The 72,089-nt window shown below is 43.1% G+C and overlaps 2 protein-coding genes across 7 annotated transcripts; one reads left to right on the top strand and one right to left on the bottom strand.

The window, feature by feature from the left end:
* The first annotated feature begins 7,036 nt into the window (after positions 1–7,036).
* LOC127583209 (chymotrypsin-like elastase family member 2A) lies at positions 7,037–20,573 on the top strand. The gene is given in 9 exon segments (XM_052038978.1): positions 7,037–7,076; positions 7,624–7,712; positions 9,043–9,140; positions 13,635–13,763; positions 15,152–15,240; positions 15,243–15,287; positions 17,642–17,787; positions 17,883–18,032; positions 20,556–20,573. Coding segments are annotated over 9 exon segments (804 nt in total).
* A 5,032-nt stretch (positions 20,574–25,605) lies between these two features.
* Positions 25,606–65,920, bottom strand: LOC127583496 (alpha-1,3-galactosyltransferase 2-like). 6 transcript variants are annotated; one of them, XM_052039542.1, is made up of 7 exons: positions 65,866–65,920; positions 64,346–64,510; positions 57,654–57,734; positions 44,006–44,101; positions 42,808–42,912; positions 33,313–33,450; positions 25,606–27,396 (listed from the first exon to the last, which is right to left on the bottom strand). In XM_052039542.1, the coding sequence occupies exons 2-7, from the start codon at positions 64,372–64,374 to the stop codon at positions 26,700–26,702; spliced, it is 1,146 nt and encodes a 381-aa protein (XP_051895502.1). In that variant the 5' UTR covers positions 64,375–64,510; positions 65,866–65,920; the 3' UTR covers positions 25,606–26,699. The 6 variants fall into 6 exon arrangements, with proteins under 6 accessions (XP_051895502.1, XP_051895503.1, XP_051895501.1 ...); XM_052039543.1 differs by lacking the exon at positions 65,866–65,920 and adding an exon at positions 65,429–65,747; XM_052039541.1 differs by lacking the exon at positions 65,866–65,920 and adding an exon at positions 64,673–64,862.
* Positions 65,921–72,089: the final 6,169 nt, after the last annotated feature.

Genomic DNA, 72,089 nt, shown 5'->3' with positions numbered 1-72,089 from the left:
CAATTAACCTACCAACTCGCATGTCTTTGGGTTGTGGGAAGAAACTGGAGCATCTGGAGAAAACCCACACGGTAACTAGGAGGACGTGCAAGCTTCACACAGACACCGCTGGAGATCAGGATTGAACCCGGGTTGCTGGAGCTGTGAGGCAGCAGCACCGTTAACTTTACACCGTACCACCGTTCTGAATGTAAAGGTTCTTGGCTAACCTTTGCTAATTAAGATACTGGGCAACGGCCAGGTGTCACTTTATCGCCATCCATCTTGCTCCATTACCCATTGCTTCGTGCCAAGACCTTGAAGGCACATGGACGTTCTCATCAAGTCTTCCCATAACCCTGGCGAGATTAATTCTTTTCTTTCTAAAGCCTGTACACAAATTGTGTGAAATTAAACAGGTTAAAAACATGTGTAGCATTGCCTCCTCTCTCTTTGAGCAACTGAACCAAGTCTTTCAACTTTCTGGGTATGTATAATTTGGAGGACTAATTGGAGGACTTACTGCACAAGTTAAGAATCAGATTACACCATTTTATGTTGAATATTAATATGAAATAATGCAATGAACTGCACTACAAATATTTTATTCCTTTATTTCCTTCCTCCCATCCACCCCATTCTCTTTGGGGATCCTCAGTACATTGATCAAGTGATTTTTTTTAAATCTACAAAGTAATGACCTAATTGGGAAGGAGGGGTAGAAGGGGACTGTTACCACACTGAATCCCCAATGTTCCAACTTGATATCTGGACTCACTTAGCAAGCAGTAAACTGAAAAGTGCCTACTAATCTGACAAATTGTAGCACCAAAGAGGTGCCAACTGCTGTTAAAAGGCTTAATCTTTCACCATCACTTTCCTCTGCTTCAGTTTTATGCAAATGAATTAAAATTTGTAACTTTGTAAACACAAGAAAAACAAAATAATTACAAACACTAACAATTATCCTGCAATTGGGTGCACAAGATTGACTAATTGGGGATCAGAGGAGCAGCTAGATCAATTAACACACTCGAAAACTAGCTAACTGGATTTTTTTTAAATTCAAAGTTTACGTTTCATCTTTGGGCAAACGAACATACGAAATGAGAGCAAAAGCAGTTGATACAGCTCTTTGAACCTTCTCAGCTGTTCACTAAAATATTGGAACATAAAACAGTACAGGACCAGGCCCTTCGGCCCACAATGTCTGTGCTGAACATAATGCCAATTTAAACTAATTCCATCTGTCTGCACGTGGTCCCATGTCCCTCCATTCCTTGCCTGTAAATGTGCCTGTCTAAAAGCTTCTTAAATTTTTCTTCCGAATCTGCTTCCACCACCTCCTCTGGCAATGCAATCAGACACCGACCACTCTCTTATAAGAAACTTGCCGTTGTAAATCTCCTTTCAACTTCAGAGTGGAAATGTTGAAGGCATAGGTTTAGGATGAGAGGGGGAAAGTTTCAAGGAGATGTGAGAGGCAAGTTTTTTACACAGAGAGTGGTAGGTGCCTGGAACATGCTGCTGGGGAGGAGATAGAAGCAGATACAAAAGCAATGTTTGAGAGGCACCTGTAGAGGAGAAGATGCTGGAAATCAGTGGTCTATCGCTGTGTCTAACTATGTGAATCTCCCAGTTACCCGGTGAAACTATTAAATGTCAGACAAAGAAGCATAATCTGCCTCTAACTGCCACATTAATCCATTTGACCTCAACTATAATAGATATTCCCTTTGTTTTATCCACCCCTCCCCCACCTTCTCCCACTTTAAACTAACTCGTTTTCTCTCTTTCCCAGTTCTGTCAAAGGGTCTTGGACCTGAAACATTAACTTTGCTTCTCCTTCCACCATTGCTGCTTGACCGACTGAATGTTTCCAGCACTCCTGTTTTTTTGAAAATTTTATATGGCTTTTTAAACCTCCTTCACCCTGGAAGTGTCCGATGAGCCTCTGTATTTCAATGCCTCCACTGATCTAACTTTGCCGCTGCCATGTAATGTGTGGAGTGCAGCACACTACCATCGTGCTGAGGGTGCTGGCTGATGCACATTGGGAGACACCTCCAGATATGGAGCATGTCCAGTATGGCTTGCTTGATGACAAATCTGTTGGTGAAATTGTATTGATGGTAGCTCCCCTGTGTTATTGGGGGGAACACTTGAATCGCTGGGATCATAATTCACACAAAGGGAGATGGTTGAGGTTGCTGGACAGCAACCATTCCATTCCGAGGACATCACTGCAGGGGTCCCTCAGGGCAGAGCACTGGACTCAACTCAACTATGGCAGGCACGGTAGTGTAGTGGTTAGTGTAATGCTTTACAGCGCCAGTGACCCGGGTTCAATTCTGGCCACTGTCTGTAAGGAGTTTGTACGTTCTCCCCGTGTCTGCGTGGGTTTCCTCCGGGTGCTCCGGTTTCCTCCCACATTCCAACGACGTAGGGGTTGGGAAGTTGTGGGCGTGCTATGTTGGCGCCGGAAGCGTGGCGACACTTGCAGGCTGCCCCAGAACACTCTACGCAAAAGATGCATTTCACTGTGTGTTTCGATATACATGTGACTAATAAAGATATCTATTTATCTTATCGTCAGCTGCTTCTTCATTGACTTTCCTTTCACCATCACGTCAGCTGGCTGGTGATGGGACAATGTTCATTTCACAACCCCTCAGCGAATGAAGTGCATGCAACAAAACCTTGACCAACATTCAGGCAGGGGCTGATAAGTGGCAAGTAATGTTGGCAGCACCAAAGTGCCAGATAATTACCATCTTCAACAAGAGAGGGTTTAACAACCTACCGTTGACCTTCCAAGTCTCCATCCATCACCAAGTCTCCCACTATCAATATCCAAGGGGTCGCTATGGACCAGAAACTGAAATGGATCATGGCCCAATCCTGGGTATCCTTCAGTTAGTGGCTCAACTCCTGATACCACCCTCGTCGACACAGCACAAGTCAGGAGTCCAATATAGTTTCAACAGCATTCAAGGAGCTCAACGCTGTCCAGAACAAAGCAACCCACAAGATGAAACATTCACTTCCTTCATCACCATGTGTACCGTTGCTGCAGAGTGTACCGCCTACAAAGTTCACTGCAGTTACTTGCTTATGCTACTCCAAGAGCACCTGCCAACCCCACTGCAAAGCTTCTCTACCACAAAGAAGGATAAAGGCTTCAGATGCGTGAGAGCACCACCAAATACAGGTTCCCCTCCAGGTCATTTGCCATCTTGACATTGAAATATATCACCCTGCTTTATCGTCACTGAGTCTAAACCCTGGAATTCCATCCCTTTCTCCAAGACAGCAGCAGTTCAAGAAAGCAGCTCACCACCACCACAAGGATCCACATTTCTAGCATCAGAGGGACCTCTTGGGATCACATCTCTGTTGAAAATCAGTGCTCCAAAATCATAAACACTGGCAACTAAAGCACCACTGGTAGAACAAGATATAACTTTGCACCTCCCTATAGTAATACCAATCTAATCTCACTGTTGAAAAATCAGATGAGTTACCTAGATGTTAAATGGCAATTCTTAGGCTGACTACAAAGAAAGCTATTTAGCGTCTTTGACTCAATGGCCCTTCAGCCCATTGTTCACACTGACCATCAGCCACCCATTTACACTAATCCTACATTAGTCCCTTTCTAGGTCCTCCCCACATTCTCTTTGGTTCCCCCAGATTCCACCACTAACCTACACACTAGATTTGATTTACAGTGTCCAATTAACCTACCAGCCAGCACATCTATGGGATGTGGGAGGAAATTGGAGCACCCAGAGGAAACCCATGCCATCAGAGTGACAACGTACATGTCAGAGAGCACCAGGTGTCAGGATTGAACCTGGGTCTCTGTTGTTCTGAGGTAATGTGTCTACCAGCTACATCACTGCGCTACCCAACTATTTACAAAATGCCCCATTTTCCTAAAAAAAGGAACATTTCTTTATACACTTTTTTGTGTGTTTGTGTGTTCATATTAACTTTAAAATATCTGTTACAATAACAGACTACCCCATATAAACAGATTAACCCATTCATACGGACATAACAATCTAATTCTGAGATCTGAGAACAATTCCTTGGCTTCTGGCAAAGCTTCCTGGATTCCAGCAGTAACTCATGAACAGATGTAGATGGTAATTATGCACAATGTGATCGGTTGACTAAATTTCTTTTCTGCTTGCCAAATACCTTTTGGGCATAAGCTTTTGAAACACATTGTGGGCCATCCTAATCTGACTGATGGCAACCATGCGAACCCACTGGGATGGTAATCAGGGAAGCTCAGTCATCTGACCCATGATCAGGTTTAGGGGCGCTTGCTATTTATTACGTAGTGATTGAGAGTCCACAGCAGCAGAGAGTTTTCCAACTAAGTCTACAACCTCAGGCCTCAGGCTTACTTTATCACATCCCAAGGGGTCTCTGGGTAGGAAGTAACTGCTTGGCCTCAAAAGCAGATTGATACTTTGTGAAATGTACTTTGATGGTCCAGGCAATATTTGGTATTTAATATCCAGTTTTTTTAGATTCCCAATCCCTGCTCCCACTGCAGTTGTCTATAGAGTTCGCATGTACATATTTGACACAATCATTCTATTGGCATTCATTGCTTCCAAAGCAATGTGTTTGTGTTCAGTTCTGGTCGCCTCGTTATAGGATGGATGTGGAAGCTTTAGAGAGGGTGCAGAGGAGATTTACCAGGATGCTGCCTGGATTGGAGAGAATGTCTTATGAGGATAGGTTGAGCGAGCTAGGACTTTTCTTTTTGGAGAGAAGGAGGATGAGAGGTGACTTGATAGAGGTGTACAAGATGATAAGAGGCGTAGATCGAGTGGACAGTCAGAGACTTTTTCCCAGTGCAACAATGGTTAACACGAGGGGACATAATTTAACGTGATTGGTGGAAGGTATAAGGGGGATGTCAGGGGTAAGTTTTTTACACAGAGAGTGGTGGGTGTGTGGAACGCACTGCCGGCAGATGTTGTGGGGGCAGATACATTAGGGACATTTAAGAGACTAATTAGATAGACACATGAATGATAGAAAAATAGGGGGCTATGTGGAAGGGAAGGGTTAGATAGAACTTACAGCAGGATAAAATGTCGGCACAACATTGTGGGCCGAAGGGCCTGTACTGTGCTGTAGTGTTCTATGTTCTATGTTCACTTCAGTAATTTTCCATCGCATCTTTAAACACGGAGCAGACCCTTGTGCTGGTAAAATGCACACTGGAATGAGAAGAAATCCCACAGTTAAGGAAAAGATACTACTTTTCTCCTTTCCTCCATCAAAGATATTGAATCATACCAGGGAGCACTTCTTGATTGCAGCAGACCTCCGGTACCATGACTGTTCATTAAAACTTGTCCTGGAGAGTGAGGGTGAGCAAATGAAAGTAAAATAAAACTGCAGAAGCAGATCACAGTCCATCTATGATTTTGGCTCAGTTTCTCTCTCTCTCTTTATTCGTTTAGCCTGGCCCACTGGGCATGTCCCGCAGCCCTGCTATTACCAACATTTAATTCAGACAAAGAAACATAATTTGCCTCTATATGCTTCATTTATTCATCTGGTCTTGCCCTATCAGAGATATTCTCCCATCTTCTCTGCAATTGAAACTAACTTGTTTTCTCTCTTTTCCAGTTCTGACGAAGGCTCTTCCACATGAAACATTAACTCTGTTTCTCTTTGCACAGATGCTGCCTGACCTGCTGAATGTTTCTCTGTGAGAGTGAGTAAGACATTTTTCTGTGAGGGAGGGGTTCCCAAGCCAAACCGAATCCTGCATCTGGGGCATTCACTACTGTTTTACAAAATGAAATACTTTATTTCAGAGGAACTGGACTGAATAGGAAAGTAAGTACATATATTGTTCATTTACAGAACAGCTGCTTATTTATAATCAATGCATTTATTTATTACAATGATCGCTGCCAAATATTGAGCAATCTCATCCATTCTCTTTGAGAAGACACCACATAAACCCTGTTCTCTCATGAGTGGGAGCATAGAAGGTGTATTCACCATGAGCCACAGGATAGGGACCAGAGCAGGAGACTCAAGTCACTTTTTTCTACCTGCATTCCAGGAACACAGACTGCTTGAATCTGGCCAAGTCTGGAAAGGCAAAGGATGGAACCCAGGATGTTGGAACTCTGAGTGGTTCAGTTCCTCCTGCCTTTATATTTACCACCCTGGAGATAAACCCTGGTTTTAATTTCAGTCCAAACTACTAATGAGATTGGAACAGAAGATTAGGACACACACATGAAGGGTTTGTCTACTTTCTCTTTCCCTGCATTTCTTCTCTTTTTCCCTCCTTTTCTGTGTCTCCACAATCATAGCAGCCTTGACTGCGTTGGGGCTCAGTAAACTGCCCCTGGTGTGTAGGTGAGTGTTGGAGCTTGTGAGGAGTTGATGGGAATGTGCGGAGAATGAAATAGGATTAGTGTAAGTGGGTGTTTGATGGTTAGCATGGAATCTGTGGGCCAAAGGGCCTGTTTCCATACTGAATGATGCTATAAATTCATTATATGGTGGAGCAGACTCAAAAGGATGAAAGATTTACTCCTGTTTCTCGTTTCCTACCTCCTCTATTTAGTCTCTGTCCCAATGATTTCACCCCTCTTCCTCTCTCTCTGTCATCTCTACATTTTTTTTCCTCTGTTTTATTGCATCTCTCTGCTAGGCATCACTCACAACATTTCTCCCTCTCTCTTTCTCCCTCTCTGCCTCCCTCCTTCCCTCTCTCTCTCTCTCTTTCTCTCTTTCTCACCATACTAGTTTTTCTTATTTTCCTTTATTGATCTGAACTCAGTTACTTTTCCTTCAAGGTAAAAGGAGGGGGTCAGGACTTGCTCTCATGGTGTGGATTGTTTAAGATAAAAGAAGAAAAATTGCACAATTGATATTTAACAAACTTCTGTTAAGTGTTGTTTTCCCACAATTAAGATAATGCCATTCCTTCCTGAAGGTCAATTTCTCTTCAGGTATAAATATAGATCACAGAATGTGTGTGGAAACCCCACAATTTGCAAACATGATCCGTTTTGCCTTGGCCGCTCTGCTTATCGCAACAGGTGAGTTTGCTTCTTGTAATTACATTTAGTTTCCTTGTTCCTTGTGGTTCAAGGGAGTTCATCAACAATGCTTCTTCAAGGCAATGTGGGACAATGAACTCTCTTGCCTCTCTGAGTGACTGCTACAGCAGCTTGGGAGCAGGGCAACCACCAATTCCTCAATTTCAGGTGACAGTCCAAGGGCTAAAAGAGAAGGAATGAAAATGGTTAAATAGAAAGAAGAACAACCTATGAAATTGGGCAGCATTTTCAATAAATAGTTATAAGTCTGAAACTCCATTAAAAATAGACCTGTTGATTAGTTTACCCTTGTTATAAAATTTCTGACTTACGTGTGTTTCTGTTATAACTTGTAGGTGAGTACAGTACTGAGCTGAGGAAGATCCAGCAGTTGGTTTATTCTAGGTTTCGTTCCAAACCAGTCAGGTTACAATAGGGATTGTACAATGAGCCATAAAATCTCTCAGACAGGTGACAATGGGTGGGGAATCAAGGCAATATTGGAAACCCAAAAATGTTGAGGCTGACACAATGTTTTCTTTTGCAGTCTACGGTTGTGGTACTCCTGTATACCAACCCATCCTCTCCAGGGTTGTAGGTGGTGTGGACGCTAGACCCAACAGCTGGCCATGGCAAGTATGTCAACTCTCAAACTAAACTGGATTTATATGTAGAGCTTAAACTGTTGAGCTGTGATATCTTATTTGCTACAAGCACAATGCGTGTGGGCAGCATCATGCAGATCAGGATTACACTGTGAGTCGCTGATCCCGGCTAATCTCCCCAAGGTGGAAGCAGTGGGAATAACCAACCAGAGTTTCAGTTCATGATCTGTAGTCTGTGTTCATTCCTTGAGGAGCAGGAATGTTAATGTTGGACAAGAATAACTTTAGCTCTGATCTGTAGCCATATATAAACCAACAGACTCCAGGAATGAGTCTAGACATACAACATGAAGCATGGACATTAGAAGAGAAGGGTCTGCCAATGAGGAACTACACCTGGTAGAAAGGAGGGGAGAGAATTATTCTTATTCTCTCCATTCTGTTGGGGTGGAGGGGGATGGGGTTTGTTCTGCACTATTAACATCAAGATGACTCCAGCATTGTGGTCAGTGAGGAAAGTGTTATTCAGTCGGCATGATTTAACCCATAACCATTCCCTATCCTCGTGACTGTCTTCCCAACATGGCACTCCACCCCTTCCCTTCCCCAACCCTCACTCACCTCTTCTGTCCAAGTAGCCCTGGAGCACCAAATTATTTTCTTTTCCATAGAGGCAGGACTGAAACTAGGAGCCCTGGAGTGTCTGTGGAGGAAATTGGAGACAGCCATAAACTTAAGTTCATGCCCTGATAGTTCACCGATCATTGAACATCCCCCTCACTGTAAAGTACATCTCCCTAAAACGACCTACCTCTTTGACCCAGCTTTTGCTCATCTTTCCAATTATCTGCTTTGGTGACTTGGTGGCAAATATTTTGGACTGGCAAAGCATCTGTGAAACATGTTGACAACACATGCCTCACTGACCACAGGGCTAGAATGACATTGATGATGATTATGCAGAAGCCCACAAAGCAAGACATGATGGAGGGAATGAGAGAAAGGTAAAGAACAACTTCTCCCTCTCCATTTCTACTGGGGTACAATTGCTGCCCATTCTCCTGTGGGAATCCAGCTTTCATGTTGGATGTCTGGATTCATTTCTGGAGACTGCAATGTTTGATAATAAGCCGCTTGTTAGGGCTGAGCGCAATGCAAGTTATCATTGCTTTATGTGGCTGGGTAATGACCTGGGTCAGTTGTAATGTCCTTGCATTCAGGTGAGGTGAATCATATTCTGGCATGATACCAACAAACATAGGAAGAAAACTGGGCAAGTGTTCTCTGGAATATTGTTTACATCAAGTTGTATTTCCCTCATTAATCGTTTTTTTGAAGCTGAACATTTGAATTTCTTGCAGATCTCCCTCCAGATATCTAGAGAAGGTCGCTGGGGTCACACTTGTGGGGGGACTCTCATTGATCCCAGATGGGTTATGACTGCAGCACATTGCATTCAGTAAGTTTCTTGTGGAATTTCCTTGTTAGCTGTTAAGGTAAAGTTGGTGGGCTGCTCCTGCCTCAATGGACTACGCCACATGGTTATATCTTGTTATGTTGTTTGTACTAGTCTTGTAGTCTTATGTGTGACTGCCATGAATAAAGATTATGTTTACTTGAAACTCTCAATCACAGTGAGTTTATGTATAAGATACAAGAATACATTGGCAACGAGGAAGGATGTATGGGAGACGCAGACTGTCCAGCTCACAGAAAGTAATACCGGGTGAGTTTGTAAGTTTGCAAATGTGTGGTCAAACAGAAGGCATTCCTCAAACTGAAGAAAGCTTTAGCACATGCAAAAGGGGAGCTCAGGACAAGATGACAGAAACGGCACAAGCACGATATATTGGAGAGTCTGGGATATACATTAAAATGCATGAGGTAATTAGTATTTACTAGGAGAGTTTGGACGAGTTTTCAAACTGAGCAACATTGTAGAAGCAGCAGGTGACATTGTTGAAGAGCAAAATGCAGTGTTGTTTGAGTAAAGGTGGGATCTGACACTCACACAATGGTAGTAAGTTTGTGGGCACTGCAGAGTGCAACAGATGTCCCATTTAGTGAGATTGTTGCAAAGCTAAAACGCACTTCAACTGAACACTTTCTGAAATATTTCAGAGTTAGCCACAGATCAGTGCATGGATTGGGTGACAAGGAAATACATTGCTATTGAGAAGGCAGCAGGAATTGTGGTTTCAATGGAAATAGAACTGAGGATCACGAAGCAGCTTCCACAGCTCAAGGTGCAGATGTGAATCCGTTAGGTAAGGGATTGTCAGACTTGGTTCTTCAGTCAGGACTTGACTATCATGAGCATTAAGGACAGTTTTGGTGGAAAACCAGCTAAATACAGGAAATTGAAAGACTGGGAAACGGCAGGTCACATTTTATATCCTATCTTATCTTAAAAGTCAGGAAGAGGTCCTTTTTATGAATATCAGGGAAAACTTATAGATTCCTGCTGCACATTTAGAAGCAGCTCACTGTTACAGATGTAATAAAACTGGACATCTGTCATTAGTCTGTGGAAGCAAACAGAATGTGGCTGATGCAGAATTGTGGTTCACAGTTTACGCACAGGTTGGGAAAAACACGATACTCAAGTTAACAACGATATGGAGAGAGACACATTGAATGGTTTCCGTGCCATGGATGGTAACGTGACAAAAATCAGCAACATATTTGCCATTATCATTAAGCTTCATTGGTCAGGACATTGTAATGAGTGTGGATTCTGCAGTAGACACCCAGTAATGGAGCAAGGCATCACTATGGGCAAGACATGCTAATGAAGAGTACCGTCCTGTTACACTCTGGTAGGTATTGCAGAATTGAGGTACACTGTGGCCAGAGGTAATCAGAAATTTGAGGACCTAATAATTATTAAAAGATTATAATCAGAGGCTGGCATAGTTAGGATTTGATTGGATTACAGGATTTGGATTTAAAGATATGTTTCCCATCTAATCACTCAACAAAGTGGAGGCAGACAGGTCACCCTCACATTGATAATTAACTGACCTTTCCATTCCTGTGGGAGAGCAAGGGCTGGCAGATGTTGTATGGCAGATGCTGTACAGCAGCTGGAAGAAGTAGCAGCAGGGACAGGTAAGCAACCAAGAACAATAACGCAATTGTCATGAAAAGAATCTGACCAAAGAGAGCAAGACGGAGGCAAGAGACAGCTATTCTGGGAGTAGCTAGGGAAAATAAAGAAATTTGACTGTACAACTAGTCAACTGCATGATTGGACCACTCAAGTAGACAGTACACTAGGGGTCAGGCAGCTTGGAGGAACAGTTGAAGGGATGGCTCAAAAGAAGAAAAGACAGCCAAGTGTTAGGGAGAAACTTATAATTGCACAATGTCCAAAAGTTAAACATGAATGCCATCATCAGAAATATTCTAATTCAGAGGAAGTATTGAAATTGCAAGTAAAAGTTGAAGGATTAGAGCAAAACCAGCTGGAGTTAAAAAGTGGCTGGCAGAACTGAGTCAAAAAACAGAGTAGGTTTGGAACATTTAAGACCTTAACACCCAGAGAGTTGGAGCTGCAAGTTGTTAAAATAGAAAGATTACAAAGGTCCCTGGATGACTTGTACAAGATGTTTTCAATGACAAGTGTGTACAAATTGCCCAGAATGATATGGAACACCGATGACAAACTTGAACCTGAATAGGCAGCACTAGATGAATTGTCAGTTTCCATCTGAAGCAATAAAACTGATGTTGCTGAATTAAAGGAAACAATATCTTAGAAAGGAAAAGGAATTGAGAATTTTCAGATCTTCCTTTCAGTGAGTGAAGGATATATTTCAGGAGTGGCAGGGAGTGTGGCTGACAAGCTCAGGGAAACTACAGTAAGTCACCATGTAGAGCTGGAAGTTTTATAAAGAAAAGGAGTTAACATTCAGGCAATGCTAGAGCTTTACCAGCAGAACCAAGTGAAAAGACAAAATGTTTAAGACCAGAAAAATGTAGCCCAGTACAGAAGCAAGTCAATGCTTCGGGACAGGAATTACAAAGAATACTTTGTTGTTTGGAAGTGGCAGAGGGACCTGCTAAAGAAGATTCAATCTGCATGACTAACAAAATGGGGACATGCTGCAGAGAGGACAACACAGGCCGGGGTTGCTGAACACTGATTGTCAAGGATCTTCCACACAAGATGATGTTAGCTGACCTCATGAAATCTTCAAGGATGCTATGGACATTAAAATTCCAATCTCCCTTAAGATCTCGGGAATGGCGTTTGTCAAATTTGTGAATAATTCTTTTGACTCGGAATCAGCATTCTGATGGACCACTCAAGGTGAAGGATTGGAAAGTGTGATGAGATTTAAATATATAAAGGTGGATGTAGAGTTAATGGTATCTACTCAGTACAACATGGCTGCAGTAAGACAGCAGCAGGCTATGGAACATCCTAGCTGAGTGAAGATCATAGCATCAATCCAATAAGAGGAAGCAGAAGAGGAGAAGGATAATTCTGGAAAGACAAATGGGATCACGGAGATGAATTACACTAGTTCTGGAATGTCGAGAGAGCAAGTGGAAATATTTGGCTATAGAGGAATATCCCACAGAACAAGAGTGAAAGTTACACTGGAGGTGTTTCCTTCTTCAAAAGGTGACCCAATTGTGTATGGGGACTCATGGGTTTTGACAATTTAATCTGCTTTGTATCTGTTTGCATATCACACTTTACACTTCGTGTTTGAGGATATGTTGAATACAATGCATATCATTTAAGATAGGCTTATTATAGGCTAAAAACTACGATCCTGAATGTGTTATCATGCATTGTAAGTTTGGGAATATGAATATGTTATCGGTGTACAGTGCCTGACTGTTATTGTGTATTCATTGTGTATGTAACTTTCTGGAAAGTAACTAAACATGCAAGTTTACATTAAATCCATGCTGATCTATCAGTGTAAATAAGTACCCAATGTTCTGAAATGGGGTCTTTGACATGAAATGTTCACTCTGTTTCTCTTTCATCAGATGCTGTCTGACCTCCTGAGCGCTTCCAGCATTTTCTCTTTCAGTCCAGTGTAAAACATATATCTCTTAGTACACTGTTCACTCCTCCCTTTCTAAGGGACAAGTAGTGTAGTCGATGTCTGTTGGATGTGCTTTGCTCATGGCTAGTGAGTTGCTCTGAGTGTCACAGGATTATCTCTTACAACAACATTGTTTGTACCGTGCTTGCAGCTTTGATTGGAGACCAACGCCCACAAATAAAGCTTGTGCTTACTTGATGCTCCATCTGCGTGAGTTGGTGTAAACCTCAAGTGTAGATTACAAGAAGAACCAACTGCACACTACAATCCTGGTTTACCTGAAAATGATTAGCGTTCATTTTAAGCTGCTTATGTTCCATGGTAGTTCGTTTTTATAAAACCTGAGAGAGGTGTTTATTGTAACTTTTTCTTTGAACGCCCAGAGCAGCATCAAGCACACCCCAGTATGTTATAGCACACAGTTTCCCTCAGCCTGCAGAGAGCCTCAGTTTTACTCTGTGGCACTGCTGTGACATTTTGCATTTTCCTGCCAGCTTGCCTGCCCAATCATCGCCATTTTTGTTTGCTGAGATGATCCCACAACGTTCATTTTGGCATTCAAACGGTTTTGGACAGCCCATATCGTATGGTCCAGTCACACAACTCCAGCACCAGGTTATGTCCAATCCCCCCACCCTCAGTCCCAGTGAATACACAGACCTGATCCATTCATGGCCCCTCATCACAGAGGAGGTTTCCATTCCATTGGTGCAAATGAATTCTTCACTTCAGTGCTGCTGATGAAGAGAGGATTCTACTTCACTATCCCATCCAGTCCCCACTTCAAGTCATTTAACATGCATGGGAGAGTTTCCAGTTGTGTAATGTTGGGACTGTATTCTAAAGCCTTTCACTATGGTTACAATGTCGATCTCTTCCCACAGCAACAAGTATACCTACAGAGTGGCTCTCGGCAAACAGGTCCCTCTCAGAAAATGAGCAGGCTCCATCTATGCTCCAGTTGAGAAGATGTTCCGTCACGAGAAGTTCAACATGATCTTTGCTGCCAATGGGTCAGTAGAAAGAGAAACACGGCTAATTGAGAAAATGTTCTTCATTCGTCTCCTCAGACTGTTTGTTTTTGTTACGGCACAATGAAGTGCTTGATTGATAAGTTAAACATATTCAAGGGGAAATAAGATAAATAAATGAAGGAGAAAAGGAGGTTATGTTGCTGGGGCAAGAGAAGTAGGAGAAGACTCGTGCTAAGCTAAACCTTGGCATGGACATCTTGGGCCAAATGGCCTGTATCACTGCTTTAAATCCCTTGTGGCGTCTAGCTAAAAAGATTCACCACAAATAGATAGCTGGTAGGAGTTTGATACCCACTGCCTAAGAGGCTGGTGGAGGCAGAAACCAGTTCACAGTTGACAGTATTTGGATGTGTACTTGAAAGACCATTATCTGAAGGGCTATGGGCCAAGTGTTGAAGGGGGAATTAGATTGACTGTCTCTTTTTGACTGACAATGATCTGATGGCTGAATGGCCTCCTTCTATCATTTGAAGCAGACTCAAGCATTGTATTAATCACGTTGACTTGTAGCAGCACAGTCTACAAGTGTAATAGACAGGGAAGTTAACCAGTCACTTTCAGCTCAACCAGAAACAATGGTGCCACTATCACAAACAAAGTTTTATCATTCCAATCTTCTGCTTGTAATAACTCTTCTACATTTTGTCCAGCTCAAGAAACCTGGATCTATATTCATGACTCTGAAAATGGTTATTTTCTGATTTCAATCACACCATCAGTGACATATATCAACTTCAGGTCTGAACTCCTCACTGGAAAGGGGGGGAAATATTCCATTAGATGTCTTACTACCTGAAAACTGTATGCACTCAGCTTTGTGGATAGTAGAACAAGGAAGGCGGACAGGAGTGAGTTGGAATAGTCAAAAGTCAAGGGGGAAACAAAGCCATGCATCAGGACTTCAGCAGTAAGTGAGCTGAGGTAGATGCATAGTTGGGTGACGTGATAAGGGGTTTTGGCCATGATGTAGAGAAACAGTCCAAAGCTCATCTCAGATATAACATCAAGGTTGGAGACGCAATAGTTCATTTTTGGAACGTTCCCAGGGAGAGGGATGGAGAAGATATTTAAGAATGGAGATTGTGATGGGGGTAGAAAAGCTTGCCTTTCTGCATATTTAATATTCAAGGCACTTAGATGAAAGGATAAATATTTCCACGGTCACAACTTGGGTTGTTCCAATTTTCAGTAGATATTGCTGTTGTTTTTAAGATCTAGCACAACACAAATCAATTCCAAACAGGGTTATTCAAACACTCAAAGATCATCTCATGCATTAGCCACTGCCACCTTAGACAGCCACCTCAGAAAACTGTGTGCTGGGAAGTAAAGCTCAACACTGAATTGTTTTTCTTTCTTTTTCCCAGTTATGATATCGGTCTTGTCAAACTTGCTGAACCGGTAGACCTGACTGACAAGATTAACTTGGGATGTATCCCTGCCCCAGGCACTATTCTTCCCATGACTACAGCTGTTATATTACTGGCTGGGGATTGCTGAGGGGTGAGTTAATTAGTTATACAAAAAGTAGAGACATATGTAAACAAAGAACGATTTAATAACGCAGTGCTTCACAACAAAAGTATCCAAACTGAGCTCTTTGGGCCAAATGTGTTGGCAAGCTGAGGCAATGCTTTAGATTACAACTATATAATGGTTAACTGTGGGACAGTTCCGCTGACATTTTGCAGACCTCCATTGATGCAAATATTTAGTCATGAGCTGGAGGCTTGTGGGATCTGGGATCAAACAAGTGTATTAGAGCACAATAAGACAAAGAACATAAGAATCCATGAAAAATATATTCCTCCAAAAAAAACAAAGAGGAATGGCCAACAGTAATGCACTGTGGGTGAAGAAAAAAATTGAGGGTCAAAATTGAAACTAAAAGGAAAAGGCACATTTTAAGCATAAGTGATGGTTGATAAAAACCAGAAAACATGAAGTTTAAAAAAGACAAAAGAAGTTGCATTGGATGGATGGGAGTTTTATAATGGATGCTGACTGGAATCTTGTCACAGCATTGACAAACCCTAAAGCAGCACATTTTATTAGGATCAGCATACCTGAGGTGGAGGCAGACTTTGGAAACATTGGCTGGATGTTCACAACCTTCACAGGAGCTAAGGCGGAAAGCTTAGCCCCACCCTTTCGTTACTCAGGGATGAGAACCAGCTGCAAGGGCAGAGGAAATCATTCAACGTGATCTGATGCAACTGTTTACTCCAGTCGGTGCAGCGTGAGAGTGATGGGCCAGAAACTGGAGAATTCTCTTTGGTGGGGTAGGGGAAGATCCAGTTTGTCAAGACTGTCAACAACAAATTTTATTGGTATGAAAAGTTGAAATTCTGGTGCATTATATTACTGCTAGAGACCTTTTAAGTCTAGGCTTATCACATCCTCCATGAAAATATCTGTAAAATGTTGTTTGAATATTGATCAAACCGAGGCTTGGCAGATAATAGAAAAAAATAGTTCACCTGATCTATCAGAAGGTGTTGTACTTGAGAAGATGATGTGATCAGTCTGCTTCAATTCTGTTGCTCAGTTTCTTTCAGATTTCAAACATTGGTCATTCTTCAGATTCTGGGCCCACCGTAACTATTCTCCATCTTTGGCGCCGGTTAGTCCCAGAGCCAACCATATGTTAGCTTGATCTGCCCACTATGTCCATATACAACACGACAATCAATCTATTTCCAAACATAATGGATGTGTACCTTCAGAGGCACTACTCCAAACTTCATACAGAAGGTAATAAACACTCAACTGAAGCACGAGGAGACACATCACTGCCTGGATAGACCCTGACCTACCTGTTACAGATCCCATCTGATTTTCTCTCTTCCAACTATTTCCCAGTGCTTCCACCCTTTACTTTCTGTTCCCTCCCTTGATGGGTTACTTCTCCATGAGTTCTGGTCACCCTCCAAAAACTAGTCCGAGCCACAAATGAGGGGCAGCAAATCCTTTAATCGTGGCCTCATCTCATCTGTGAAGACTCATGTGGAGTCCATACATCTGCTTTGCCCAGTAGTGGCTTGAAGCAGAAACACCAATTGATTTCTCCCCCTTCCTAACCAGTAAACCACAAAGACATGTTAGAACGATCAATTCCACTACTCAAGCCCCACATAAAAATTATTTAATTAACTGTAAGTTATTTGACATGTCATGAGTCCATGAAAAGCCAGCATTTTTAAATGAAGATTCCAACACATCATGTAGAGAACTTAGCTCTAAACCCAAGTTTACTAGTGGCAACAGTTCCGTTTCACTGCTATTACACCTCCTTTTGCTCCACAGGTTTCTCTGGGTCAAGATAATAGGCTGCCTTTTGAATTACATTGCGGCAAGTATTGGAAGGGGGATGGGGGTTGAATTGTTGAGGCTGTTGTCCATCAGAAGGTAGATCAAATCATAATTTGGCAAATTGGTTTATTATTGCCACATGTACTGAGGTACAGTGAAAAACTTGTCTTGCATACCGTTCATACAGATCAATACATTATACAGTGCATTGAGGTAGGGCATTAATAAAAAGTTCTGTGAGCTTTTTAAATATCCCAAGGGACTTGTTGAAAGAGAATAATTGTTCTTCTGGTATCCTGGCCTACCTACATTATATTGTAAAAGTCAGTGATTGGTCATGAGACCTCCCTGAGATAACTTTATAATAAAGAACATTCCAATTGGATTTTGAGAGTACACAAGCCAAATTCTATAGAATAGCTTGGAGGATGGAGACACTATCTGGCAGCAGCTGCCCTGAACACATTATTACAGAGTGCCATTCAACATCATTGTCTATTTCTCACCTGCAACTCTCAGTGATGACTGACTTGGTTCCCTTTCAGCTGGCGTACTGTGTCTAATGTCTTGCAAACAAGCTCTTCTGCCTGTCGTGGATTACGCCATTTGTTCCCAACCCTCGTGGTGGTGGGTGGCGGTCAAGAAATCGATGGTGTGTGCCGGCGGTGACGGAGTTGTTTCTGGATGCAATGTTAGTTGACCTACAGAAATCACCCATAAATGGTATCACTTACAGGCACGGGGCTCCTCTGCGGTAGCTGAACTGTGTTTCTGTTCCCCACCCAGGGAGACTCTGGAGGTCCACTGAACTGCCAAAATGCCGCGGGTACCTGGGAGGTGCACGGAGTCGTCAGCTTTGGGTCGTCCCGCTGCAGCCAAAAGAACAAGCCAACTGTCTTCACCCGTGTGTCCGCCTACAATGAGTGGATAACTGAGGTACCCTACCTGAATATAAAACACAGCACAGGCCCTTCCACCCACCACGCCTGCGCCACACACGATGCCAAATTAAACTAAATCTCTTCTGCCCGCACATGATCCATATCCTCCCATTCCCTGCATAATCATGTGTCTATCTAACAGCTTCTTAACTACCTCTGTTGTTCCTGCCTCCACCACCACGCCTGGCAATCCGTTCCAGGCACCCACCGTTCTCTTGTCCTGCACATCTCCTTCAAACTTTCCCTCGCTCACCTTGAATGCATGTCCTCTAGTACGTGACACTTCTACTCTGGGATAAAGATTCTGAATGTCTACCCTATCTATGCCTCTCATAACTTTATAAACCTATCAGGTCTCCCCTCAGCCTTTGTACAACCACTCCTTATAACTCATACCCTCTAATCCAGGCAGCATCCTGGTAAACCACTTCTGCACCCTAAAATATCAATGGTGACTAAAGGAGGAAGGAACAATTATATCCTTTAACAGTATATTTGCTCCCACTCTCCTATGGCCCCTGGATATCCATCTGTTTAATGCTGCTGCCAAAATCTCAATTTTAAAATTCCTTCCCTCATGCTCAAGTCCTTCCCTGGCTTTCTCCTCCCCAGACCACGGCTTTTATACCTTCCTCACATTCCATTGTGCCCTGTGTTCCTCCAACACTTTTCCATTCCCACTTTCCTTCATATCACTCCTGGTGGCTGTCCCTCCAGCTCCAAAGGGCATAAGTTCTGGGATTCCCTCCATAAACACCCTTGCTTTACTATCATGCACTCATTGTTTTAGTCCCTCTTTAAAGCATGCCTCCAACTAGGTTTTTTGGCACCTGTTCTTATGTGGTTCAGTGCCAAAACTGGTTCAGTAAAGCACTTGTAAAGTGTCTTGGGGCACTTCACTATATTAAATATGATATGTAGAAATAAGTTCTTATTCCTGGCTACATGGAAACAACTGGAAAATTGAGGCTCCCTTTTCCTGACCATACGATGGTATGGAATTCCACACAGGTAGGCTACATCTCATCAAAAATACTGTCAATTGAAAGGGTTAAAGTGAGAATGTGAGGAGGTTGTACCTGATCATTCAGATACTGGGCCCAAAATGGTGTGGATTTATTGCTGAGTATTTGCAGGGTTGATGCATTGAAGCAGCTTATACAGTTAGGATTTGATGGAAGCCATCTGCTGCTGATTTTCCTGACATTTGTTTAGAACATTAACCTATCAAGTATACCCAGGCAGCACCTGCGAGACTGAGTCATCGTCCATGTGATTCTGAGGGAGCAACTTCCTAACTCGGGAATCCACTCCAAGTTAGCCCTTTCTTGCCTGAGATCAACATGCCCGATCATCTAAGATTTCAGGAAGAAGGCTAGAGGTTTATACATAACTAGAGGGCACAGATACAAAAGAGGGGAGAGATTTTTTTAAAAGAAACCTGATAAGTAACTTTTTTACACAGAGGGTGGTGAGTACCTGGAATGAGCTGCCAGAGGAAGTGGTCGAGGCGGGTACAATTGCAACATCTAAGAGGCATTTGGATAGGTACATGGAGGGGAGGGACTTGGAGGGTTATGGGCCAAACGCAGGCAACTGGGACTAGCAGGGAGGATGCTGTGGTCGGCATGGTCCAGTTGGGCCGAAGGGCCTGTTTCCGTGCTGTGTCAATCTATGACTCTGTAACCCTCTTCCAGCCACAGCAGGAGGGTTACATCATCTGGGATGGTCAAGGGATAATTGGCTGGAAATTGGAACTAATGGGGCCTTGTTTATGTGCAGTGTTTTATCCAATTTTTAAAAACAGGAAAAAAAAATCAGGTACTTAACACATGGATCAAGGTCAACAATTTTCATTCTGGACCCTCTATGTCCTTGAAATGCTCATGCACAGAGTACCTGAACAGATTGAGTGGCATCCAACAACATTCCATGAGTGTCTAGATGCCCCTTTTGTAGCCCAGAGCATCTGCAGAAGTTCCTGTAAAACTTCCCACCTACAACATGACTGAAAAGCCAGCCACACTGAAGAACAAAAGGGAAGGACTGTCATGGGGTGAATGGCAAGAGAGATGAAATGGCACAAGGGACGGTAATATGTCACGTGTCCTCAAAGTCACCTTTCCTACCTGGGTGGCCAAAGAGGATGGCAATGAGGCAATAAAAAGCAGAAAATAGGACTAGAGAAACTGGAATGAACAGAAGTAACCACTGCCCGAGAAAATGGAACCAGTGGTTCTAACTGGAAATGACTGAACTATTCATGTGATTAGAGCTGTTAAAGGGTCCAACTGGAAATTGAGGTATTGTCCTTTAAGCTTCATTAAGGTTAATTATTGTTCTCTTCAGCTTGTGAATTATTGATCACCTGTTAGTCACACCCACACATTTGTCAAAAGAAGTCTCAGATAGAAGACCTTCCATGTAAGAGTTAGATTAAGAGTATATTCAGGTTAATCCTTTGACAGAGAATTTATTTTGAGAAAGCTATTCTAACAGCAATTCTATTACTTTGCAGAAAATGATGAACAATTAAAGTGATCCACTCGAAGGTTTAGAAGATTACAACAATCTGCAAATCATAAAAATAAAGGTATTCATAAAAGATTAAGTTGTGAAGTTCATTATGTCCCAAATATAATCCATCAAACTGATAATACAAGAGTTCCACAGGATAGATGTGAACGTAAAAGATCATTAATCCAGGTACACTCTACAGTATATGCATCACAAATGAGGTACAATGGTGTGGTGGTTATATTCCCCAACTAGTAAAAGTCTGAAAATAAAAAATAACTTTCACCATCATAACCCAAACAATTCACTGATGTTCATTAATGAGGAAACCTCCTGACATTAGTTAGCCTGGTATGTTTGTTACTCCATTCCCACACAACTATGTTTAACTCCTACCTGCCCTCTGAATTGAGGTAATACAGCGCTCAGGTAGAGTCATTGAGTATGGAAAACAGCATAGAAACAGGCCCTTCGGCCCAACTGGTCTATGCCAACCAAAGCATCCTCCCTGCTAGTCCCAGTTGCCCACATTCAGCCCATAACCCTCCAAGTCCCTCCCCTCCATGCACCTATCCAAATGCCTCTTAAATGTTGCAATTGTACCCGCCTCGACCACTTCCTCTGGCAGCTCATTCCAGGTACTCACCACACTCTGTGTAAAGAAGTTACCTCTCAGGTCTTTTTAAATCTCTCCCCTCTTCTCTTATATCTGTGCCTTCTAGTTATGGACTCTTCAACCTTGGGGAAAAGACTATGACTGTTCACCTTATCCATAACCCTTATGATTTTATGAACTTCTATAGGTCATCCCTCATTCTCCTATGTTCCAAGGAATAAAGATCCAGCATGGCCAACCTCTCCCTATAACTGAGTCCCTTTGGTCCAGGCTGCATCCTCATAAATCTCTTCTGCACCCTCTCCAGCTTGACAATGTCTTTCCTATAACAGGGTGAATAAAACTGTACACAATATTCCAAGTGTGGCCTCACCAACGACTTGTATAACATAATGTCCCCACAAAGAATGTCCCTTCAAAGGGTATCACAAAGAATATTAATAACATCAATTAAAGACATCTGTGCCTTGCTATCTACTCAACTAAGGATGGGCAATAAATGGCGATATTCCCAGTGATGCCCACCTCCAGACAATACAGTGTAAAAGATCCATGTGTTTTTTTGGGTGCTTCCTATAGGGTGGCCAGCAGAAATGAACACCATATTCCAACTGAGGCTGGACCAGTGTTTTGTTAAAGTTCAGTTTATCTTCCCTGCTTTTATAGCCGATACCTCTACCGATGAAGCCGAGAATTATGTACCTTTTATTAACCACCTTCCCAGCCTGTCCACTTAACCCATACACAGTCCTCTGCACTCCTTTTATAACAGTATCCTTTTTGTCTGAAGTTTATTCAAAGTCGAGTTTATTGCCACGTGCACAAGTATATCTATGTAAAAGTGCAATGAAAAACTTGCTTCCAGCAGCATCACAGGCACATAGCATCAGATAAGCAGGACAGGATTCACAAGAAAAACGTAAATTAAACCAATTTTACAAGAATAAACACAATTAAAACAAAAACAAAGTCCATTTTAGTGCAAAGTGATCATAGTGCTAACTCTAGTGATCTTGTGCCACCTTGTTCCAGTTGGTTCAAGAACTGAATGGTTGAAGGGAAGTAACTGTTCTTGAACCTGGTGGTGTGGGAGTTCAGGCTTCTGTATCTCCTGCCCGACAGGAGCCGCAAGAAGATGGCATGGCCCGGATGGTGGGGATCTTTGATGATGGATGTTGCCTTCTTGAGGCAGCGCCTCCTGTAGATACTACCGATGGTGGGGAGGGGTGTGCCCGTGATGTATTGGGCAGAGTCCACTACTCTGCAGCTTCTTACATTCCTGCACATTCATTCAAACTGCCGTACTAGACCATGATGCAACCACTCAGGACACTTTCAATAGTACATCTATAAGAAGTTTGTTAGAGTGTTCGGTGACACGCTGAACCTCCTTAACCTCCTAAGAAAGTAAAGACACCGATGCGCTTTCGTTGAGATGTGCAAGGCCCATAGAATGCATTTTATAGACTGCACTGGTGCTGCTTCCTCTACTTGTACAGACATCAAAATTGACATTACTTTCATTGCCAATTTCCACCCTGCTCCGACTCTTCCCTTCCTCCACCTCAGGGTACAGGCTAGCCACAAACGGCCAATAGAAACCTACAGATTCCACAGTTATGTGAACTATACTTCCTCTCACCCTGCTTCTTGTAAGTAGAACATAAAACAGTACAGCATAGTACAGGTCCGTCAACCCACAATGTTGTCCCAATGTTGTCCCAACCTATATAAACCTACTCCATGATCAATCTATCCCTCCCCTCCTGCACAACCCATAACCCTCCATTTTTCTTACATCCATGGGCCTATCCAAGAATCTTTTAAATGTCCCTACTATATCAGCCTCTACCACCACCCCCAGCAGTGCATTCCAGGCACCCACCACTCTGTGTTAAAAACCTACCTTTGACATCTCCCCTAAACTTTCCTCCACTCACCTTAAATAGATATCCTCTGGTATTGGTCATTGGTGCCCTGGGAAAAAGGTGCTGGTTGTCCATTCTTTCTATGCCTCTCACCTTGTGTCACTCCAAAGAGAAAAGCCCTAGCTCGCTCAACCGTTGCTCATGAGACATATTCTCTAATCCAGGCAGCATCCTGGTAAATCTCCTCTGCACCTTCTCTAACGCTTCCACATCCTTCCTATAATGAGGCAACCAGAACTGAACACAATTAAGTGTGGTCTAACCAGAGTTTTATAGAGTTGCAACATTACCTTGTGGCTCTTGAACTCTATCCCCTAACTAATGAAGGCCAGCACACCATACACTTTCTTAATCACACTATCTACTTGCGTGGCAACTTTGAGGGATCTATGGGCTTGGATGCCAAGATCCCCCTATTCCTCCACACTGCTAAGAATCCTGCCATTAACCTTGTACTCCGCCTTCCTGTTTCTGACTTCCACCCACACTTAGTGGACAATCCCTCCACGACATCTTCCCTTTCTGCAGCTGTGACACTATCCCTGATTAGTAATGCCTCTCCACGCACCGCCTCTTTTTCCTCCCTCCCAATCCCTTTTGAAACATCTAAACCCAAGATCATCTTGCCCTTGTGACAGCCAAGTCTCTGTAATGGCCACAACATTGTAATTCTGCGTACCAATCCATGCTCAAGTTCATCACCCTTATTCTTAATACTTCTCGCATTAAAGTGAACGCATTTCAACCCATCCAACTGACTGTGTTTATGCTCTATCCACTGCCTATCCATCCTCACAGTCTCTCTGCATTGCATCTACCTTTACTCCAACCGCTCCATCATCTGGTTCCCATCCCCCTGCCAACCTAGTTTAAACCCTCCCCAACAGCTCTAGCAAACCTGCCCGCAAGGACATTGGCCTCTCTCCGATTCAGGTGTAACCTGTCCCTTTTGTACAGGTCATTCCTTCCCCAGAAGAGATCCCAGTGATCCACAAATCTGAAACCCTGCCCCCTGCACCAACTCTTCAGCCATGCATTCATCTACCATATCTTCCTATTCTTACCCTCACTTGGGCATGGCACAGGCAGCAATCCAGAAATTATTACCCTTGAGGTCCTGCTTTTTAGCTTCCTTCCTAATTACCTATATTCACTCTTCAGGACCTCATCCCTTTTCCTATCTATGTCATTGGTACCAATGTGTACGACAATTTCTGGCTGCTCACCCTCCCCCTTCAGAATGCTGTAGACTCAATCTGAGACGTCCCTGACGCTGGGAGGCAACACACCGTCCGGGAGTGTCATTCTCATCCACAGAATCTCCTGTCTGTTCCCCTAACCAATGAACCCCCGATCACTATCACTTTCCTCTTCCCCCCACCCCCCTTCCCTTCTGAGCCACAGAGCCAGACTCAATGCCAGAGACCTACTATGGCTTTCCCCTGCTAGGTCATTTCCACACCACCACCCCACCGCCCCCCCCCCCCATCCCAATAGTATCCAAAGCAGTATACTTGTTATTGAGGGGAACGGCCACAGGGGAACCCTGCAGTGACTGCCTATTCGCTTTCCCCTCCCTCTCCTGACAGTCACCCAGCTACCTGCATCCTGCCATCTAGGTGTGACTGCCTCCCTGTCTATCAACCCGTCTCCCAAATGATCTGCAGTTCAAACACTGCAGCTCCAGTTCCCTAACACGGTTTGTAAGGAGCTGCAGCTGGATGCTTTTTTTTGCAGGTGTGGTCATCAGGAACACTGGAGGTCTCCCTGATTTCCCACATTGTGCAAGAGGAGCATACCACTGCCCTGACTGCCATTCCCACTGCTCTAACTGTGCAATAAGTGAGCAACTTTACATGAACCTCACCCTAGCCTCCCAGATCACAGGCTCGCAACCGCCTCTCATGTGACTTCCTCTTGGCACGGCCGCACCCAAAACCTTACTTGATTTTACCTGTGTCGTTTTACTGCAGCCTTTTTATCTAAAGAGCTGCTCTCACTCCCCACACCTGGGCCACTTACTCTGCCTGTTCATGCCAAAGCCTCTTGAGCCAAAGCTTCAGTTCCCCACTCCTAACACTGGCCACTCCAAAATGGCTGCTCTGCTTGACCCTAGCTTCTTTTTATTAGCTAATTGGCAGCAGCCAATTAACTAACAATTTGGACATGTGTCCCTTTTAGGGTCCTGTTCAGTGAAACTCACCAACAAGTCCCGAGATCTACCTCCTTTAAGTACACCATTCCGTTCTCCCAATTCCTGTGTCCATTCCATTTGCTCTGATGGAGAGAGTTTTCTCACGGGTACCTCTGAAATATCTGCCTACCTGCTCCCACATTGCAGCCTGATCTGCAGGGCTCTCCAGCAACAGGGAACCAGACTTGTCAATGAGCTCAGCTGACAATTATGTGGGAGAGAAAGGCAAGCACCCCATGGTGTTGGAGCTCACCCACCCCCAAGTTGGAGATTCTGTCAGGCTGGTAACTCAGTAACCGCAAAGGAGCCAAGATAAGCACACAAGTATTTTTTTTATTCAAAATGAAAACACCATTGCCAGATTTATAAATATATTCGCCTCAACTTGCACATAGTTTCTCATCCAAAAAAGATCTGCAAGTTACTAATGATACCAAAACAATATAAAATCAGTGCTGACCATTAAGGGATTCTGTAAACATAATTCACAGATTTAAGTTTTTTTTTCCTAAAAGAAAAACTATTCATTAAAGCCCTAGTTTAGTTTATCCACAATGCAGAACCAAGGTTTAAAAGACATTTTTCTATGGCAATGAGTGGACACACTGAAAATAATTAAAGTAGTAGTCATTTCAGGGAAATGGTGAGAATTGATGCCAAATCTGTTAACAAAAGATTCCTGGGTCAATATCTGAATTTAGTGCAGAATTCCGATTTTAATTACTGATTATCATAATTTGAATTAGCTTGATGCTAAAACAGACACCTGGAGATTTAATGCCCATTGGACAGAACTATTGTGTCTATATGTATAACTGTGGTCCACTGCACAAGTACAATTGCAGGAAAACATAAGATCAGTTCAAGTCCTGGCAGAGAATGAAGGACACCACAAGGAATGGAGGATGGTGCTGCAGTCATCCATCTCATCCTGAGTTCCTTTCTTTCTCTATCTTCCTTGCTACACTGGTGGCTGCCTAATCTTATCTTCTCCTTCCACTTCTTCTGCAGTCCCGTGTGTCTGCAAGCAGCCCATTCAAAAAAAAAATCCCCCTCAAACCCTCAGCAGCAAGTAAATAGCTTGTTGAGGTGGTTGTCCTTACTGATTGCTGTTTAGCTCAAATGAGAGCCATCCAATACCACTCATTAGGAAATTTCAGCGATTTAATAATCCCCAGGTCAATTTTCCTCAGATAGGCTTCAATCCCACTTTTAAGATGGTGCCTTGCAATAAACTGGTGGAAAAGAGCATCTTATTCTAAATTTGATAGGCAAGAGGTAAAGATAAGGCACATATTTAGGACAGATTTCAGCTTTTCCTCCTTGCACCTAATCCACCTTGTGTTTGTCAGGAGTGATGAAGGGGGAAGAGATAAAGATCAGTACAAATTCCATTTCCTCATACGATTAGGTAACTTGTCGACTGATGCCATACACTTTCTCATCCCATAGCAGTCTGAACACGTGGATGTCTTTCCGCCATCCGATCTTTTGATCCAGCAAATACTCCGGTGAGAGGATTTTGGTGGGTTTATGCAGCCAGAAGTATTTGTTAAGGTGACTCTCATCATGCCAACGAGCCTCCAGATTTCTCTCCTTGTCCTGCATGATCCCCAGGTAGCAGGACTCTGTCAGATTCTTCACACTCTGCCAAGTCCCACCAAACACAGCAGCATGGTAGTAGAAATCCCCTTGGCTTTCTAGGTACGCTGTGGAGTGGGGGTTACTTTCATAAGTGTACAAGAACTTTGGCCTTCTGTAGAACCAGGCATGTAGGAGAGCCACCGACTCACTCAGTGCCTCTGTGCCAAAGCGACCGTTGAAATGCTGATCCACATCGAAGCAGAATAGGTAGTTGGCCTCCTTTTTGACATGAGTGTCAATTAACTCATGGATCTGCTTCATGCGGAACATGGAATTGTCCTGCCATCGCCTGTGCCTTTCGATTTTAAGATCCCGGACTTTCCCTCTTCCACTCAGCTTCGAAACTATCTGTTTAAGCTTGGCCAGGTCATCTACAAACACATAGTAGATGACAGAGAATCCCGGCATGAAATGTTCATCAGCCGACATCAGGAAACGCTCCAAATACAAGTCCAGGTAGCTGAAACGTGGAAAAGTAAACCCTTTTAGAAGTAGTAATTAAATACATCCACATACTTTTTCATATTTTTAAAATCCCAACCTACTGGCGGCACGATAGTGTAGTGGTTAGCGTAACACTACTACAGCACCAGTGACCCAGGTTCAATCCCCACTGCTGTAAGGAGTTTGTACGTTCTCCCAGTGACTGCGTGGGTTTCCTCCGGGTGCTCCGGTTTCCTCCCACATTCCTAAGATGTACAGGTTAGGAGCTGTGGGCATGCTATGTTGGCGCCAGAAGAGTGGTGACACTTGCAGGCTGCCCCCAGCACATTCTCAGTGACGCAAGGAAGATGCATTTCACTGTGCATTTCGATGTAGACGTGACTAATAAATAAATATCTTAACACAAATGTGTGAAATGCAGAATCGGCATAAGCCAATATTAACAGTTCTAGATAAAAAAAAAAAGTAATGGTTACCAGATCAATCCTTGCCTTCCTTGCATCACCCTACCACCACTCCCTCAACCTCTGACACCTGGAAAATTTATCGCGGACAGGGCAATAAGTTCTTGGAGATCACAATCATCTGCGTGAGGTCTGACTGTATAGGTAAACTTCCAGCTAAGTCACTGTGATCAAGTTCTTCTTTACCTCTTAGAAAGTTCAAACTCGGAGAACAGAACATTCAAGTGAACAGATTTTAACAAGTAATTTCAACAGATAAAGGCATCTTAAACCCACTAGGCACATCCCTTTTACCCTGACACTCTAAAGTAGGAGCTTCCAAATTCTGATATGGACGAGACACAAATCTGTCCCCCATCTCTCATTCTCAAAATTACGTCAATCCAACCCATGTGTAGTTAGAGAAAATGCCAGAAACAACCGACAGGTCTGTCCGCGTCTCTGGAAGAAGAAACAGAGTTAGTGTTTCTCTTCATCAGAACTGGGAAGGAGAGAAGTTTGTTAAGCTGCAGGGAGTGGAGAACGTCTCTGATGAGGTAAAAACGAAGGTGAACATGGGATAAAGCTCTAAATAAGGTTATCTGGTCAGTGAATGAATGGGAGCAGTTAGAGTGAAAGAACATAGACACCACAACCTAGATGTAAGAATGAAGGAGTTGCAAAATACAGAGCAGGAAGACATGCCTGACAGGTTAGGCAAAAACAACAGAGAAAAAAGGAACTGGGTGAATGGAACAGAGGCCTACAGGAGGCAGGGTGGGATGAAGAGGAGTCGAGATAGCTTTGGGAATCAGTAGGATTGTAATGGATGTTAGTAGCTAGCTTATCTCCCGAGACTTGGACTCATTCCTTCCTTTCCTTGATCAATCTGTCTCCATCTTAGGAGAGTGACAGCAACACAAATTTAAATTTGACCATAAGCCAGCCAGCAAAAAAAATAAAATGGGTATTTCAACTGTGCTGGTTGGGTTTTTGAGGTTAACATTTCTGCAAGCCATAAATAAACAATACAGAATCACCCAGATTTGATGTTTTCAGCAGAGGCTGCACGCATAGGATATAACATTTCTCCAGTACCGTTAACTTCCTGCTCTCTAACCTTATTCCCCTGATATCCAAACAGTTCCCGAGATCTCAATATCATGGAGTGTAACCAGGGGAACAGTGCTGCACGATAGAGGCAGATTGGTAGAAAACCTATGCTCATGCAAGACCCATTCCCTTGTAACAGGCAGACAAATGTCTTGCAGCTTGACATCCGAGCCTGTGCTTACACATGCAACATCTGCATATAGAGCTCATTGGAATGGCCTTGGTTCTGGACATGATACAAGATGAGCAGTTTCCCATTGTCCCACACATTACCTCCACTCCATTGGAAAAGTTGTTGGAGCAGAGGCATATATTGCAGTGGGACAAATTAAGGAAAGTGTCGGTATGATGCCCAAAGTGTTGCTCGACATAAAACTGCTCTGACATTAGGTCCCAACAGACCCATTGTTTAAGATGATAGTTTGTACGAAATAGGTGTTAGGACCGAGACAAATTTCTGAGGAGAGCCAAATTTGAGAAGAATGCTCCACAGTTCCTCTCAAATGGACAGACTCAAAGGTTTTTGTGACTTCAAAAATGACCAGTTGTAGTGGTCGATGGTCACTGCTTTTCTCATTGTCATCTAGTGAAGATCATTGTGTCTTTAAAATAGTGACCTTCATTATTTGTGCAGGCAACTTCAACCAAAAATCTTCAATATAAGAGCCACATTAACTACTATATTCTCATATTACATCATTAAGCAATTTTTGAGCAATAAATGTAACTAATGAAGTCTTCTTATATATTAAAATGATATCCCTTTTATTAAAAAAAAAAACGAATCAGGAAAATGAAAGGAATTAATAAGGCATCCATGCATTTAAACCTTTTAAAGAGCAAAATAATACAAAACTTGCATTAAAAACTGGATGAATGATAGTGTTCCGCCCTGACTCTTTGCAGTAATTGTATTTGTCATCACAATCCAAGTAGAGCAGAACAAATGCTTGTTGGTCAATCTGTTCATCTTTTGCTCCTCATTGTTAAAGGTATGGATTTGCAGGGGTGTGTAATGAGAGGATGACAGCCTTTTTTGTCACACATTATGTTGCAAAGCAAGTATTATGTATAAAGGACCATGTTCCAGAAACAATAATTCAGATTTCTTTTTTCAGATATCACTCTCCAATTTAGCCCAGTCAGAACAAATGTCCACAAACAGCCAGTGACAGATATATGGAAAAGGTTCTCAATGAAATTAGAAAGCTCCTCATACTCATTTTTGAACCTAGATTCCAACTGCACCCTCAATCTTTGAACAGTTTTACAAATGAATGGTAATTGAAGTGTTTCAAAAGCTTGCAGCTTCTTGAGGTGTCTGCTCTGAGATTTGAAAAGTGGATGAACCGTGTGTCAGGAATGAATAATGTTGTAATGCTGTTTTGAAAAGCGGTTATGATGACGCATTACTGAGAATTTCTGTTGCCCCCAAGCACATTGTTTGGGTTGCTTCCAGGTGAGTAACCTTCAACAAAATTTCTATGAGCCTTTGCACGATAGCATTCCAAATTGCTGCACTTAAAAGCAGAACACCTCTGCTTAAACAAGCTTCATATATATCTTTTGTTAAGTACAAAGAAAAACTCATTAGTCCACTTGAACTTTCACTATTTAGCTTTCAAATCCTGTACCTTTCTCTATTTCTTTGGCATGTGGCTCACATACAAGCTTATCATGGCCAGTACTTTCTTCAGCATCTGCCTTACAATATGAAAATATAACATGGTGATCCAAAGGGTTGAACACAGAGTTCTACATTGGTTATCATGGTAATACTTCAACAGGTATGTTGTGACGTACTTCTTGATGCACCTTATGCCATTTGGTCAATGTGACATGTAAAGGTGGTGAATTTTAATAGACCCAGTACACATTTCTAATGTTAGAAATAAAGTACATTGGAATATAAACAACAGTTAAGGAGTGGTGCTTAGGGTTGATGGAAGCCACCAGTGGTTGGTGTCCTTGCAATACTCGGGACAGATGGAATCCAAGATGCAACTAGGGGAGCAGCTCTGCAATCACTGGGATGAGGTGGACCTCAGAGATGTTTTCCTTGTGGGGACAGCAAGGAGACCCCTCTGCAGTTAATGAAAGGCAGTACTGGTAAGAAGGGAGTAGGTCAAACTAATTCCAGTGGAGTCCTCCTCATAACTAAATAGTTATAGAGTCAGAGCAATACAGCACGGATACAGGCCCTTTGGCCCAACGAGTCCATGGGGACTACAGTGCCCACCTAGCTAGTCCCAATTTCCTACGTTCGGCCCATATCCCTCTAAGCCCTGCCCCTCCATGTACCTATCCAAGTACTTCTTAAATGATACTATTGAACCTGCCTCAACCACTTCCTCTGGCAGCTCATTCCATATACTCACCACCCTCTGCATGAATAAGTTGCCCCCCAGGTCCCTTTTAAGCATGGTCTTGTCATAACCAACACCCTGTTTCATCAGAGAGACAAGCACAAGACCTCATAAGGTTTCTTTATTAGTCACATGTACATGAAACACACAGTGAAATGCATCTTTTGCGTAGAGCGCTCTGGGGGCAGCCCGCAAGTGTCGCCACGCTTCTGGCACAACATAGCATGCCCACAACTTCCTAACCTGTACATCTTTGGAAGGTGGGAGGAAATTGGAGCACCCAGAGGAAACCCACGCAGTTATGGGAGAATGTACAAACTCCTTACAGACAGCAGCCGGAATTGAACCCGGGTCGCTGGCGCTGTAATAGTGTTATGCTAACCACTACACTACCGTGCCTGCCTGGCAACATCTTCTAGATTATGTTGTCACCCCACCCTGTGACTGCCAGGATGACTCAATCACCTGTGCTATGAAGGATACAGCTGACAAGTGGACTGTCATCTAATGTGCACTGTTATCTGCATCAGCCTGGCCCAGAAACAATGACAGCAATAGAAATAGTGCAAGCTGTCTAAATCATCTGGCAGAATGCCTCATCACCAGAACTCACCAACAAGCACACAACCTCGCTTGGCTGGTGGTGAGAGGTGCCCTCACAGTCAGATCCTTCCTGTACAGACAAAATATCAACCTCAGTGCATGCTGCCTTCGGGACCGCTGCGGTGGGGAAGAGACAGTCACCCACCTCTTTGCAGACTGTGGATTTGCCAAGAGGACTTGGAGAAGGATGCAAGAGTCCGTGTCCCGGTTTATCTCTGATCTACCGGTTGTTCCCAGGGACACACACAACGAGACAGACATCAAGTGCTGCTGGAAGGTCGTCATCAACTCTGTGAAGAGCACCCTTTGGTCTGCCTGAAAATTGATGGTCTTCCAGCACAGTAAGACATCCATAAGGGAAAGCTGCCGACTGGCACATTCCAGGCTGCAGGAGGACGTGCTGATGAACGCACTGAAGCTGGGTGCAGCCAATGCTAAGGTTCTGTGGGGAAGGACCACAGTCAGGGCTCCTTCTGCTACTGTACATGGAGGAGCTGAGTCGGGTGGGGAAGCCCCTCGAACACTGAAATAGTGCTTCACTCCAGGAGGCCACATGAGTGGCAGTGGTGCTACGTTTAAAAAGTGTCAACGCTACTGGATGTATGAATGCAAAAGGTTTTGCACTGTGTTTGTATAGGTTTTTATTATAAATAAAGTTTACTTTTGAAATATATAAAAAAAACACTGCCACAGGAAAAGCAATGTTGAAGTTCAAGGATGCTGCAAAGATCACACTTTTTCAGGCAGTGCCTCACAGGCAACTTTTGCTGGCTTCCGGGGATCACTTACATGTCTGAAATAACACTACTTCCTGTAGTCTTTGTAAACAAATATCCTTAACAAGCTCTTTTCAGATCACTTCAGGTCCTTGGCAGACAGTCAGGCACATTTATATCTGTGCCCACTTTAAATTCATCCCTGTACAAACTGAGTTCTAAAATAAACCTGGTTATTCAGAAACTGAGCCTATTGTGGATAACGTAGGCGTGAAAGTGCTGGGAGATGTTCAGGGGTATTTGATTTGTTTTATCTTTGTATTTTGTATTTATAATTATGAACTATTTTTATTTTATATTTCCCCCAGGACAGCAGCAAAGAGCTATGCTTTATAATTATAAACAAGGAAAGCTCCCATCACTGTGTTCTGTTTTAATTACTATCAATGTCCAAATAGATTACTTGAGCCTTCCATTCACTATGAAGGACCTGGTTATGTGCAAAGTTACTGCTTTCCTTGCATAAATAACTATGGTTTTACATTTCAAGAAATCTGTTGACTTTGATTCATCCAGGGGTTCCTGTATATATTGAATCTCCCTCTGCAAATGGTGTTTAATTGCAAGTTATCTCACTGTAGCCAGAGTTTGAAAATGGGACTCTCTATAAGCACAAAGTTCAACAACATACTTGCCAACTGCAAAGACTGTGAGACCAATAACGATGTTCTTTTTCTTGTACATCTCATCGTAAACGGCTGGTTTAAAGGTCCCATCCCAAATGATGGGAGCATTCCAATTTGTGCAGGTTTGAACATCAGTTCTGGTCCTAGAGGGTATGGAAAAAGTAGCTATGAGAAACAGCCGCATATTTTACCTCCAATGTGCTCTTTTGATGCACAAATCTGGGCAGGCACAGATGTCCCAATGTTTGTGTGAGTCACTGGGTATTGATAGGGAAAGATATGCCCAACGTTCACATACCTGCATTAAAGGGGTAACTGAATAATTAAAGCAGCAACCATCCCCATTTCTGAGACTTGATCCCCAGTATGAGATTCATTATATTACAGCACAGAAGAAGGCTATTCAGCCCCACAGTTCTACACAATTGCTTCCCATTCCATTTACCTTCAGCAGCTGTCCCTTTTACTTAACGCTATTTTCGAACATACTTTTGAAGCTATTGTGTTCTTATATGCCAATGATTTTTATGTGGGAAATAAAGGAAGCATTTAGCATGCTTCAGAGTTCATAAGGAGAATGCATGACAAATCATCAAAACGCGAGTCCGTGGTTCAAGTCTGTTTCGCAGGGATGGGTGGCCCATCTATGGGGACGCCCAATTGCTACAACTGATATTAGAAAATCAAAAAATACTGCAGATGATGGACATCTAAAAGAAAAATGCTGGAAAGACTCAGCAGGTCAGACTACATCTGTGAGAAGAGAAATAGTCAACATTTCAGGTTGAAATCCTTAACCACAGCTGAAGACCGACTTGCTGAGAATTTCCAGCATTTTCTGTTTTTATTTTATTTTAGAAATGAAAGGACGTGGTGTGTAGCTCAGGTAAATGGGAAATGATGAGGGGCAAAGCTTTATAAATTTGAATAAATATAGATCTATACAATCTATCAATGTGATTTTGTTAAAAGATAAGTAGTGTTTAATCTGATTGAGTTTTTGGGGAGGTAATAACTAAGGTTGGTGTTAGTGCAGATAATGTCATGCACAGGGCCTCTCAGCGACATCTGATAATGTCTCACATAATAAAACGGTAGGCAAAACCAAATTCCAGGGATTAAAGGAGGACTGTGCTAGTATGTATATATACATAGACCAGTACAGCACAGGGACAGGCTCTTCAGCCCAAATTAAACGCTTAACCAAATTAATCCCTCAGATAATAAAGTCCTCTTAGGAACAGAGGAGTAGTAGTAAATTGCTATTTGAGGTTTGGAGGAAGATGAACAGCAATACTTCAAGTGCCAATGTACATTGACACCACTGCAACATTTGTAAAATTAGAAGATATCTATTAGTCACATGTACATCGAAACACAGTGAAATGCATCTTTTGCATAGCGTGTTCTGGGGGCAGCCCGCAAGTGTCGCCACGCTTCCAGTGCCAACATAACATGCCCACATCTTCCTAACCCGTATGTCTTTGGAATGTGGGAGGAAACCAGAGCGCCTGGAGGAAACCCACACAGTGAGGAGGATAGAATGAAAAAAAGTAAGGAAACAGAAGCAGGAGTAGGCCCGTCAAGCCTGTTCTCTCATTCGATACGATCATGGCAGATCTGCTCCAGGCCTCATCTCCTCTTCTGTGCCAGTTCCCCATAGCCCTCAATTCACTGATGTTTCCAAAATGTATCTACTTCCTCTTTAAACACCTACAACGATCTAGTCTCCACAACCATCCAGGGTAGAGAATCCCAGGAAATTCACCACCTTCCGCAAGAAGAAATTCCTACACACCTCAGTTTTAAATGACCGTCCGCCTAACCTTGTAAGTATGTCCACCCGTTCAAGATTCTCCCACCAGTGGAAACATTTACCCTGTTGTGCCCCCTACAGATCTTAAACATATCAATAAGATCACCCTCATTCTTCTGAACTCCACAACGTAGATCTAATTCTTTAAGCTGCTCATGATAGGAGAACCCAGGAATTAGCCTCATGAATCTCTTTTGGACTGCCTCCAATGTCAGTATATTCTCTCTTAAACAAGGGGACCAGAACTGCACAGTACTCCAGGTATGACCTCACCAACAGCCTGTACAATTGTAACAATACTTCTCTATTTCTAAACTCCAACTCTCTTGCAATAAAGACCAAAATGCCATTTGCCTTCCTAACCCTCGGTTGCCCCTGCCTGCCTACCTTGTGATTCATGCACAAGAACACCTCTGTATGTTGCTCACCTTCGACAGTCTGTGACAGTGATAGTCGTTGGGAGACTTAAGCTGCTGGAATGATCAGAGGCATAGTAGATGAAATGTAACAGAAGTGAAAAATTATTAATTTTCAATAGAAGAATGAGGAAAGGCAATAGAACATAAATTCCTTGAGGTGTTCAGGCAGAACAGTGCCCTGAGCTAACAAAGGAACTCAGCGGGTCAGGCAGAATCCACGGAGGGAAAATGGACAGTCGGCATTTTGGGTCGAGGCCCTTCCTCTGGACTGAAAGATAGAGGGGAGATGGCTAGTACAAAGAGGTGAGGGGTGGGGTGAAGCAAGGGCTGGCAAGAGATAGGTGGATCCTGCCGAGGAGGGGTGATAGGCAGACAGAGGAAGGAAAGGTAGAAATAGCAACAGAGGCTGGGAGGTGGTATGTGGAGGCAACAAAGGGCTGCAGATGCTCGAATCTGATAGGAGGGGAAGGTGGAGCATGGACTCAAAGAAGGTGAGGTGGGCAGATGGGAGTAGTCAAGGCTAGGAGGAGTATGTGGGTGATGGGCAGGGAGCGGGGAGAGAAAAAAAAGGGGAAAGAAATAGGGTGATGGGGGTCTGGGAGGAACTGGATAGATCGGGAGGAGAGAGAAAAAGGGACGAGGAGGAGCAGTTTACCTGAAAATGGATAATTCAATGTTCATGCTGTTGGGTTATAGACTATCCGGGCAGAATATGAGGTCCTGTTCCTCTAATTTACGTTTAACCTCACCCTGGCAGTAGAGGAGGCCAAGGACAGACATCTCTGTGTGGAACTGGGGAAGGGTGATAGATACACAAATCTTTGAAGCTTGCAGGAAATGTTGGGGAAGCAAATAAAAATGTATAGAGGACTCTGGGTTTTATAAACAGGCATAATGTAAAAACAGGAAGATTATATTAAATCAAAGTCAGGGAGATGCTGGAAGTCTGAAATAAAAACATAAATGCTGGAAACACTCAATATTCACTCTGTCACACTTCAGTGATCTGAAACGTGAACTAACTTTCTCTTTCCACAGATGCTGCCTGACCTATTGAGCATTTCCAGCATTTATTGTTTTTGTTAAAGAACCTCATCTGGGCATTAGCACTCGTTGATTAGACTCTCACACAAGAGAGAGACCAAAATGATGTCTGCCTCAACAGTGCCACGACAGGTTCCAATGAATATCGGACTGACCACTACCTATCCAATCTGTCATCTCCATCTTCCTGGGCCCAAAATAATGGTGGCAACTGAAATGCTGCCATTCTTTACAACTTGCCTTCCCATCTATTTTTGTGTCACAAACAAATTTGGCTACCATACATTGGTTTCCTTCCTTTTGGTCGTAAACAGCTTCAATCCCAGCACTGATGCCTGAGGCACCCCACTAGTTACAGGCTCCTGACTTGAAAAATACCCCTTATCCCCACTCACTGCTAGCCAATCCTCTATACATGCAACTACCCTCTCCAAATTGATTTATGCAATCTACACAAGGATTAGTCTCCTATACTTATTGAACTGCTTTTATTTTGCAAGCCCCCATTATTGGCTGATTTACATCTTTTCCCCTAGTGTGGCTACTATTGGGAGGTCTACCCATTACTTCTACCAGTGTCTTTCCCTTAACCTCCACCAAAATGGACTCAACATCTTTTGAGCTTAGATAGCAATTTACAATTGTTCTTATTTCATCTCTTATTAACAGTGCTACCCCACCTTTTCCTTCCCAAAAATCAAGTACCCCTGAATGTTAAGTTCCCTACTCTGATTTCTTTGCAACCATGTCTCTAAAATGGCCACCAGATCATACCTACTCACCAAATGCACTAGGAAGGAGCAGAAGGCTCGGCAGAGGGTCATTAAGATGGCCCAAAACATCGTTGGGACACAGTTACCAGCGATGGAGGACATCTATCAGGCTCGATGTCGGAGCAGGGTTTTAAACATCATTCGAGAACCAGCTCACCCTGCTCACCACTTTTTTTAAACTACTCCCCTCTGGTAGGCGATACAGGACAATACATGCACACACTACAAGACTGAAACACAGCTTTTTTCCCCCCAAAGCTGTTAAATTGTTGAACATGGACTGACACCTCCTATACATACATACACATACTATGTCTCCCCCCCCTTTACCGGCTGGACTCATCATGGTGTTATTTAATATATTGATATTGATATGCTGCTGATTATCATGGTTCATTTGCACACTGCTTTTTTATTTTTTTTATACTTTATATTTGTGTAAGTATGTTTTATTTTAGAGTTATAATTGCTCTTAGCAATTTACTGTTTTGGTTTTTATTAGGCAAGGGAGTGCCATCGTAATCTTGTTGTGTTGTTGCAACAGTACAATGACAATAAAGATCTGATCTGATCTGATCTGATCTATTTGTTAGAAATGCTCGAAGCCTTTGGACTTGCCTTTTTCGACCCTATTTTCACACTGCTCTTGGTTTCCTTGCCTTCTGTTTTGCATTCTACTGTTCCTCCTTTCACTTCTGTCCTTGCATCTCTCACTCTCTCTCTCGTCATCCTAACTTGGGGAAGGAGCGTCACACTGACCTTTTACACTTTTTCTGTCCAATTACCTACAGCTGTCTGGTTACCCTTTACTAGTAAAACAAAACCTGATATACACAAAGACTATGCCTTTAAAGAGACCCTAAAGGCTAAAAATTCCCTTACTTGCAAAGTTCCCAAACTCTAGGGAGCTACTTAGCTCTTGGTCATGCACAGGAGGATGGTCAATGAGAAGAATGGAATTGGGGTTTACATACTGCCACAGATTAAGAATTGGTTATCGACAGAAAGCAAAGAGTGGGAATCTGGGTGGGGGAGAAGGATGCTGGGAATGGGGAGGGGGAAAGAATAAAACAGAATCACCACAGGATTAGGTAGGCAGGCACAGTGGTGTAGCAGTTAGCGTAACACCATTATAGCGCCAGCGACCCGGGTTCAATTCCAGCCACTGTCTGTAAGGAGTTTGTACGTTCTCCTCGTGTCTGCGTGGGTTTCCTCCACGTGCTCCGCTTTCCTCCCACATTCCAAAGACGTACAGGTTAGAAAGTTGTGGGCGTGCTATGTTGGCGCCGGAAGAGTGGTGACACTTGCGGGCTGCACCCAGAACACTATATGCAAAAGATGCGTTTCATTGTGTGTTTCAATGTACATGTGACCAATAAAAAAATCTTCTCTTAAGAAATGGGTGCTTGATGGTTGTCATGGACAGTGTGCCAGAGGGGTTGTTCCTGTGTTGACTGACTCTACTTGGAATAAGCTGTTCTGGCAGGGTGTGACTAAATGGGATACCTCAGGGAAATTGGTGCTTATAAGCTTAGTCATAGAGTTATCCAGCACAGAAACAGGCCCTTTGGCCCCACTCATCCATGCCAGCCAAGGTGCCTATCCTAGCTAGTCCTTCTAAACCTTTCCCATCCATATACCTGACCAAATGTCTTTTAAATGTTGTAATTGTACCTGTCTCTACCATGTCGTCTGGCAGCTTGTTCCATATACCCACAACCCTGTGTGTGAAAAAGTTGCCCGTCAGGTTTCATTTAAATCTTTCCCCTCTCACCTTAAACCCATGACCTTTAGTTTTAGACTTCCCCACCCTGGGAAGACTGTGATCATCCACCTTACCCATGTACCCTCATGATTGTATTATCCTCTACAAGGTCACTCAGCCTCGTTCGCTCCAGGGAAAACAGTCCCAGTCAATCTAGTCTCTCCTCATAACTGAAGCCCTCCACATCCTAGCAACATTCTCGTGAATCATTTCTGCAACCTTTCTGGCTTAATCACATCCCTTCTTTAACATGGCAACCAGAATCGCACACAATACTCGAAGTGCAATCTCACCAACATCTGGTACAGCTGTAACATAACGTTCCAACTCTTGTACTCAGTGCCCTGACTGATGAAGGCAAGTGTGCCATATGCCTTCTTTACCATCCTGTCTACCAGTGTCGCCACTTTCAGGGAGCTATGTACTTGTACCCCTGTGTCTCTGTTCTTCAGCATCCCAGGACCCTGACATTTACTGTGTAGGTGCTGCCTTGGTTTCACTTCCCAAAATGTATCACTTTGCACTTGTCCAAATTGAATTCTATCTGCCGTTCCTTTGCCCATTTTCCCAGTTGGTCTAGATCCTGTTGTAACTTTAGACATCTAACCTTCTTTACTGTCCACTACGTCACCAATTTCGGTGTCATCCACAAACATGCTCATCATGCCACCTACATTCTCATCCAAATCTTTATATATGACAAGCAACAGGGGACCTAGCACCAGTCTCTGTGGTACACCACTGGTCACAGGACTCCAATCTGTAAAACAACTCTCAACTACCACCCTCTGGCTCCTATCACCAAGCCAATTTTAATGTCCAATTGGCTAGGTCACCCTGGATTCCATGTAAAGTAAACCTTCCAAACCAGCCTACCATGCAGGACCTCGTCAAAGGCTTTGCTGAAGTCCATATAGACAACGTTTACCCCCCTCTTGGTCATCTCTTCGAAAAACTCAATCTAACTTGTGAGACTCCGTTTTCCATGCACTCTCCCTAATCAGTTCATGCCTTTTCAAATGAAAATAGATCCAGCCTTTCAGAATCCCCTCCAGTAACTTTCCCACCATTAATGTTAGGCTCATCAGTCAGTAATTACCCAGTTGGGCCTTGCAGCCCTTCTTAAATGAAGGCACAACATTAGCCTCCCTCCAGTCTTCCGATATCTCACACGTGGCTAACAATGATACAAATATCTCTGCCAGGGCCCCAGCAATTTCTTCCTCTGCTTCCCACATTAGCCTATGATAGATCAGCAACACCTCATCTTTCTTAACGTTGATATGTATTGGGATAACACTGTTCTCTTCCCTGAATTCACTAGCTTCCATTACATTTTCCATGGTAAGTACAGACAAGACGACAGACAATTTAAGATCTTGTCCATCTCCAGTAGGTCCACACATAGACAACTATATTGAGGGGACCTATTCTTTCCCTTATTACCCCTTTGCTCTTAAAATACTTAAAGAATCAATTCGGATTCTCTTTTACCTTAGCTGTCAAGGATATCTCATGTCCCCTTTCTGTCCTCCTGATTTATTTATGTGTACTTGTCCTCAAGAGATTCACTTGATCCCAGCTGCCTATACCTGACATGCCTCCTCCTCCTTCCTGACCAAATCCTCAATGTCCCTCATCAACCAGGGTTCCCTGATCCTGCCAGCCCTGCCCTTCACTCAAACAGGAACAGGCTAGCCCCCGAATTCTCCCCATCTCACTTTTAAAATCGACTCACTTGCCAGATATCCATTTATCTGCTAACAGCTTCTCACAATCAACCTTTGCAAGTTCCCGTCTAATGCTATCAAAATTAGCCTTGCCCCAGTTTAGGACTTTTTTCATAACTAAATTTAAAACTAATAGTGCTTGGCCTCAGCTTTTCACAGTCTACATTAACAATTTGGTTGATGGCTCTAAAAATAATATTTCCAGCTTTGTTGATGATACAGAACCAGGAGAGATTGCTACTGAGGAGGTTTCCAGGGAATACGGACAAGCTGAGTGAATGCGCAAGAACATGGCAAACAGAATATAATGTGGAAAAATGCAAATTCATCCACTTTGGTGCACATAACAAGGGTTGAATATTTGTTAAATGATGTTGAGTAGCTTTGATGTTCAGAGAGATCTGGGTCTGCTTAAACGCAAATCATTGAAGGCCAACATGCAGGTGAAGCAAACAATTAATAGGGCAAATGATGATTAATAGGCTTTATTACAAAAGCACCTGAAATATAGTAGCAAGGAAGTTTTGTTGCAATTACATAGGGCTTTGGTCAGACCACAACTGCAGTATTATGCAGTTTTTGTCTCTTTAGCCAAGAAAGGATGTACTTACCATTGAGGGAGTGCAGTAAAAGGTTCACGGTGCAACAGTGGTTCCTGGGAAGATGGGTTTACCTTATGAGGAGCACTTGAGTAGACTGTGACTGTATTCTCCAGAGTTTAGAGGAATAAGAGATCTCACCAAAACATAAAATACAAAGGGCTTGACAGGCTGGATGCAGGGGGAATGTTTCCTCCAGCTGAGGAGTCCAGGATCAGGGGACACAGTTTCAGAGTAAAAGGTAGGCCATTCAGGACTAAGATAAGGACTCATTTCTTCACTCAGACAGTGATGACTCTTTGCAATTCTCCATCCAAATGTTGTGGAGGCTTGGTCATCATGTTCATTCAAAATAGAGATTGCAGATCTCTGGATATTAAAGGAATCAGGGAATAAGTATTGGCAGATAGTGCTGAAGTTGAAGATCTTAAAATTCGATGGAGCAGGGTTGAAGGCCAGGATGGATTACTCCTCCTCTGAGCTCTAATGACTTACGCCAGATATTTATTACAAGGCTTTTGGTAACTGTTCAAAAATTACTTCAGTATTCAGCTGATTAAACCTTCTAAATAAAAACAGCTTTCGAAGAAACTGAAGTCATGATGGTGAATTCTTGGTATTAAGGCCTCTTACAATGACCTCCAGTTCCAATTGCCTGTCACTTAAGTTCTCTATCCCACTCTGACCTTTCTGCCTTTGACCTCCTGCACAACTCTGATGAGGATCAATGCAAACTGAAGGAACAGCATCCTATCTTCTGTCTGGGCACACTGCCATCCTCCAAAAACTTAATATTGAATTCAACACTGAATGGGCCACTCCCAACAAACATTCAGTTCCCTTTTTTAGATGCCACAAGAAGCAACTGTCACCTGGACAACCTTGGTCTCCACCCTATCACAGACATTCCCTTTGCTTTCTTCACCACTTCTCCACTCTACACAGCAGTAAAATCCCATCTCTCTCTCCACAGATGCTGCCCGACCCGAGTATCCTCAGCAGTTTGCTTTTATTTCAAGCTTCTTAGAGAAGTGCTTTGGTGATGGAGATACAGCTGTTCCACTGGAAACAAACTTTTCCCTCCAAATCAATAGTCCACACCTCCAGGTATGAGCTTACACCATGCCAAAGCTTCTCCTTAGTCAGCAAGCATCACCGAATTGGAATCATGATGTTGGAGGTAGGGTTTGCAGGCATGTTAAGAGGAAATCAAATGAGTTTGAACATCAGGATAAGAACATGTCACCGAATAGGAGCAGTGGCCCTGGTTGACTTTTTCCTACTCTCTCCATTCCAAGAACTTGGTCACTCTAGAGCTTCTCAACTAACAATTGAATAGAATAAAATTACTAACTTGAACATCCCTTGGCTGCAACAAAGATTCTTTGTGAATAAAGTTGTATGGCGACTGATATCTGGAACTCGCTGCCAGAGGAGGTGGTGAAGTCGGATACAATCACTATGTTTAAGAGATATTTAGAGACACTTAAATAGGCAGGGCATAGAAGGATAATGTCCTAAAGTGGGCAAATGGGATTAGCATAGATGGGCAAGAAGGTCAGCATAGACATGGTGGGCTGAAGGGCCTGGTTCTGTGCTGCACAGTTCTATCTCAATGTTACTGGACTAGTTATCAAAGGCATGATCTTGTATACCATCACCTTAGCAGCTAGGCAATTCAAATCCAGCAATTAGAGAAACTTGGAATAAGAGACAATATAGTAACCATGAATCTACTGGATTGCTTTAAAAGTTATCGTAAAAATCTGTCAGAAGTTATAGAAGAATAGTGTTTAGAAGTAAATAGCACCAGTCATAAAAAAATGGTTCATTAATGTCCTGCAGGGAAGAAAAGCCACCATCCTTAGTCAATCCAGCCCATAGGTGACCCCAGACCCACCAACACTGTTGATTCCAAATTGCCTTCTGAAGTAGGTGTAGTAAGTCATTCAGTTCAGGGGTAGTTAGGGATGGGCAGCAAGTGTTGGTCATGACCACTTGCTCAAATAGAAAATTTCCCAGATGCCACAGTGGGAGTTAACTCACATCACATGTTAATAAATTAGTGAGGTGGGTTAAAACATGAATCATGGCCAATAAACTGTTCATCTAATGGCAGTCTTTGAGCTATACCCCAGTGAGATAGCACCCACGAGAGAGAGGATGGAGTCTTTAAAATAAGAATGGGGCAGATCTTCCATCCTGACACTGGGGGCTATTGCCAGGACCTAACTGTGCATCTCTATGGTGGGCATCAGCTTAAATCAAAAGTAACATCCTCTGACTGCCCACGAGTCTGGCGGCAAATGGTGAACGGTCTCACCGGCTGCCAATGCCATCCTACGAGAGCAGCCGGCTCCCTGTACCAAGAGCCTCTCCCTGATGTGCCAGACCAGAGCTGGAAGCCAGCTGCCCATGGAGATTGGTGTCAATGGAACAAATAGAGCACCCCAGGGACAGACTGGTAGCAATGGAAGATTTGCCCCAATACTTTTATCCAATAGAAAACAAAACATTTGCCAATCATTAACAAATGTTAAAGAAAAACGTACCAATAATCTAGATAATTGTCCACATGGTTTCCAGGTTTTAATTTGAATCCTTTGGGTAAATAACATTTCTCCATGGGCAAGAGTCCTTCCAGAAATCTGAAAGAAGATAATTGAATATACAGTTAGACTGGTTAACAATAAATTAAGTGAGATGGAAACAACCTTGGGCAGGAAATGACACTCCCCTGCCTGAGCTCCTGCAGTCGGCATCAATCTGACATGAATCTTTCCTCTTTACCCCTATCAGACTCCTGTTATCATGCTTCCCTTCAGTTCCCCCCTCCCCACCTACTCTGTCCTTCCACATCTCAAAGCCTGCACTTTAGCACGACACCTACGTGCATCTCCTGCCACAGATCAAAGACTCATCTTCCCTTTGATAAGCCAGTGCCTTCCCTCTGTGCTGCCCCTGGGATTTGAAGCTACAACCCCCACCAACCTTCACTCATTGACATTCCTTCCCATTGGGGCTAATCTGGTCACTCTCTTCTGGTCCAGTTTATCTCCACAATGCTGACCCTATAGCTTCTGCCAATGGGTCTACAATCACCACCCTTTTTGGCATCTGCCTCCAGACTGTATATTCACTTGTGGACAAGGCTTTTACTGTGGATGATTTTATTTGAATCCTGCTTGGTTGTAAAACTGGAGCCCAGCCAAGGCCTGACCAGACCGTGGCTATTCTGGACCCATCCCAAGCATGTGTGGTGTCTGTCTGCAGTGTCGCAGTGTCCCCATGGTGGGCAAGCTTTCCTGACCTGGGTGGGGTGCTGAGCCAGACTAGTTGGTCAGAGCCTGACCCGACTCAGATGTTTTTTTGGTGTATACTCCCAACCCTGCCCCATCAAGCAGACATATTCAAGTCCTGTCAGCCAAGTTCTAGAATGCATCAAAATCAGTAGGTTGACAAAGGGGTGATGGCTCTTTAACCTACACGAGTCCTCCAGGTCTGATTTTACCTTCCACTACTTGCCACTTACAGACAGTTGCACTTTGGTCTCCCTGGATATCTTGCACACATTCTCCTCCTTAAGAGTATTTCACCTTCCCTCACTTCTCTTGCCTCCCATTTAAAATGGTCACTCCCTACTGCCCACCCGCAAAATATAGAATGTTTACACCAAGCTATCTTCATCTTCTGCACCACAAGTCTTCTCAATTCAGAAACTCTAATCCATCTCAGGTTTATTGTGGTCTCTCTCCATGGTGTTCACTTCCCTTTATCATTCCAACCTTTGCCTCCTTATGGGCTCTCAACCCTAATTCAGTCATCTCTTTGGCTTTGCCTTCTCATGTGGTTTTGTTACTTCCATCCTGCCACACACAAGGCTACCTCCAGTTTCTTCCTCCTACTGCTCTCGATTCTTATGTCTTTTCCACCCCTAAAACCTGCATCTCCTCTGGGGGAAAAAAAACTCTTCCTATTCACTCGCAGTTCTTGAAAATGCAGTTGTAAATGTCCAGCTTTTGATCTTCCATTCACTACAACATTTAGGCAACTAACAAACTGTTTGGTACCAGAGTCCCAGTTCACCCCATTACTTACTCTTGCCCTGAGCATTCCCTGGCACAGCCCTCCTCTCTACTTCCTCAAAGAAATCATTGCAAGGGATTCAGTGATTGAAATGAACTCACATGAATAAGATCTCACCCGGGTGGATCACAGAATCAGATTTACTATCACTGACTTGCATGTTGTGAAATTTGTTGTTTTGCGGCAGCAGTACAGTGCAAAGACAAAAATTACTATAAATTACAAAATAAATAATAGTGCAACAAAAAAAAAAGAGTAACAAGTTAGTGTTCATGACCATTCAGAAATCTGATGGCAGAGGGGAAGAAGCTGTTTCTGAATCATTGAGTGTGGGTCTTGAGACTCCTGCACCTCCTCCATGATGATAGTAATGAGGAGGGTATGTCCCGGATGGTGAGGGTCCTTGGTGTTGTATGTGCTGCTTTCTGAATGAGAATCAGATTTATTATCACTGACAATATGATGTGAAATGTGTTGTTTAGCAGCAGCAATACAGTGCAACAACATAATCTATAAAGATTACAAAATTAAATAAATAGAGCAAACAAAAAGGAGTATTAGTGGGAACTGCCATGGTCAATCATGTCGAAGACAGCAGACAGACCGAGGAGAGAGAAGAGGGACCATTTACCATTGCCATAATCACAAAGAGTGTCATTGGTACAGTTGCAAAATTGGAAGGGTTATCTAATCTTTGGAGGAAAGAGTGGTGATGGCTGATCTTAAGGAATGGGTTAGATCTCCAAGACAGGACATTGGACATTTAATCTCAAAAAAGAAAATATGGGGGCTAAGAGTTGGGTGGTCATCAGCTTGGCAGGAATAGGGTGAACATGCAGGAAATGAGTTTGGTGAAGATGCGAGGGGAGATAGGAAAGATAAAGGAAGATGCAGGTCCAGGGCCAGACCAGTATTGGTGGGGGTCACAATGGAGGCATGAAGGTTTCAGGAAAGTTGGAGGACCTTTGAAGAACCTTGGCTCAGTGGTCCAGGGCAAAGGATGGAAGTGGCAGAGGAAGTCGTCTGATTGGTTGGACTCGAACGTTCCTGGAGCTCCTCACAGTTGTGGAAAATAGAGTAGAGTAGAGGAAACAGCAGTGAGGGTACAAGAATAGTTTTAGTGTAGAAAAAAACCCAGGGCTATTTCTGCATTGTACAATGATCTTTGAATCATACACAGTTTTCCAAGAGAAGAGCTTAATCCACTTCTCCAGCCAGATCCAGCTGTCATCCAAAATATTGGATGCAAGTGGCAGGGTCATACCAGATGAACAAAGACGAGAGAAAGTGCAACAGTTTTAATGGGTAAATGCTAGTGTGATTCAGCTATCGAAACGTACTAACTTGTAGGATAAAGGCTGAACTATTAGGAATCACAAAGTCTTGTTATGCATGACTGAGGGGGAAGGAACTGACTATGTCGATGGAGAGCAGTGCAAGGCATGGTCAGAGATGCCATCATCTGTTATCCACATGACAGGAATAATGAGCTCTAGTGGGATGTCCAGGTTACGAGCTCTGCCATGGACACGGGTTGGGGAGTTTATATGGAGTCTGAGATTTAACAAAGTTGAGATGTCACCAAACTCAGGAGGAGAATAAATATAATGAATTGTGGAGGTTGAAACTGCAGTGGACATGAAGCTGCTCAGAACCAAGGCTATAGAGGGAAAAGTGGTTAAGATATCTCAGTCAAGTATTTTCGATGGTTGAAAAAGAGAATGAGGACTATACACGAAAGGGAAGCGAGGTTAGAACAAGGTGAGGAGGAGGTGATGACAGAGGAATAAGGGGGTCTGCCCAATGTGCAACCACAGAGTGGGAGACCCAGAGAGAGAGCTCAGCAATAACAAGTGCCTAATGACACATCCACGTCAAACAAGCAATTAATTGCTTCAATTCCACACCATGAATTCTCATATTACCAGTCTCCACACTGTAGTTCAAACATTACGACAATCACAAACTGTGAAGGATGATACAAGTAACTATTGGCTCCAGTGAAATAATCCAGACCAAGACTCCACACCACACAACTTGAAGTGACTCTAACAGTGTTTAGCTCTGTGCATCTGCCAAAACTGCAGAAACATTGGTCAACCTCTGCAAGACTGAACCGAAGGAACACACAGGCTTACAAAAGACAAAAGGGTTGATTTAATCTCGTCCGAATGCACAAAACAGGCAGTAATACATCAGAAGCCCATTTTAAAATCCCAGGGAAAGAATGGATATCAGTTGTTAGAATGTCAAGAGACCAGGAACAAAATACCAAATGGGAGGTTAGAAATTATGTAAAAACACTGAAGTATTCAATGAGCATATAAACTTAGGAAAGTGAGAATGTGAATGCAGTCATTAAGGGATAGTCAAATTAAATATAAATCACAACAGTGCATCAAAGTTCATACCACATGGTACAAACAGTTCTTGAAAGGTACACATGCATATTGCACTAATGCACTTATTTATAAAAACAAAAGGAGGAAAGGATAAACCAGTTAGTTTAACTTCACTGATGGGCAAATTATTGAAATCAATTTTAAGGACAGTTATTAGGTTACTCCTCATCATTCTCTTTTCACTATGCAGTTCTGGCACCAGCCTTGCACAATAAATCAAACTTGCAGCCAAAACTGTACATTGTGGTCCTCGACTTATGTTCAATAAAAACTTAACATAATTTATTTACTTTTCAGTTCACTGCCTCAAAATAAAAACCTAGTTTGCTTGTTGTGACTTTATGGACCTGCACCAAACTTTTCTGTGATTTGTGCATTTGTTTCTGAGATCTCTACCAATATTTAAGCTATTTCCACTCAATATATGACAACTTTAAGTTTTGGTGCATCACACCAGATGCTTACATTTGCTGTATTGTATTTAACTGTTTGTGCTCATTCTGTGAGCTTAGCAATGCCTTCTTTGAAACTGGTTGCACATCCCCTCAGCTATCCCTCCAAATGAGGGCTACTACTGGAGTTAGTAATCTTCCAATCCTCTGGCACCACTTCTACAGACAGGGAGGATTAGAAAGTGGGAGTTCATGGAAAGCGAAACTGTCCTTAATGACAACCTTTGCAGGGAGTGTCTGTGCTTCAGGTCATCAAGCCTCAGAAGTCCTTGTCTAGGAGGTACTTGGCACACGAAGGGAGAGTAAAGTCTGGTTAAGAACATAAGAAATAGGAACAAGGGCCTTTGAGCCTGCTCCACTGTTCATCAAGATCGAGGTTAATCTTCTACATCAACACCATTTTCCTGCACCATACCCATATCCCTCGATTCCCTTAATATCCAGAAATCTATCAAACTTTAGTTTGAATGAACTCAATGATGGAGCCTCCAAAGACCAAAGGGGTGAAGAATTCCAGAGATTTACCACCAGCTGAGTGGAGAAATTTCAGTCTTAAATGACCTACCCTTATTCTGAGTCTGTAACTCCTGGTTCTAGACTTCTCAGCCAGGGGAAACAAAATTTACCCCAAAAGTGGAGCAATTTCTCTGGGTAGTTGCTTTTGTCCAGACTGCAGACAAACCTCATGGGAGGGGAGGATGAAGTCATTTGTTAATCCAAAAAGAAAATTGGATAGATAGGTAAAAGAAAGTGGAACTCATTTCCACTAGGAGTTGCTGAGGCAATAGTTAGGCTGCATTTAAAGAAGAGGAGGACACTAGTGTACCACAGGGTTAGAAGAATGGGATAAGCTTTCTGTGCAGCATAGATACCAGTATAGATCAGTTAGACCCAATGGCCCATTGCTATGCTGTTGACTCAATGTACCTCAGCCCTGATCTGTCAACTCTCTGGGATATGTACTGCAGCATCTGCAGGACAGTACGGGGAAACACTGGCAACAAAAACCACCCTGCACTGTTATTTATACATGTAATCCAAGCAATTAGCTGGAATGGCTGTTAGGGCCTTGGGAGTCAGTAGTTAGAAACAGACATTAAATCATCTATTGACTTGATAACTCAGGAAATTTGTTGTTCTTGTAATTCTCCCCTCATCCCCACCCAAGAGAAATTGTTCTTTGCCTACAGGCAATGCTAAAAAAAAGGTTGCCTTTGTTCTATGATCCCCTGATTGTCATGTGCATGCTTGCATTTCATCAGCTAAAAAGCTGAAACTTTTGTAACTTAATATTTCATAATTTTGCTTCAAAATAAAAAACAATTTAGGTGAGTTCCCACATCATAACATAAACTTTTGTGTTCGTATTATGTAGAATAATATTCCAGAGAATGGTTCCATCATTGATGTGGATGGTTAAAGTGCTACCCTGGTTTTCAGCAGTTTCAGTTTCTATTTTAGATTCTCAGCATCTGTAGTGTTATTGATTTTCACAAGTCTCACATTAGATCAATGTGAAACTTCCAGTGACAACTTGAGAATTTGCCCTTATTGGGAACACATTGTTATCCCTCCAAACCACAACTGTATCTGCTAATTCTGCAACTGGATACCGAACTGATGTGTCATCTTGCATAAACAATGACCATCACCTCTGAGAGTCTGCCTCAATTTTTTCCCATCAGGGTTCCAAACAAAAAGTTGCTGGATATGTAATCTTGGCATTAAGCCCCAAAGCCAGACAACAAGAAAAGGTTCATTGAAAATGGTCAGTGATATACATGGGGCTCGAGACAGCTTTCTGAACTGACAGCCAAGCTATTCCTTAGAGGGGCAGCTAATTAAATCAGTGCAATTTGTCCACACCAAGTGTTATCCACTAAAACCTGCATCGTCTCACTTGGGAATATAACCATGAATCAACATCTTCTGACTACAAAGCTCCAGCTGTGATATCTGCATGGCAACATTGCCTTGCTGAACTAGATGCTACTGCTGACAGTGCTAAATCTGTCAGATCCCTAGCCAGAGATGCTCTGAGTGTTTTGTCCCACCTGAGAATTAAGGACAGAAACAGAGTAATCCACCGATTGCTACTACACATCTGAAGTTCACTTGACAATACAACTGGAGGTCTGGCTTTCAACACACACATGGCTGCTTCTGGTTGAAGTGGTTTGTACTGCACAGCAGTACAAACTGAACACAGTACAAACAGTGCAAAGCATCCTTAGCGTCAAAGAGTAGATAGATGGGGATTGAAAACCAACATCCACTGTGGGCAACTTCCAAGGGACATCACTGAGGAGTAGCAAGGAGAGGAGTCCTACTGTGGAAGAATAAAATAGCCTTCTTTGACTATGGTGGGACTGATGGGATACCTGACATTGTAGAAGGAAACTGGGTCTACAGTCAGCAGTTCTGCAGAAATTAGACTCTTTGTAATAAGTAGGATGCGAATCCAGCCTTGGATGTGCTGAGAAGTGGAACTGCCTAGTTCCCATCTTCGTAACACATTGATGAATGATTAAGTAAGTTACAACTGTAACTAAAACAGTCACAGGATAACAGTCAAAGTATAAAATAAGCTTGTAACCAGCTGTAACTTAGAGCCTGGGTGACGGTGGAGATCGCTGCCCACTCTCCATGGTACCATGCATAAATAAAGCCTTGGAATGAAACTGAGTTATCGTCTTTATTATAAATTCAATAGAACTTCTGCGACAAAATTGGCATAGTCGGCAGGATCCCTAGTTAAAAAACTGGATCCGAACTAATAGTAGGAAAAAGGTAGTAAGACCTAACCCCAAGAGTCACGAAGAGGCAACACAGGTGAGCACTCATTGTATGCAAGGTAGAGTTAAGCCGCGGATGATGTTACTGTTGTATAATAACTTATGATTACAGAAACCACGATGGGAACCCGAAGCAGTCGACTGGGCGTTCTACGCCCTGGTCCTGCTCGACGAGAAACTCAAAACAAGGTAAAAAAGCAGCACCGGCGCAGATGGTCACTTTCACACGAGTAGAAGAGTAGGTAAGTGAATAAGGAGGATTGTAAAATCAAGATAAAAAGGTGGGAGATCCATTTATTCCACCTAGATCCCCAGCGGACACTGTTATTAGGGAAATTGGAGACGATCGGTATGTGGTAACCTTCAGTAGAGACTTATATGGATGGTCCCATGGTGTATGGCTATATGGGGGGGGGGGGGGGCTTTAATTTAAAGTTAATTGCCCATTGAGAGGGCAATGTAAGAAGAGGGGCTGGAGACCCCACCTGGGATAAGGACTACATGTTGAAATGTTTCCAAAAGTAGACTGAGGTAGCCAAATGTCACCAACCTCTCAAGAAGCAGCCTGATAGGGAACAACCTAAAATGGGCTCTTATCTTAAAAAAATTGCCCCGTATAATGATTGGAGAAATCCAGGTATTAAAACCATGGATGCCCACTGAAGCTAGGGCTATGGTTGCCGAGGCAACTGACCCGCTTAAAAAAAAGCCAATGGCTTTCCATAACTGGCTGGTACAAACACACACCATTTACTCGCCTCTCCCAGGGGATGTACAGATGTTATTAAAATGTGCCTAAGGGTCCTCCTGGCCCTCTTTAAAAGACGGATTTGCGGTCCCCCAGGGGAAAATGGGGATTGGAGGGAAGATGATGCGCAGCAACCACAAGGAAATGAATCCTTGATTCATTGGTTGGGAAATAGAGGAAAAGAGGCCATCCTGAAGGGAGCCCGAAAACATAGTGATATAGGGGAGGTTACACGATGCCTGCAAAAGAAGGGGGAACCTAAACCGGATCTTATTGCACGTTATAAGAGTAAATGGGAAGGACATGAAGGAATACCTCTAGAGGAGAACGAAGCTTTAGCAATACAGACGTTGCTGGACTGTATGTTGCCCCAGCAGACACAGGTGTTTAAATTGGCAAATTTAACTCAGCAGCAGCAATGCTGGACAGATACTGGCACTACTCTGATGAATATGGAAAGAGCTAGTTTGTTTGCCTCTCAGGGTGAAAGTAGGCCCAAAATGCCAGGAGAGTTTTACCAAAAGAGAGGAGGACTCTCCCAAAGAGGAGGCAGGGGCTTAGGACGGGGTCAATATTCATATAGGGACCGATCTCAGGATCAGTGTACGAATTGTGGGGAGAGGGTCATTGGGCCAGAGACTGCTGATTTGTATATTCTCCCCAGCAAAGCTGGGATTTGCAGCAGCCAGGTAGAGGACGAGGAAGTCACCAAAATGGTCCATCCTTCTAGTTAAGTCACCCCAATCCATCCAATTAGGGGTGCCGCGGAGAACAGGTGGTGCAGGCGACAGTGATCAGGCTGTCTAGTAATATGAAAGAGGAACCCATGACTACAGCAAGGACAGGTAATAGTTACTTGGATTGCCTGATCGATACCAGTGCCACTACGTCCTCTGTACCACCTTCCGCGGATATCCCTGCCAGCGATCTAACGTACGAGACCATTGGAATAGCCAGTATTTCCATGACTGAGCCAGTTTCTGTCCCCTGCCCCAAATGGATAGAGAATCAGAAATTATCTGACACGTTCATTATATCCAAAACGGCTCCCCTACCTCTCTTGGGTCGACAAACACTATGTAAATTGGATGCCATCTTGCACTGCACGGCTGAAGGCATATACATGGAGCTCCCTCAAATTAGAGTGCCACAAATGTAGAAATTAATGGGAAATTTGGAGGAAGAGTAGTTTACACCCACTTTGTACTGTTGGCAGTTGAGTGGCAATCCTTACGCATGGATAGTGCAGCAGTTACATGAAATTTTAAAAAAGGACAGACACCCCTTACAAAGTAATCTCCAGTATCTTATTGATACCAGCAAAAAGAAAACCCTCCATTGCACAGAGTACTACACTACACCATTGGACCACGAGTATGAAAAAGGGGTGCGCCCTTGCTTAGACAGACAAAAAGAGATTGAAGGCAGGTGTCTTTACTTTGGACCCCCGGGACTAGGAATTAGAGCTCACTTAACAGTGGCAGTCAAACCCCCTGCGAAGCCTAAGGAAGTTGGAACTATGATAACCTGACTTTTGTCCAAGACCCTCCCTGTGTACAGTTTTACAGCACATCTATTAGGACAAGAGGCAAGGGCCGAGTTCTTTAAACAGCAAGAGGGGAGAGTGGTACTCGAGCCTCAACTCTGGCCCACAAAGTTTGAAAGACAGCACCTGCCCAGGGAGGATTCCTTTCTCCTCCCAGGGGTATTAGCAAGGATAACCGAGAACTTATGGGCACAACACAAGAATCATGTTGGAAAAGTCCACACCGCCCCTGAACACAAAGTAACCCTCAAGAAAGGTGTCCCGCTCCCATGCATTAAACAATACCGCACGGCACCTGAGCAGAGGAAGGTGTCCCACTCCCGTGATCGACTCCCTATTGCAGCAAGGTGTTCTTATTCCGACACAGAGGCCTTGCAATACTATTCTACCTATCCGCAGAACTGGCCAAAAACATGAGTGGTGGTTTGTGCAAGATCTGCGAGCTATCAATGAGATCGTTATTCCGATAGCTCCATTGGTGCCTGATACTAATGTAACACTTACCTCCATCCCGGCAGAGGCTAGCACACTTACAGTGGTCGATCTATGTTCGGCTTTCTTTTCCATACCTTTGCATAAAGACAGTCAGTACCTCTTTGCCTTCACGTACAAAAACCAGCAATACCCCTGGACCCACCTGCCTCAGGGCTACACAGAAAGCCCTGCAGTTTATGCGGCTGCTGTAAAAAAAAACCTAGACGAGTGCTGGCTCTCTGAAGAACTCTAATACAATATGCTGATGATATTCTGATAGCTTTCAACAAATGGGTCCCAGTGTTTGACAGACTCTTTAACGCTGCTTGAACATCTAGCGCGCAGATGTCATCGAGTGTCTTTGGAAAAAATATAATTCTGTCAGGAAACAGTCCAATATCTTAGATTCTAGCTTAGTCAAGGAAGGCGGAAACTGGGGGAAGCCCGAATAAAAGCAATTAACCAGGCCTCAGCCCCCAGGACGAAAAAGGACATTCTCTCTTTTTTGGGAATGATAGGATACTGTCGGCAATGGATCCCTGAATACCAGGAAAAGGATGCTGTGCTGCAATCGGCAACATTACAGACAGAGCCACCCATCATTGTATGGACGCCCGAAAGGGAGAAGGTCTTTAATGATTTAAAGCAGGCTCTGATCACAGCACCTGCGCTAGGGTTACCCAACTATTGTGAGCCCTTCCAATTATACGTAAATGAGTCAAGAGGCTTTGCAATGGGCACCTTGTGCCAGGAGCACGGAGCAGGAAAGAGACCAGTAGCCTACTATTCAGCAGCATCACCAGCTGTTGTCAAAGGAATGCCCACTTGTCTGTGTGCAATAACTGCCACCACTGTGATGGTGGAAAAAATCCATCCCCATTGTGCTGGATCACCCATGCACTGTAATTGTGCCCCATGCCGTAATGCTAAACTCAGCCGCCACCCAACATTTCACCACGGCTAGACAAACAGGATATGAAGTGATACTCCTCTCCCCATCTATTTATACCTACAAGCATTCGCCAGCCATTAATCCAGCTACCTTCGTCCCACTACCCTCCTCACAGCAAGATATGGATGATCACAACTGCCTGCTAGTTGTGGAAGCTATTACTACACCCCAGCCCGATCTGAGGAGCGCACCCATCGACAACCCCGATCTAATCCTTTTTAACTGATGGCTCCTCACATCGGCCAAGCAATAATTTACTGCTGGCCGGATATGCCATGGTCACACCCTACAAAGTGGTGGAAGCCTATGCACTGCCCATTGGGACTTCAGCTCAGGCAGTGGAACTCTATGCAGTCACCCGTGCCTGCATTTTAGCAGTAGGCAAAACCGCCAACATCTATACTGACTCTCATTATGCCTTTGGGGTGATCTATGACTTTGGTCAATTGTGGAAAAATAGAGGTTTTATTACCTCCTCAGGAAAAACCATTAAGCACACCTCACTGATCCTTAATTTGCTCGATCCCATTCAACTTCCATAGGCTTTGGTTATCATCAAATGAGAGGCTCATACCTCAACTGAAGATGGAGTGTCTATAGGCAACAGATTTGCCAACACAGTAGCTAAAAGTGTTGCTACCAAATAATGCCCCACATTGCTGGCAGCTCGCACCAAATCAGGGGGGGGGGGGGTGGTGGGTGGAGTGGAAGCAGGGTCTCCCTGAATGCATCAGTAACACACAGTTGCAGTCAGCCCAAAAATCAGGCTACCCAGCAGGAGAAACGCTACTAGCAGAAAAATGGTTGCCACCCTGACCCAACTGTTTGGCGTCACCCTGATGGATGAATAGTCTGCCCCCGCGGCTTGTTTTTGCCCCTGGTTCGCCTGGCCCAAGGCTAGGCTCAGATGGGCAAAGAAGAGATGCAACATACCATTACACAACAATGGGATGCTCTGGGGATAACGGTAACAATAGAAAAAGTCACCAGAACTTGTTTTGTTTGTCAACCAAACAATAAAGGAAAAGCACAACGCCAAATTTGACCACTTGCCCCAACCCGAGGTGCTGTTCGAAAATCTGCAAATAGACTTTGTGCATATGCCATCAGAAAAAGTATATACTTGTAATAGTGGATATGTTCTCTAGATGGGTAGAAGCATACCCCACAAGGAGGGATGACGCCAGGTCGGTAGTACATTGATGAAAGAAATTATCCCTACATTTAGAATTCCTTTGGGAATGAACAGTGATAGGGGAACCCATTTTGTAAACAAATTAGTGTTAGGATCAACAGAGGCTTTAGGGTTCCAGTGGAAGTTACACATCCCCAATTGTCAGGAATGGCAGAGCGAGTAAATGGCTAAGTAAAAGCAGCCATGGCAAAATAAAAGCAGCCTTGGCAAAGATTTGCCAACAAAATGGGTTCGGGTGGCCTGAGGTGCTACCTCTTGTAATGTATACCTTGCGCAACTGAAAGAATAGAAAGACTGGATTGACCCCGCCCCCATGAGATTTTAATGGAAAGGCCCATGACAACAGGAACCAAACCCCCCCATGACCCCAGAAAAGGTAGGCTTAATCTGGAACAATGAAAAAAAGTGTTGAAATATGCTCAAGCCCTGTGCAAGGAAGTAGGTAAGCTACATGAAGGAGTACGACAGGCCCAGGCCCCGCTGACGGAAGGTAATATACATCGATCTAAGCCGGGAGACATAATATATGCAAGAACGATGAACAAGGACTCTTTCTCTCCTAGGTGGAAAGGCCCATACCTAGTACAGCTAATGGCTCGAACAGCTGTCAAAGTGAAGGAAAAGCCTGACTGGATGCACGCTATGCAATGCAAATCACACCATAAATCAGATGAATAGCTAACATGGGACCGACTCAAGAAGTTGTTACGGTGTTGATCCTTGTATTAACTACAGTTATTCCACAATGATTGGCTATGAATACCCTGTGGGAGCTGGTGGCAGACCCTAATGCATTATGGTATAATCCTGATTACTGTAGTTATCTGCGTAGTGGTGGTGTGATTTCTGTTGCCCTCTGCGGGAGGGGACAGACCTGTGTACATGTACCCACAGTTAGAAGCTCGTGAAAGAGTCAATGATAGTTATGATGAGGAGGAATGTTTGAAAATGTGACCATACCCTGTGGGGTATGAGCCTCCCTTTCAGCAAGAACAGGAGGAGTGTTGATCCATAGGATCAATAAGGAGGGATTGTGGAAGAATAAAATAGCCTTCTTTGACTATGCTGGGGATGATGGGATATTTGACACTGTAGAAGGAAACTGGGTCTACAGTCAGCGGTTCTGCAGGAACTAGACTCTTCATAATAAATAGGATGCGAATCCAACCTTGGATGCGCTGATAAGAGGAACTGGCTAGTTCCCATCTTTGTAACACATTGACTAATGATTAAGTAGGTTACAACTGTAACTAAAACAGTCACGGGATAAGCTGTTATCACAAAGTATAAAGTAAGCTTGTAACCAGCTGGTACGTCAGAGCCTGGTGACGGTGGAGATCGCTGCCCACTCTCCATGGTACCATGCATAAATAAAGCCTTGGAATGAAACTCGGAGTTATTGTCTTTATTATAGATTAAATAGAATTTCTGCAACACCCACCAACTTTAACTTGAGACCAGGCATGTGGAACCTCGTGTGCAGAGCCCCACCAAATGGCACCCAGCTGAAAACCAATGAAGACTTTCTATCAACAGAAATAATTCCCTACCTGAAGAAAATTGGGTTCACCACTGAATAGGCAGTGAAGACGAGAAGCAAACACAAGCATTTCTGTTTCATCACCAGGTACCTGAATAATAAAAGAAAGATACATGAATCATTGTGTCAAAGTCCATTCAATATTCTTGCTATTTTTCTTCTGAAGTTATCTGCTCTAACTTCATTCTAGCAGCCCCCTCCAAACCTGGGTTGTTTTCTCTGGAGCATCGGAGGCTGATAGAAGTTTATAAGATTATGAGAGGCACAGAAAAGGTAGAGAGTCAGCATCTTTTTCCCAGGGTAGGAATGTCAAATATTAGAGGACATGCACTTAAGGTGAGAGGGGGAAATGCTTAAAGGAGATGAGCTGGGCAACTTGTAGGTGCCTGGAGTGGGCTGTCAGGGGGAATGGTGGAAGCAGATACGATAGTGGCATTTAAGGGGCTGTTAGGCAGACACATGAATATGCAGGGGAAGAGGGATATGGATCGTACACAGGCAAAAGGGATTTAATTTAATTTGGCATCGTGTTTGCTGCAGACATTGTGGGCTGAAGGGCCTGTTCCTGTGCTGTTCTGCTCCATGTGCTACATGTTCAATATTCCTCTAAGCAACTACTCAATTCCTTTCATGAAGTATCAACAGCTTCCACTTCAGCACCACTGTGGTAAATAGACGCAGTTTATAATACCCTTCATATTTTGATAGTTATCTGATTTCCCTTTTCCTGTCACCACAATCTGACCACTGGGAGATGTCATTGCTGGTCTTCCAATGTGATCATCCCTTAGGGCTTCTATGAAAAAGTTCCTAAATTTCTCTTCAAAGCTCAATCCCTCATCCCCAGTAACATTCCCATGTTTTCCATTACCATGCCTTTTCCATTATGTTTAAACCTTTCACAAAATGGAGAGGAAACAGAGACCATTAATGGATAGGCATTTCCTTGTACGGCTCCTACTCCTGATGTGCCTTTGCCAGAATTTCCTCTGGGTTTGTAACCTTGGGTTTGAGATCCAAAATATTAATGCTTGGGCAGGAAAAGTGTTCCACATTCAGCATCCAGCACACACAGGTTAGGTATAGAACAGGTCAAATGCAAAGTTAAAATTGCCTTTGCATTCCCCAAAACACAAACTCCACACAGCTGTGCAACAAGCCAGTATGAAACCGGGTATACCTGTTAAATGAGGATTTGGGGAAATGGGTCATGCCATTGCATAATATCAAAGCAGCCTACAGCACAGAGAAAACAACAATGGGATTAGACCCAATGTCAGACCAACTGCTTCAGTAGTGTGATGTTTATTATCTCCAAGTCCTTTTTAAACTTGCCCAATTTGGAATTCCTATTTAATATGCCTATAGTTTTGCTACAAGATAATTGGATTGGGATATTAAACAAAAAGATCAATTGTCCATTCCTAGTTGCCCTTGAGGATGGTACACCTCGTAACTACTGGCATGTACAATGAAGGATATCACATTATCTGGAAAGACATTCCAGGATTTGATCCAGCATCAGGGACAATATAAACATCCAAGAAAGGATGGCAATGGATTTGTAGCAAATGTGGAGATGGTGTTCCCACATACCCTTGTCCTCTTGGGCTAGGGAGGCCACAGCTTTGAAAGGCATAGTTAGAGCCTTGGCAAGATGCTGTAGTTTATTGTGTAAATAATAGGCATAGATAATGCTTGTGGTAACTGCTGAGGTGGAGAATATTCTATCACCCTTGCATGCTTTGTAGGTGAGGCAGAGTCAGGAGTGAAGTTACTCATTGCAGAATAGGCTCCAAAATCCACAAAATTTAGGCAGCCAGCTTGCTTGAGCTTCTAGTCAATAGTGACCCTCCTGTTATTGAAAGATTTGATGATGGTGATGTAACTGAACATAGAGGGGAAGTGGTTGCATTCCCACTTGCTGGGATGATTATTCCCAAACACTGGAACAGTACAAATATTACTTGCCATTTATCAGCCTAATTTAGATGTTAGTTGGGTCATAATTGCAGAGAATGAGACCATTTGGTTCATCAAGTGCACGGCAGTTTGCTGAGGAGCAATCCAGTCCATCCCAATCCCCTACTCTATCGCTATAGTCTGCAAGTTTTTCCCCCCCTTAAGTGCTTATCAAATTTCTTTTTGAAGTCATTGACTCCACCCCCTACATCTTCATCAACAGAAGTGTCCAAGTCATTACCTGTCAGTAGAAAAACATTCTTCCTCTTATCTCTGGCACAAAACCCCAAATCTCCATCCACTATTCTTCACATCAAGTCTTCAAGGAGGTATAGCCAAGCTAACTGACTGGACAGGAACATGGTATTCACGATATAATGTGAGAAAATGTAAAGTTATCCACTTTGGTACACAAAAGAGAAAAGCAAAGTATTTTTTTAAATTAATTTGGGCAACACTGGTGTTCAAAGGGTTCTGGGTGTCCTCGAACAAGTAACTGAAACTCAACATACAGCAAGTGGTTAGGAAAGCAGATGGTAAATTGGCCTTTATTACGAGAGAATTTGAGTACCAAATAAAGATGTCCTAAGTAATGATATAGGGCATTGGTGAGTATGCCTGGAGTATTGTGAACTATTTTTGTTATCTTAAAAAGGATTTACATGCCATGGGGGGATGCCGCAAAGGTTCACTAGACTTAGTGCAGGGATGGCAGGTGTGCCCATACAAGGGGAGATTGATTAGAGGAGATCTGTTTTCTCTGGAGCATAGAGGAAGAAGAGGAAGAGCTTACAAAATTCTTATGGGGCATGACAGACAAGAACATTGTGGGTGGCACACTGACACAGTTAAGAGAGCTGCTGCCTGACAGTCCAGTGGCCAATGTTCATTCCTGACGTGTGTGCATGTGCATCCTGTGGTGACATGGGTCTCCTCCAGGTGCTCCAGTTTCCTCACACATCCCAAAACTTAGGGTTAGTAAGTTAATTGGCCATTAAGTTTCCCCTAACGTTTAGATGAGTGGTACAACCCAGAGGAACTGGTGGGAATGTGGGAGAATAAAATGGGTGTAAGAAAATAGGTAAAATTAGTGTAAAAGTAGGTGCTTGATAGTCAGTGCAGACTCAGTGGGCTAAGAGGCTTGTTTCCTTGTTGTGTCCCTCTATGACTGTATTTTCCATTATATTCATTATTTGAGTAACTTCACAATCATCAGCTACTCTTAAAACTTTATTGTGGAGATCAGTGGACCTAGGACCCTACCTTGCAGAGAGGCTAGAGATGCTTCTGGGGCACCAATCACAACCTTCCACACTTCTCTGGACAAGTTTCCTGATGGTTTTATGAATATATGTTCTTCCTGTGATCTGTGGCACCACACAGTGTGAACACTGCCAAGGACGTCCTTGGCAGTCACTCTCATCACCGTCTGGAGGAAGCCCACCCAGTCCCAGGTACACAGACACCACCCAAGGTCAAGGTTGAATCCTGGTGCTGCGGTGCAGCAGCACTTAGAACTGAGCCCACTATGTTACCTGCTTCTACTTAGTCATTCAGAGGCTTTAGTATCCAACACATGCAATAACTGCAATGATGCAATCGCACAAAATTCACAACAGATTAACAGAAGTCAGTCAGGTGTTATTTATTCTCTTCATTGACCCCAGTGCAGAAGGTAGTTACAATAAGCTACAAGTCAGATCCCAACATACTAATTTATGTCAATGAAGTTACTAATGTAGAAACTATGTTGGCTATTTCCATTGACTTTTCAAAAGAAATCACTTCATTGATTACAAGTCACCTTGCAATTGTGAAAGAAAGTGTATAAAAGCTTCTTTCAGAGCATGAGCTAACTTTGAATCAAATGTGGCCAACTTGAGATTAAAAACTTTTCAATAACTTCACATTACCAACATAGGGCTTGAGACAGGAATATCGAACACATGTATCACTTAAGTGATGCACGTTAAGCAGACAAAGAACTAGTGGGTGGAATATATTGTGGAAAAATGTGAAATTGTCCATTTAGGCAAGAAAAAAAGGAGCATATTATCTAAATGCTGAGAGACTGCAGAGGTCTGAGATGCAGAGGGAACTGGTGTCGTAGTAAGTGATTCACCGTCAGCCACAGCAAGTAATTAGGAAAGATAGCAGAATAGTGAAAATCTAACGAAGGGTCTTTGACCTGAAACATTATCTCTGTTTCTCTTCCTACAAATGCAGCCTGACCTGCTAATTATTTCCATCATTTTCTGGTTTTATTTTAAGCTAACAGAATGTTACAATTTATTGTGTGGGGAATTAAATACAAAAGTAGGTGGTATGTTTCAGTTATAAAGAGCATTAGTGAAGCCACATATGGGGCAAAGGATTTTTCTCTTTGTTAGGAAGAATGTTAATGTGTTGGCAGCAGTTCAAAGGTGGTTCACTAGCCAAACACTTGGGTGAAAAAATTTAGAATTAAGAGTCACCATTTACAACAAATGAGCTGATTTATTTCCCCCACTCAGAAAGTCACGAGTCTTTGGAACTCCCTTCCTCAAAGAGTGATGGAAGCAAAGTATTTTAATATTTTTAAGACAAAGATAGATACATGATAAGCAAGAGGATCAAAGTTTACCATGGGTAGATAGGAACATGGAGTTCAAGCTACAGTCAGGTCTGCCATGATCTTATTAAATTGCAAAGAAGCTTGAGGGGCATCTAAATTCATTTAAGAGCAAAGAAATTTGGGAAAAGAAACTTGGCCAACCTTTCATTGTTTGTGGAACATTGCACATCACCAAGGTTAATAGATTTAACACTGCATGGGTGAGAAGTACCATCATTCAAAAAGTTGCCACTACGCAAAGAGATGCAAGATGGCCATTGAAGATAAAATTATTTTAAAAATTCATATCAAATCACAGGAGGTTGCAAACACATTCTCTGCACTTCAATATTACTCATCACTCAGAACTGAACATCTTACACTGGACAATCCAGACTGTTCCAATTAAGCCCGCTATTTTATGAGCTAATATTGTACAGAACCCTTGAGAGAGTACTGGGAACAGTGATACATTCTATTGCCAGTATTAACTGACCCTTCCCAATTGCCCTTGAGGAAATGGAAATAATGTGCCTTCTTGAACTGCTATTATCCTTGGGACGTTGCTGCAGTACATTTTACAGACGTTACGCAAGTAACGATGCAGGCAATGAGATGGACTATGACCTCACAATCTGCCTTGTTGTGACCTTGCACCTTATTGCGCTGCACTTTCTCTGTAGCTGTGACAATTTGTACTGTTATTGTTTTTACCTGTACTACATCAATGCAGTCTGTATTAACCCAATGTAACTGCACTGTGTAATGCATTTACCTGTATGATTGGTATGCAAGTCAAGTTTTTCACTGTACCTCAGTACAAGTGACAATAATAAACCAACACCAATAAGGAAATGTTGGACAAACGTGGGTTGTTCTCCCTAGAGTGTCAGGGGCTGAGGGGAGACCTGATAGAGGTTTTCAAAATTATGAAGCATAGGTAGACTGTCAGAATCTTTTCCCCAGGGTATAAACGTCAAACACCAGAGGATATGCTTTTAAGGTTGGGTGGGGGGGGGGGATGGGGGTTGAAGTCTAAAGGCAAGTTCTTTTTGAAAAAACACAGTAATGGTAGGTGCCTGAAATGGGTTACCAGGGGTAGTGGTGGAAGTAGGCAGTTTGGTGGAGTTTAAGAGGCTGTTAGACACATGAATATGAAGGGATGATACACGGGATGAGGACATTTAGTATAAACTGGCATCAAGATCAGCACAACATCGTGGGCTGAATGGCCTGTCCCATGCTGTACTGGTCTGCGTTCAAAAAAAAGATTGCTTTTATGAAATTTGGCCCTGTCCCAAGCCACAATGCTTTCAGAAGGGGCCAAAGTATCTCATTTATTGGGCTGGGAAGATAACAAGATGCCTCCGTGATGTTGCTTTACAAGCAATCAGTCCAAACCTGCGGCTGGTTTTGATAAAAACCTGGGTGTAGTACTGAGCTTCTTGGAATTACAACTCAAAGAAATCACGTGATACACAAGTCTTCATGTTCGAAGTTGTTTTATGTACAACGATGGACTGGTAGAAAAAAAGTTACAAATACTCGAGCTGAGTATTCAAATTAAACAGGACAGTGTGAATTACTGCTATCTGAATTAGCCGGAGAGAATCGATTTGCTTGTCGATTAACTGCGCGTAACGATGTGTGTTCTTAAAAGTGACATCAATGGATAAAGCATCAATCTAAGCCTTTCAAGTGGCATCCATTCGCCTCTCTGCTTACTTTAATTAGCGTTGTTTTATCTTTCCCTCCGACAGAAGTTTCAACGATAGACTCAGTGGGTCTTCACTGCCACAGATCAGGACAGCGCCCACAGCCACTCCCTCATGGAGCAAGACTTTACTCAGGGTACCTGTTCCCCCCACCGTCTCAGAGTGCCTGTTACCGCAGCTCTCTCTCTCAAAAAGCAACAGCAAAACGCCATCGACACAACTCAGAAAGTTACGAACATCAGAGCAAGCAAGCACTTAAAATTTCGCCACAATGCAAACCCGTAAGTCCACGGCGCAGAACTAACCTCTGCAGACAGTGGGCCAGGCAAGAGTCGGGGTGAGAAACTCCCAACGTCGCGGTGGTATTTTCATCCAAACGTTACAGAGCACCGGGGCGTGGGGGAGATAAAACAAAAAGGAGAGACTACTCACTTCACGTAGGATATCCATCTCGGGGTCATTTGAAGAGCTGCGGGGAGGGCGCTCGCTGGCCAGGTTGTTGCCCGACTTTAGTTGAAACCCGCCCGTGTCCAGAGCTTGGAAGTCGGGATTCGCAGCTGCGGTGAAACTCTGCCGCCTCAGTGTAGGGCGGCAGCTCTGCCAACACAACAATGAGCGGACTTAAAAATCGATATAATTCAGGGAAAGTTCCAGGAATGCCCTTTTAAGGAATTGTTCGTCTGAAAGTTTTTAAAAATATATTATAAATCAGAACCCACGTGATTCTAAATAAAGGTCTGGTAAGGCTTTTTTTTTAACCTTTTCTCTTTCTTAAACATACAAAGAGCTTTATTTTCTTGTTCCGGTCGGGTTTACAGAGGAAGCGAAGTCACTGCTCTGTGGCCGGAGGTGTTCGATCAAAGTCATGTTTCAACCGATGGAGGTTAATTGAGTTTTGAGAAATGACTACGAATCTTTTCAGCTTGAAGGGATGCAACTGTGGGAGGTGCCTAGAAGCTTGTTGGTGGATATTCCAGCCTATTAATTCTTTCCCAATGGATCTGTGAGCTGAACAGACGAGGCCAATGTTAAGAATTTAGCGGGCTCCTCTTAATCCTCGTTGGTGGGAAGCAAGAAACATATTGTCCACGGACGTGTTGCACAATTTAGTAGTGCACAAGGCGATCAGTCTTCCACCAGGAAAGGTCCTTTAGTTGTGCACTCGCCCGTTGTGACTCTGGGTCTGCAGCAAGGTCCAAGGGTTTGTTGGGGAGAGAGAGAGAGACCAGGAAAAGGGCTGATGATCAAAGGTCCCTCCACAGATCAGTGGGGTTAAGTAGGGATGGGGTGAAGTCAGCAGTTGGATGAGGAGATCGTTTGAAGAGTAGGATTGATGACTGGAGGTTAGGATGAGTGGCTCGGGTTGGGTCTTGGTGAGGAGATGTTTGGTGATGGTGTGGTGGTGTCAGCAGATTAGTGAGTGGGATTGAGGGGTGAGCCAGGGGAGGGTTACATGCCCGAGTGGGATGGAGAGGGGCACAGTGGGATGGGAAGGAGTGGGGTCAGAACACCAACCTTGTTAAAGGTTTCAGCAGCTGCATCATGCAAATTAACAAAGTCTGTCTGTGCCCGAGGCCGTGGGCCAAGTATGAGCAGTTGAAGACGTGGAATACTTGTGGCCTTGCACGTATAGCACATTGATGACCACCACTGCACCTGCAGCCATGGAATAAAAATCATGCATTTAATGCAACTTGCATGATGAGCCCTATTTTCAATTCTTGAAATTAGATTGCATGTCACACAAGAATGATGTACTCCTAATTCAGATTCTTGGGCGATTATGTTAGATAAAATGTATTCTGAAGAGAGCAATTATGGCATAACAGAATGGAATTATTTGCAAATAAATTAACATTCAAAATACTTACAATCTAAGCCTAAAACCTGGTGATTCAGCATGCAGAAACTGACTTTCTGATCAGTCCATCAAGTACAAAGCAAATACTTACTTGCCTGTGACTTTATTCCTGTTGTTGGATTCTTACGGAATAATTTCTGCATTTCTGTGCAGACTGGTGTTTGTTGTCAGGACCTGGAGATATGTGAGATATGCTGCAGCCAATCAAAGCTAAATAATTCTGTTATGTATTTGAGAGATAGCTTTAGAATTTAGTAATGCCAAACCAAAAGATTGAAACACATAACAGGAAAGAAATTGCGAAGCAGTTCCAACTGGCTACAGAAATACAGAATAGTGACAGCATACAAAGGCTGTTTGACCTATCAGGTCTGAACCAGCTCCATGTACGAGCAGTCCAACCAGTCCCACTCCTCTGCCTTCTCCCCATAGCCCTGAAAAGTCTTTCATTTCAGCTCTTTGAATACTACTATTGAATCTGCCTCCACTATTAGCCCTGGCAGCACATTCCAGACCCCAGTTGCCTGCTGTGTAAAAGTGTGTTTCCTTTTGTTACTTTGTTCTTATTCGCAGAAAGGTCAAGGAATAGGTGAGAAAGAATGAAGGTGGTCTGTAAAAGAATCAAAGGTAACGGGAGGAAATATTTTTTGCCAACCACCTTCACTCTTTCTCCCCTACTCCTTCATCTCTCTGCCAATGGGAACAGTTTCTTTCTTGCCTCTAGATGTCCTTGCCTCTATTTCCATAGTGGGAGAAGAACCTAAGTTCACCATTGTATCCAGACAACCAAAGTCCCTCATCCCTGGGGTCATCTTGCTAACTCTGTTCTGCAGCCTCACCAAAGCCTTCACACCTTGTCACGCAGAAAAGGACATCAAACTCCAGTGTTTTATAAAGATTCATCATGACTTCCTCCCTCTGCTCTTAGACCATAAGACCCTAAAACGTAGGAAATCCCAGGATCCCATATCCTTGTTAACTACTTTCCCAACTTGCCCTACCACTTTCAATGAACTATACAAATATACAGTATGCATAATCCCTCTATTCTTGCATCCCTTGTAGAATTGTGCCCTCTAGTTTAAATTACCCCTTCTCATTCTTCCTACCAAAATATAATGATACACATTTCTCTGCATTAAATTTCATCTTTTATTTGTCCATGCCACCAGTCTATCTATATCTCTTTGAAGTCTATCTGCTCATCTGAATACTTGGAAGCTGTGCCATGTACACTCAAATCCAGGTCATTAATATGTATTAATAATAGCTGGAATCTGGGACCAGCCCTGGGGAATCTCTGCTGTATACTTCCCACCAGTCTGAGAAGCAATATTTCACTGCCAGCCTCTGCTCCCTGCTTCAGCCAATGTTCTGCTTGTGCTGCTGCAAGAGCTTTTCTTCCATGGCCTTTAACCTTGATGACAAGCCTATTACATGGCCCTTTATCAAACAGCTTTTGGACATTGGGACCAGAGCAATTAAATTGGACAAATGACCACTTTAATATCAGGAAATCACATCTCTACTAACTTCAGTGATAATGCACTTAATAGAATTCACACCAGATCCAAAGCAGTGAACAGAATTGACATTAATAATCGTTCCCTTATGAAATGTTGGCAGTATTAATTGACTCACTTCCATCAAAATAATGCATGAAATTTCTGGTTCAGGATGATGGCAGGAACATATCTCCAATACCACGATGGGCTAACTTTAGAATGTACAATTCCCCAGTTAGTAAACCAGAGTAAAACTGGGATCATCAGGCCCTGAAAATCTCACCTTGACATTAAGACAGTATTTGACCAAGTGTGGCATCAAACAGTCCCAGTAACACTCAAACTATTTGGCCTCAAAGGGGAAATATCCCAACTCATAAATCACACAAAGGAAAAATGTTTTGGTTGTTGGGGGTTAATTATTCCAACCCCATCAATAGCTCCTAAGGGCATTGTTCCAGGCCCCATCATGTTGAGCTACATCCCTCATAAGGTGATGTTTGCTAATGCACAATGTTCAGTTCCACTCAAATACTCAGCAAACGAAGCTGTCCAAGTCTGCTTGCAGCAAGACCTAGACAACATTTAGGCATGGGCTGATGGGTGGTGAGTAATATCTGTGCCACAAAAGTGCAAGGCAATGACCCCCCTCCAACAAGAGAGATTCTAAGCACCTGCCCTTGACATTCAATTGCAACACCATAAATGCTAGTCTTTGGTGTGTTAACCACAGTGCAAAAAAATGAATGAATAAAAAGATTAATCATGCAGTGCAATAACAAACCTTTCAGCCCCCAGGTCTGCATTGTGCATCAAGCACCAATTCTTCACTAAGCCTATTTTATTCTATCCACGTTTCCATTAAATCCCTCCAGATTCCACAACTCACCTGGACACTAGAGGCAGTTTACAGTGGCCAATGAACCTATCAGCCTGCACATCTTTGGGATGGGGAAGGACACCAGGTAGAAACCCATGCAATCAAAAGGAGAATGTGCAGGATCCGCATATAAAGCAACAAAGGTCAGGATTCAACTTGAGTCACAGGAGCACTGAGGCAGCAGCTATACTATCAAAACCTCTCTTGCACGGCACAATACTCCTGTGAATGAATTTTACCTGAAACTCAATTGCTAAACTCTAATGAGTCCTTTGTGGTACACTTCAGGAAAGTTAACACAGGCTCTCTGTGGGTATGATGCATCTCACACAGAAGCACATTTTAACTAAATGCCTGCTTCAACGTTGGTTAAAGGGATCCAACCTTAGCTGAACCATTGCCTTGGAGCCTGAGACTTCTATTGTTTTGAAGGTAGATTGCCTTCTAAGGCATTTGTTCTAACCCCATCTTGTACCCCTTCTGCATATGCAGCTGACCCACCTACCACAGCTCTCCCATCACTAGACCCCAGCTAGAAGGAGTATCCAGCAGACACCTCCTGTCGAGCTGGCCTTGGTACCTCATCCAGTCCTCGGAAACTCCATTCTCCAATATTCCAGACACTTACAACTCTAGATCCAATCCTCTACACATACAACTGTGATCTGCGGCCCATCTTAATGCAAACTGAACAAAGTCTTTCCTATTACTCATGTCTTATGTGAAACATAGTTCCATTGTCAAGTTACCTTACTCTTATTAGTTGGGGCATGAAAGTATATCCAGTCTATTGTGGTACACGGAATGGAAGGAGGTTATTCAAACCATCAAGTGTGTATGGACACTTGGTGAGAGGTGTGCAATATATTCACAGATCCCAGCTTTCTTCCTAGAACCCTACAAATGATTTCCATACCAGACACATCCTGCTGCCTTGATAGATGCCTATGGAATCCATCTCCACTGTCCTTTCAGAATGAGCATGTCCCGAACGTGTACAGTTGTACATTGGAACAAATGTTCCTCTTTTATTCTTCTTGTTCTTTAGTCAATAGTTTTAAATCTAGGTTTACTGGACTGCATGTCAGAGGAAAGTTTCTTCTTTATGATTTTGTTTCCTTAACTTTCTCCACGGAGGGAAGTTCCAGCTTCTCCATTTTCTCCACATAAATGACGTACTCATCCCCAATGTCACCCAGAGCAAACCTTCCCTCCATGTTGTCCAGGACCCAGTGATTGTTCCTAAGCATTCAATTCACCTTTATTGTAAAGGGAATGACTGGTGAGACTAGGGAAGCCTGGCTGCAACTTTACTGGTGTTAGAGTTTGGTCTCTTTATCTCAGGAGGTATATACTTTTCTTAGAGGTGCTACAGCAAAGGTTCAATTGGTTAGTTCCTGGAATGAGGAAATTGTCTCTTGAGGAAAGATTGCGCAGAACATTTCCATTGCCATTTGAGTTTAGGGAAATGAAAGATCTGAGAGGGCTGGATAGGATGGATGTTATCAGAGTATTTCTCCTGTTGTGGAAGTCCAAAACTAGGGGCATCATTTCAGGTTGTCCAAGTCAGTGAAGATTGAGATGAGGAGGAATTTCTTCTCCTGGAGTGTTGTAAATCTTTGGAATTCTCTCCCCTGAAGAGTTAAGGATTAAGTATATTCTTGACTGAGATAGATTTTTGAAGTACAGGCAAATCAAGATTTTGGGGGATTGGATTGGAAAATAGAGTTAAGAAGATTGTATTAGTTATGATCGTATTGAATGGTGGAGCAGACTCAATATTTAGATTCCCTCCATGTAGTTTTTCTAAACTTTTACTTTTTCTAAACTTTTATCTGTACAACACGGTAACAGGCCCTTCCGGCCCAACGAGCCTGCGCCGCCCAATTACACCCGTGTTAACCTACTAACCCATACGTCTGTGGAATGTGGGAGGAAACCGGAGCACCAGGAGTAAACCCACGCAGTCACAGGGAGAATGTACAAGCTCCTTGCAGACAGTGACAGGAATTGAACCCCGATTGCTGGCGCTGTAATAGCGTTACACTAACCGCTACACTACTGTGCAGCTCTTTCAAGTCTGTTCCTTCAATGCACATTTTAGAGTTTTAGACCTTATTCATTTCCCATTACTGCCCTTGATGGCATAATTTGTCATTCACATCCATTCTCTCCCACAAATAATGCTTGGTACATCATTGCATCTTTAAGATCCATCTTTACATCTGATAGTCTTTCTTTCACATTGGACAGACTTCCTCACTATTCTACACCACAAATTTAGACTAGTGTGTATCTCAAGTTCTTGCTGCTTGGTCAAAGCTTTGGCTCAGTTGTAACAATTTTGTATGTTCAGTACTTGTAATTCAGCCAGGGATCAGGGTATCGAGAGAGGGCTTTGTAGGCTATATTTTGGATGAACCATTTAAATCAATAACATTTTAATTTATGGTTAATTTATGTTTTTCTTGTGAATGCTGCTTATATGATCCTATGTGCCTGTGATGCTGCTGCAAGTAAGGTTTTCACTGCACCTGTGCAAATGTACTTGTGCATTGGACAATAAACTCGATTTTGACTTTGACTTTAAGGAGCTAAAAAGCGAACAAAAAACTGCAGTGCTGAAAATATTCAACTGGTCAGGCTATGAAGAGAGATAAGTTAATGTTACAGGTGGATGATCTTACTTTAGAATTGACCAGTCCTGACACAAACAGAAAAAGCTGGTTATCTGAAATTGTTGAGTTTAATATTGAGTCTTGAAGGCCTACGTGAAAGATGAGGTGATATTCTTTGAGCTTATATTAGGATTTGTTGAAATAGTGTAGTATTCCATGCTTACAATTTAGTGTCTTCTATAGTGGAGGAATCAAACAGAGATTGGGTGACCGCTCTGCAGTCCTCAAGGGTGAGACCGAACTTCCAATTGCCTGTCATTTAATTCTCCCTCCACTCTAATCTCTCTTGCTTTAGCCTCCTATACCTTCGCAATGAAGCTCAATAAAAGCTCAAGGAACCTCATTTTCCAACCAGGCACATTACAGTTTTGGTTGCACACTATCACACTTTCCCTCCAATTTCTCTACCCCTTTTCTGCAACTTAAAACACACTTGTTTTCTCACTTTTCCAGTTCTGGTGAAGGACATCGACCTGTAAAGTTAACTCTGTTTCTCTCTCCACAGATGCTACAAATAAAAATGTAACAGTTGTAGCATGTTCTTTCGTCTCTTTTTCTCTTTTAAACAGCCTCATTTATCTCTTAGTGAGACGAAGCCAAAAGCATTGAATCACCAATCCTAGTTCCTCTGCTATTACAGACATTCCTTCTGTTCTCTACCCCTGCCTAACCCACTGACCGCTTCCAGCACTTTTACCTATGAATGGAAATTGGCCAAAATGTAGAAGTATATCTTAGAACCAGTTTAGAGGAACTACAATGTTAATAAGCATTGGTAGCCAATACAGCAAGCTAACATATTTTGGATTTAAACATTTTCTTCCGAGTATTCAAATCCTTGCCCTCTTCATCATGAGTGCCCTGGAAGCAAACCCCAGCACAGAAAGGCTAGCTCTGCAATAAGATAGTGAACAAGGCAAGCAAAGACAATGTTAAAGCACCAGTCTTGACAGAGCTGATTATCAATTGTCCAATAAATCTGATTTAGCTATTATTATATTTAGAATTTGGCCCCAAATGAAAGGGCTCTTGTGCTGATGGTTTTGTAAGATTATTTTAATTTTCATGTCTGTTTGAGCTTGAAATCCCACGGGAAACAATGAAATAGTGCAGTGCAATGAGTGGCCAGACTCTGTTACAATGGACTACTACATTGTACAACTGTTCCTTTTCATATTAAAGCAGAAAATTCTGGGATCATCCAGCAAGTCAGACGGCATCTGAGGAGAGAGAAAAACAGAGGGAACATTTA

The sequence above is a fragment of the Pristis pectinata genome, chromosome 26, assembly GCF_009764475.1.
Source record: "Pristis pectinata isolate sPriPec2 chromosome 26, sPriPec2.1.pri, whole genome shotgun sequence".
Lineage (NCBI taxonomy): Eukaryota > Metazoa > Chordata > Chondrichthyes > Rhinopristiformes > Pristidae > Pristis > Pristis pectinata.
Note: the sequence above shows the minus strand (reverse complement) of the source record. Positions and strands in the feature narration are given on the sequence as shown.

Bases quoted from the DNA above. Each gene is read 5' to 3' on its own strand.
- LOC127583496 (XM_052039542.1), bottom strand. From the start codon at position 64,374: ATGACCCCGAGATGGATATCCTACGTGAA. The intron at 44,102-57,653 runs GTAGGGAATTAT...ATCTTCTTTCAG, and splicing joins GTGAACCCAATTTTCTTCAG to ATTTCTGGAAGGACTCTTGC. The intron at 42,913-44,005 runs GTACGTTTTTCT...TCTTAAACATAG, and splicing joins GACAATTATCTAGATTATTG to TGATTGTATCCGACTTCACC.